The sequence below is a fragment of the Urocitellus parryii genome, chromosome 4 (assembly GCF_045843805.1).
Source record: "Urocitellus parryii isolate mUroPar1 chromosome 4, mUroPar1.hap1, whole genome shotgun sequence".
Classification (NCBI taxonomy): domain Eukaryota; kingdom Metazoa; phylum Chordata; class Mammalia; order Rodentia; family Sciuridae; genus Urocitellus; species Urocitellus parryii.
The window spans coordinates 13,815,463-13,880,240 of NC_135534.1; the positions used below are offsets into that span (position 1 = coordinate 13,815,463).

The window sequence follows — 64,778 nt, forward strand, 5'->3', positions numbered from 1 at the left end:
AGAGAGCTCCTCCTAGGAAATGGAATTTGTGGCTCTAGAAAGACCATCCATCCAGGCTTTATGTATGGGGGGAGGTGTGTATGTGTGTGTGTGTGTGTGTATGTGTGTGTGTGTGTGTGTGTGTGAGAGAGAGAGAGAGAGAGAGAGAGAGAGAGAGAGAGAGGGAGAGAGAGAACAGGAAAGTGTCAACACCTGACACTGCACTGTGTGCCCACTCTTTTACCTATGAAAATGATAACCAAATAAAACAGCTAAGAAAAGAGAATTGCTCTGGTTGAACTAACCCAGGGAAACTCCCCCATGCACTCTCAGGCACAGACACATTTATCCAAACACAAAGATTCAAGCTCAAAACCAAGAAAGGGAAACATTTGAGAGCTGAAGGAGAACTCAAAATCAGAGCAGTAAGTGGGTGGTGAAGTCCCCTGCCTCAGGGGCTTTCTGAGCCAATCATAGACCTAATGGCCGGGTACTAGGTCTTTAAGGGCTGGGGGAAGGGGTGCAGGCCACTGGTCCTGTGTCCAGCGTTCCAGGGCTGCTGGAATTATCCTAGGAGTCAAGATGACTGTGTCCACACAGACGTGGGTCTTTGTTCACATTGACCCAAACCAAGACATGAATTTAGACGCTGGGTCAGTGTGAGCATCAGGCCTCAGCAGAAGAAAAGCTAAAATCACCTTGATAGGACGATGGCGCAGGCCACAGCAAGCCACCCCCAACAGCAGACAAGTCTGGTGGAGAACAAGCTGGAGACTCATAAGTCACAAACCATTCAAGGAAACCTGGCACCTCGGGGACGCATCAGCAGAAATAACTAAGGGGAGATTTGCATGTCATGACCGATAAGTAAGAAAATATTCTTCGATTGCTTTAGGGAAGCATCAGAGCCATAGCTTTTAGTCAAAGCAGATTGCTGTACTGGACGGCAGATTCGTGGCCCACGCATCAGGCAGACTCAGGAAAGGCCCTGGCAAACCTCCCTGTGTTTCGTGGTGGACTCAGAAAGGGGGGTGCGACTTGCCAAAAGTCACCGTGCTGGCTAGTGGCAGAATGAGGAATAGAATCCGAGTCTCCAGACTCCTAACTAGCTACATTTTTTGTCCCCTGGTGCCCTCATTTCCGGAGACAGAAACTAGAAGCGTCACTTCAAGATAGACTAGGAGAAATACAGGACAGGTACGCCTACCCAGAATGAGGAAGCTTCTCATCAGCAAGCTCGGATGCTAGGAATTTTACGCACAAGGTAGCACCTCCTTTTATTTGCTCACCCTGGTCTGTTCCTGTTTCCTATAATCCCCTCCTTTCCTTAGTCCTTCTCCTGACTACAGTATAATGGAATCGTTACCCAGGTGGGCAAGCCAGGTTCCTCTTTTCTCCTCAGCTTCCGCTCCACACTGCTTATGAGGTCACGATGGGCCACATAGGCCACAATGATTCCCTAAGAGTACAGTGGAGCCAGGGTTGGTGGCACACACCTGTAATCCCAGTGACTTGGGGGCCTGAGGCAGGAGGATTGTGAGTTCAAAACCAGCCCCAGAAATTTAGTGAGACCCTGAGCAACTCAGTGAGACCCTGTCTCTAATAAAATATTTTTTAAAAGGGCTGGGGATGTGGCTCAGTGGTTAAGCACTCCTGAGTTCAATCCCTGGTGCAAAAAAAAAAAAAAACACAGTGGATGCAATTGTATATGATATTAATACTTGCTAAGGAGAATAAATGACTATTACTGATTAATGAATTGACTATACCCTACTATTCCTTTTTTCTTTCTTTCTTTCTTTTTTTTTTGGTACTGGGGATTGAATCTAGTGATATTCTATCACTGACCTATATTCCTAACCTTTTTAATTTTTTTTTTATTTTGAGACAAGTTCTTGCTAAATTGCTGGCGTTGGCCTTGCACTTGTGATTCTCCTGCCCCAGACTCCCAAATGCTAGGATTATAGGCAAGTGCCGCCATGCCAGGTTATCCTACTTTTAAAATTATCGTTTTAGAGCAGTTTCCTTTTATTAAAAAATAAATAAATAAAGGGCCAGGTGCTATTGCACATGCTTGTAATCCCAGCTACTCGGGTGGCTGAGGCAGGAGGATCTCAAGTTCGAGGTTAGTCTGGGTAAATTAATGAGATCCTGTCTCAAAATAAAAAAAAAAAAAATAGAAAGGGCTGGGGAAGCAGCTCTGTGGTAAAGTCTCTAGCACCAAAGGAAGAAAAACAAAACTAAATAAAAATTAAAGTTTACTGTGACTCAGTAGGCAAAGTTTCTCCAGCAGCAGCTTCACACATCTTGATTGCAACATTTTATCTTGTGCTAGGTTGAATCTCCTGTCAGTTTTGTTCATTGTGGCTCCTACATGTATGAAATCCACCCACTGCTAATGCTGCCAGTAAGAGGCCATGCCAAGTGACTGATGGAATTGAATTGATTAAGGACTATGAAGGGCTATGTCTTCCAGGTTTAAGAACACTAGGATGTACATGCAAGGACAAAATTGCCTCATGATGCGTTTTTCAAACTAATCATCATTATCAAGCAACACATGATTATGCACCTATGTGGAAGGATTGGGAAGAGGGAGAGGGGTGAGAATGAGCATCTTTGGGCAAATGACCGTCCAGAATGGGGAGCACAGTGTGTATGGAAGATGGTCATGGGTTCAGTCCTGCAGGACCAGGGCCTTGAAGACCAGAACAAATGTAAATATGGCAAAATCCTTTGGCACATAGATCCCCATGCTACTTCTTATATTTAATTTATGATGTAAGATATCAAGTTTACAAGTTCCAAGTTCACCAAGGCTATAATTTCAGATTATAATTTCAAATTCTTCCATAATAATAAAAATACCCCACTAGACTCAGAATGTACTACCAAATACTGAGATACATTGAAATAAAAGCCCTATAATCATGCTACTTGGGCTTGAGGATTTATTCCCAACCAGACATGGTCAGTTTTTCCAGTGAAATATTTGAGATATACTGTCAAAACTGTTTGCTCTATTCATTGCTCTATTCATTCATTATTAGCAGATATTGATTAAATATTAGCAGAGATGTTGAATCTCAACTATGTACCAAACACTGTCCCATGTCCCAACAAGAAAACAATGAACCAAAGATACACTCCTTGCCCAGAGGAGACAGTCAAACAAAAACTCGATTAACATACAGAGTAATAAATGGAGAGAGTTCTCCTGGAGCACAAGAGAAGGGCATCATTGGTACAGTGCTTGCTGGGTATGCACAAGGGCCTGGGTTCAATCCCCAGTACCACACACACACACACAAAAAAAATAATAATCAAGAAAGGAAGAAGAAAGGCACCATGCTATCTATTAGTGAATGCTCTGTTTCAATTATTGCTTTAATGGGAGGTGCAGTTTGAAGGGCAGGAAATGTAAGGGGGGAAGGGGAGATTAGGTGTGGAAGAAGATGAACAAACCTATAATGGCATAAGCATAAGCAAGTTTTTTTGTGTGTGTGTGTGTGGGGGGGTGGTGCTGGGGATTGAACCCAAGACCTTGTGCATGTGAGGTAAGCACTCCAGCAACTGAATTATTCCCCAGCCCCCACAAACAGTTGTTTAATCATACAAATGTCTCCATACAAACTGCAGGAAAACACCAGGCCTCAGATCCATCCATTGGACGACTAAGAGGAAATTTCCTGCTAGATCTTGTGCACTTTTTGTCTCTAATCCATCAGTGTCCACAGCCATACAGGATTATGTCCAGCTCCTCCGGCCAGCCATTGGAGAAGCCAGATGCCACATGCAGGGGTTCCACGCTTTAGCTAACTCTGGAAGAGATGGGACAAAATAGGTTGTCTCGAGGTCATTCTTGTTTAAGATCTGCAGATACAAGACAGGGTGCTCGATTACGTTTGAAGTTTAAGTAAACAACTGAGGATTTCTAGTATGAGCATCCTCCAAATGATACATGGGACATGCTTTTGTTAAAAAAGAAATTAGTCAACATATATTTGATTTTTTAACTTTTTCAATACTGGAAATTGAATCCAGGAGTGCTTTACCACTGAGGTATATCTCCAGCCCTTTTGTTTTGTTTTTTATTTTGAGACAGGGTCTCACTATGTTGCTGAGACTGGACTCAAACTTGTGATCCTCTTGCCTTGGCCTCCCTAGTGGCTGGGATCATAGGCATGTACCAATGTACCCCCGGTAAGTCCTCCTTTATTTGAAATTCAAACTTGATGGGTTGTCCTGTATTTGAATTTGTGAAATCTAGCAACTTTACTCTAGCTGAGCTTGAGTTAGAAGCTGCTGGGCCGGTGAAGGAAGCTCTGCTAGAACGCTGCCTCTTCCTAGGGAAGGGGCAAATGGTTTGAAGGTGAAGAGATGGGGATCCTTCAACCCAGGGCTCTTCACAGAGGAATTATCCTAGCCCAGAACCTGGGAGGCTAGCACTGCTGAAAGAGTCTGGGGAGGGACATAAAGTAAGTCTGATTGATAGGTCTGTGGATTCAGAGGTTTCTAGGAAGAAATCATATTTAAATGGAAATATAAAGAGCAAGCAGGAACCGGCCTCGGCAAGTAGCTGATTTGAATAAACAGCATGCTTTGCCCAGCCTGCAGGTAGAAAGAGCACTTCAGGGCTGAGTAGCTGCCTCCAGCCACCTATTAGCCTACATACATCTCAAAACATACCTCTTCCATTTGAATTTGCCTCCAATTCACATTGCCAAAATGTTCTTACATACTTTACAATCCTCAAGCTTATAAATATTTCACACTCATGTGAGGTTAAAAAGAAAAAAAAGTTTTGGTTTTTTTTTAACCCCCAGTAATGGGATTAAACTCAGGAGTGCTTAACCACTGAGTTACATTCCCAGCCCTTTTAATTTTTTTTTATTTTGACACAGGGTCTCCCTAAATTGCTAGGGCCTCCCTAAGTTGCTGTGGTTGGTCTTGAACTTGCAATCCTCCTGCCCCAGCCTCCCGTATCACTGGGATTTGGGGTGTGCACCACCATGCCCAGGTCATGTTAGGTGAAAATTGAAGAAGACCCTGTAACTCTCCTGGAAACCTCGTGCCTTGAAGTTGCTATACAGGATGGGATTCTTCTCCGTCTTATAGAAACTTTTCACAATTGCCACGGGAAGACGTGTGGAAATATTAAAAAGTTTTTCCTTGTAGGTGAACAGGTGCTTCTCCAAACTCACCAATTGCTCTATCCGACTTGAGCAGAGGACTCCCGGGACCCTTGGACTGTGTTCTTGACACATTGCTGTTAGTGAACAAGGTCAACGTAGTCATGTCCTCACCGGACTTTCTCTGTGGACATCAGAGCCAATCACTTCTCTTGCTTGGATCACTGACAGTGTCACCGTCAAGGTCACCTCAATAAAGAAGAGCACTACCAACCACCAGAGGATCAGACAGACAATCTGAGATCAGTTAAAACAAGAATTTAAGAATTGATCTGTCCACCTCAAGAAGTAGAAAGCCACCATGTCCAGGAGGAATCTAAACAAAGGTGGAATAACCGTTTCGTGAGGCTGAATCAAGCACTGGCTGGGGGCAGCTCCTTTCTCATAGAGGGAGTCTATGATTCTATCATCTTAAATTGGGGGTTAGTAAACTACAGATCTGAAGCCAAATCCAGCCCATCCATTTGTGCAAGTAACTATTGATTGGAACGCAATGATGCCTGTGCATTTATTTACATGTCATCTGCTTTTGCATCACAAGATGCAAAATTGTAACCTAATTTCTTCAGTTTTAACCTAACACCACAGCTAAGGAAACACAGAAATCATTTGGGTGCAAAGCCTGAAATATTCACTTAGCTGATCATTTATATAAAAAAAAAATTGTCCACTTGTTTTAAAGGATGTGAAGGATAACAGGTGTCATTAATCGTTTCTAATTTACCTGTGTCATGAACCCATAGAGACCAGGTTGTTTTTCTTAAAGTGATACATGCCTTTGCTGAGGTTATTAGGAGAAAATACTCAGGCATCCCTTCTGACTTCACGTGGCTTTCCACTCTGCCCTCGTGGACCAGCAGAACATCAAGTTCCTGAGATGATGTAGCGTGCTCTTTCCCCTATGCCTATTTTAGAAGGATTGAACTACAGAATCAGTCTGGAGACTGCAACAGTAAGCTCAGCAAAGCTGGAAGGTGAACTGTATTGCGTTCCTGCAGCTCTGTGTAGACATTTTCATGAAAGGCTGCTGTCAATCCTCTTAGCAACTTTATCTACTGCAAACAGTTTGGTCCACAGTGGGAGGAGGTGAAAATTTAGGGAGACTCCAGAACTTGCCTGACATCACAGTAGGAGTCGGGATGCTGCCTGTATTCTGGAACCTCACTTTTCACATCTCTGTGTGTCAGGCTATCGAGATATTTGAGTGACAATGGGAAGCAGAACAAAATCTGGGGACTGGATATTTCCACAACCCAGTTCAGAATTTTTTTCCCCCTCAGTACTGGGAGATTAGACCCAGGAGTACTTTACCACTGAGCTGTAGCCCCAGCCTTTTTTTTTCTTTCTTTTTTTTTTTTTTTTTTGAGACAGGGGCTTGCTAAATTGTTGAGGCTGGCCTTGAACTTGGGATCCTCCTGTGTCAGCCTCTGGAGTAGATGGTATTGCAGATGTGTGCCACCATGCTTGGTGCAGTCCAGGCTTTAATCTCATATTTAGATTACCAAAAATTGAAAGAGACAAGAGGAATATTTCGGTAGAGGGCCTGAAGCACCCAACTCCAAATAATCTTGTGATGGAGGAACCACCTCAATGAACTCACTTGCCTTTATTTAATGTGTTCAGGGTATGTTTTAGGAAGAAAGAAAAAAGATAGTAACATTCACTTTGTTTCAGTTAAAAGCCCATCTGACGATCTGGTGGTAGAAATGGCAACCAAGGCAGGTGTGGTGTCTCAAAATAAAAATATGAAAGGGCTGGGGATGTAGCTCTTCAGTAAAGCACCCCTGGGTTCAATCCCCGGTACCAGAAGAACAAACAAACAAACAAACAAAAACAGTGGGAGAAGGGAAGTCAAACAAAGTCTGTGTATGGGGGGTGTGCTCTTTCTTCTTTAGTTTTTTTGTACAATGGAAGTATCACTTTCAATGACACTGTGTTCCAAACCCAAATTTTCAAGTGGCAAGGAGGAAAAAGAACAGAAAGGGAGTAGTCGATAGCAATATTAAAAAAAAAAAAAAGAGAGAGAAAGTGAGAGGAAGAAAGAAAGGAAGAAAATATTCAGCCCCTTGTTTTTTGGGATTGACTTACTTAGCATGATATTCTCCAACTCCATCCATTTACCTGCAAATGCCATGATTTTATTCTTTTTTAATGCTGAGTAACATTCCACTGTGTACATGTACCACAGTTTCTTTATTCATTCATCTATGGAAGGGCATCTAGGTTGGTTCAGGGATGAGGTGTAAGTCCATAGTGGAGAGCTGGCCCATCATGCCCAAGGCCCTGGGTTCAATACCCAGCATCACACACACACACAAAAGAAAGAGGAAGGTAAGAAGCCCTAAGAAACAAGAGAATAACATGGTTTAGGCTACCAAACCATGGCCTAGCTTTTAATGGGAATATACAAAATTTCCCTCGGGCCTTTGGCTTTTCCCCTTCATAGTAGAAGGAACCATGAAACCACTGCTGCTGTTTTTTTGATTAGTAGACTGACAATCCTGGTGGGAAGAACAGCATCGAAGAAGGAGCTGACAAACAGCCCTCAAAACATCAAGTTATCAGGTTGGTTTTGTTTTAATTTGTTTCTTGGTACCAGGGATTGAATCCAGGGATGTTAGACCACTGAGCACCATCCCCAGCCTTTTCTACATTTTATTTATTTATTTATTTATTTATTTTTGTGGTGCTGGGGATTGAACCCAGGGCCTTGTGCGTGCGAGGCAAGCACTCTACCAACTGAGCTATATCCCCAGCCCAATTAATTAATTAATTTTTATATGTGGTACTGAGAATAGACTCCAGTGCCTCACACATGCTAGGTGAGTGCTCTACCATTGAGCCACAACCCCAGCCCCTATATTTTATTTTAAGACAGAATCTTGTTAAGTTGCTTAGGGCAACTTTATGCTTTATTTTGAAACATGATCCCACTAAGTTGCTGAGGCTGGCTTTGAACTCAAAATCCTCCTGCCTCAGCCTCCCAAGCTGCTGGGATTACAAATGTGCATCATCGGGTTAAAAATTAATTTGGGGAGGAGGGTAAAAAAAAAAACAAAACAAAACAGAGGAATGGAAGATCAGTGGAGAAGACAAAGGGGAAGGGGAGGGAGGAGGGATGGGATGTGGAAAGACAGTGGAATGGATCTGACCTAACTTTCCTATGTACATGTATCAATAGACCACAGTGAATCTCACTGTCCTGCTCATCACAAGACACAAATTAAAACAAAAACAAAAACAAACTATAAGTAAGTAGCCAAGAGATCAGTAGAGTAAAGGAAAGGAAAGCAGGGGCCGGGGAGCAGAAGGGGAAATACTAGTGTTACAAAAGCTGGGTCCGTGTCCCCCATGCCAGCTCAATAACAAGGGTGTGGTTTTCTTCTTCGATATAATGAGAGCAACTAAGAACAGAGCAGGGAGGAAGAGCAGGAAGAAAAGATTAACATTAAACAGATACATGAGGTGGGAGGGAAAGGGAGAGAAAAGGGAAATTGCATGGTAATGGAGGGAGACCCTCATTGTTATACAAAATTACATATAAGAGGTTGTGAGGGGAATGGGAAAATAAACAAGGAGAGAAATGAATTACAGTAGATGGGGTAGAGAGAGAAGATGGGACGGGAGGGGAGGGGGGATAGTAGAGGATATGAAAGGTAGCAGAATACAACAGTTACTAATAGGGCATTATGTAAAAATGTGGATGTGTAACCGATGTGATTCTGCAATCTGTATTTGGGGTAAAATTGGGAGTTCATAACCAACTTGATTCTAATGTATGAAATATGATATGTCAAGAGCTTTGTAATGTTTTGAACAACCAATAAAAAAAAAAGAAAAAGGGAAAAGAAGATTTATTGCTTTGCTAGCAAAGGAGAAATACAGGGGACTCCTGTCCCAGAGGCTGTGATTCTGCCCATCAGCAGGAACAGGGGGCCTTCCAAAGAGGTGATTCAAAGGCTACTTCCCATGTGTTCTCTGTTGGAGTTGGAGTTCACTTGTTAATTTGGGAGATAAATCATTTCTGAGATCTTCTGGAGCCATCCCCAAAGTCCGGTTTGCATTGTTCCTGTGGTGGGTGTGAACAGATAACTCTGTTTAGGATGACAAAGAAAGGTAATCCTATTTCCCCTGAGATAGGGGGGAGAGGGAGAAAGGGGGAGAGAGAGAGAGAGAAAAGGGAGGAACAGGGAAAGAGAAAGAGAAAGAAACATGTTCACTTTAAAAATAATTTTCAGTGGCAGAGCAGCGATTGCTGTATTCAAAGCATAAAGTGGACACTGTTACACTGGACGCTGATTAGGACACATTACATTCTATGCTCTTATGATTAGGTCAGAATAAATCCCATTGTCACGTAAAACTAAAAAGAACCAAGGGGGGGGGGGAAACAACTGTCCAGAAAAGTATATATTGTCACTTTGTTCATTGCTACTGTAACAAGGACTCTTCAAAAGTCTCTTCACTTTTGCCTGCAAATGTCCCATGAGTAATTGATTAGAGGAGCATTAAGGACCGGGCATCTCTGCCTCCAGTTTGCACGGAGTCTCCTTTGCTCCTGGTCACCTTGGATTCCAGAAAGGAGAGGTCAGATCAACCAAAGTCTTGTGACTAGTGGAAGAAACCCCTCAGGCTAGAGCTACTTTCTTTTGCCTACAGGCACCACCTGCCCTGTCCTGAGATGATAATGGATGGAGCACAACTGACCAAGAACGCTTGCTTTGGCAGCTGTGTGACGTCACCAGCTAGGTAAACCCCGATTTCTGACCCTCCTTCCCCTTTCTATCAACCCTCAAAATCATTGTCAGTCCCTTGAAGGCAGGGCTAAGGACATGGGTCCCCTTATCTTCTGGGTGTAGCTGCACTGATTAATATGCCTTTCCTGCATTTTTCACTTACCTTTGTGTTTGGTTCTGGCCACAAGTGGCTGGACCTGATCTGTTGGATGCCCAGGGTCAGACCTCTGGCCTAGGACTCTGGTAACAGCCCCACCAGGAAGAAGCATGCCCTTTGGCATTATCTACTTATAATTAGCTGACCTCAACCCTAAAGGGCAGAGAAGGAGGGACCCAAGCAGCGGCTGAAATTATATTTATTTCAGGATCTCTCCCTTTCTTTCCACTTTGCAATAGAACTGGCTGCTTTTTACCATCATCTGTTGATGCGGAGAAACAAACTTTTGAACTCTCTGAGCTCTGACATCTGACCCCTGGTAAGTTCTCCTGAACACGGCACATTGAACCTCCCCTTTTTTTTCCTTGTCTTTGGGGATCATTTGCGCCCATGTGGCTTCTTGTCAACTGATTTGGACTTGTGCCATTTGATTAAGAGGGAAGTTTGAATTCCGATCTGTGGATTTGTAGCAAGAAAGGAACTTAAACTTCTCTGAGAGACAAGAAACAAGGTTGGTTTGAGGAGATCTCTGGTCACTTGCATAAGAATGGAAAATACTGATTCTGTGAAGTTGTCCCCTAGAGAGAATTTTGGCTTTCTGATGTAATTATAGCTATAAACCTAAAAGGTGACTTACTATTGTAGTGCAGCATGTCCTGGGTACCTGGAAGTGCACTCTGGTTTAATGCAGTTGTTTTATGAGTTCTGTTGTCCTTAAGTCAGGTTGTTACTCTGCTTCTGATGACTGATGATAAAGGCCAAAAGAATCTGATGGCTGGCTGCCACCATCCCTTGCTGGAAAGTTATTTTACTTGATAAATGGTTCTTTGTTCTAGTCTGGTTGGTTTGCATATCCTCTATTTTAGAACCCTTATCAGAACGTTGCTTATTAGCGTTCATTTGGTCTTTTTCTCCTATATCTCTCCTTTACATAAATTTACCTTTTTGCTTTTTGTCTTTTTTCTTTTCCCTCCGGGTCATTGCAACCTTTGCCCCTTTGAATCCAAAACACAGATCCACCTGTTAGCTCAGAAGGCTGAAATTTTGGGAGAAGTGACATTTCCACCAAAATGGGAAATCAACTCAAGGATGGAGGAAAACATTTGGAGACAAATCCCGTCCTGCACTCCAGCCAATTTTACATTCAATGATCAAGGGGCCTAACGTTTTTTTAAAAAAATGATAGACATTTAATATTCCAAAATTGGTTTTCTTGCACACTGATCTAGAGTCACTGGGAAATAAAGCAAGGATTTATCAACCAGATAGTTCTCCAAAACATGATTTCTCTCATGCTATACAAAAGTAATTTCCCTTTGTAAGGGTTTCTCCCTGTCTTGATGAATTTTTTTCTTGTTCTTTTTGTACTGGGGATTGATCTAGGAATTCTTTACCACTGAGCTAAGTCCCCAGTCCTTTTTATTTTCTTTTTTAAGTTTGAGGCCCAGTCTCACTTAATTGCTCAGGGCCTCCCTAATCTGTTGAGGCTGGTCTTGAATTTGATTTGGGAAACTCCTGCCTTAGCAGTTGCTGGGATTACAGACATTCGCCTCCCCGCTGGGCTTGATTAACTCTTAAAATAGGAGAAGATATTAATTTAGGTCTGCTTGAGCCTCACTCTTAAAACTTTTTCTTTCTTGAGGGCTTGATCTATGCCCTACTGAAGGGTGTTTGTATTAATTTCTGTGTCTTTGAGATGTAAATTTTCTACCTTGTTTTCACTAAGTCACACCTTTGGAAATGCAGATGTAAGATTAAGGATTGCTTAGAGCTCTAGTAATATCAGCAGCCAAACTTTTTAAAAACTGTCAAGGATAAATCTAAACAAAAGCTATAAAACCTTTGTTTTCTACTTTTTCTTATGGTTGTGTACATGTGTGTATTGTGTTTTTTCTACATTGTATGAAATTGGTTTATCAAGAAACAAGCACTTACAAATTTAAAAAGACATAACCCCAAATGCCTTTTAGTTTACATTACTTAGGTAAATCCTTAAAAAAAATAAGTTAATATAAATTTGTTAGTAAGATAAAATAAAGATATCTTTAGAATTATAAAAACACACTATTTTGTTGTTGTTGTTCTTTTGCCCAGGTTATCTGCCAATCAGAACTGTATTTTTCTCTGTTAAGATGTTTAAGGTGCAACTTTCATTGGTTTTAGACTTTTTCTTTGGCCAAATAATAATAGTAACAACAACAATGTTGCCAAAAGTTGGGTTCTGGTCCCAGAAGCTGAAATAAGTACAAGGACACGGTTTTGGAAAAAAGAAAAAAGAAGGTTTATTGCTTTGCTTGCAAAGGAGATATTCCGGGAACTGGGGCCTTCTAAAGAGGTGATTCAAAGTTCCATTCCACAGGTTCTCCTTTGGAGTTGTGTAATTCACTTGTTCATTTGGGAGACAGTCATTTCTGAGAACTTCTGCTACCATCCCCAAAGTCTAGATTTCTTATTTCCTATGGTGGTTGTGTACTCCAGGACAGATAAATCTGCCTAAAATAGAGAAAAAAGGTAATCCTGTTTCCTCCTAGATTAGGGCAGGGGAGAGAGGTAGAGAAAGAAACATACCCATTTTAAAAATAATTTTCAGTGCCAAAGCAGCAAGGGCTATATTCAAAGCATAATGTGGACACTGTTAGAACAACAATAAGAATAGCTTAAAATGTTAACTATACTTGTCTGATATTGGTTTTCATGTGCAAGTTTTCTTCTTTTCTTTATCTTGTGGTGCTGGAGATCAAACCCAGGGCCATGAGCATGCCAGGCATGCCCTCCACCACTGATCTACATCCCCAACCTGTTTTTGCTTTATTTTATCTTGGCAGGGGAGGTGGTGGTGGTGGCCAGTATTAGGATAAATGCTCTGGCTGTGGTGGTAGGGTGGTGGCACTGGAGGTTGAACCCAGAAGCTCTCTGCCACTGAGCTGCATCCCCAGCTCTGTCTGTCTGTCTGTCTGTCTGTTTATGTTTTTATGTTTTTAAGACAGTTGCTCAGACTGACCTCAAACTTGAAATCCTCCTGCATCCATCAGCCTCCTGAGTTGCTGGGATTACAGGTGTACATCACCATGCCCAACTCATGGGTGATCTAAACATAGCCGTTAAAATGGGCAGTTAAGGTAGACGTACATGGAATGAACATTTATAGACCATCTGAGTCATTTGTAAGTTAAAATACCAACCATTAATTTTAAATATAAGTTCACGTATTCTTGGTTTCTTAATTCCTTAAGATCTCTTTCTCTAGATACACAGATAGATATGTGCATATATTATATAGACGTATTTTGTAAACATGTAAATATGACATATAATATATTCCACATATAAAAATACATATTTGTAACAAGGACTTAGACTTCACTTTTGCTTGCAAATATTTGATAGGTATCTAAAAAAGGAAACTAAGTGCTCTTATCGTCTTTCTATTTGATTTAGGTTTATATGTGATTGACTTGACAAATTATAGGTTTATGGATGCTAATCAGATGTCAAAGTTATATTAATATTATAAATTATGCTTCTTGGTTCAGAACTTTATACAAAGAAATGTGGGTTTTGCCCTCGTTAATTTTGTATTTTCCCTCTAAAACTTTATGACTGTTGACTCAGGAGACTGAGGCAGGAGGGTTGCAAGTTCGAGGCCAGCCTCAGCAACTTGGCAAGGCCCTTAGCAATTTAGTGAAACCCTGTCTCAAAAATAAAAAATAAAAAGGACTGGGGATGTTCTCAGTAATGAAGCACCCCTAGGTTCAATCCCCAGTTCAAAACAATTTTTTTTATAACAGTTGCCTGTTAGTATTTTGTAGAAGTAAAACTTCTAATAGAATAACCTGAGTCAATTTGGAGTACTAAGACATCACCTATAGGAGAGATAGGATATAACTGGCTCTCTGTATTGATACTGACCCCAATTAAATAGAAGGGGAATAACTGTAAAATTGCAAAAGTTAAAATGAAGACCCACTATTCCCCTTTTCAGGCTGGTGGAACTCTTCTGGGTGTTCAACAACAGACACAATGACCCAAATCCGAAAATAAAATGGCTAAGAAAAATATAATTAATATTTCGGTCCTTGTCCTTCAAGGTCAGCCAGGTCCTAAGGAACAATAGGAGCCCTCTAAGGGTCCTGCAACTCTGGTGAACCACCCAACCTTCTGATCCCGGGATTGTGAGGACCCTAGAAAACAGGAAGCTAACCTGTACATGGTGCAAAGAAGAGGGTCATTGGAGAAGGGAATGTCTGCAGCGTTTACAAAGAAATCCACGTGTGGTCTGCAAGCCCCTGACCCATCCTGGCAGGTGGCATAACTAGAAGAGGAAGAAAGTGAAGGAGCCCAGAGGCTCCTCACAAGTTCCTAAAAATAACCCCTGAGGAGTCTCAGCTGACCTTAACAGTAGAAAAGAAAGAGGTTAGGTTTTGGCCAAAATATAGGTCATCTGCTTGGTCTCGAATACCCAACAGGGAAGTATGACCAAAGAGAAACGTACAACTATGAGGGTAGAGAAAAAGCAGAAGGGAAGCCATGCAGGACCATTGAAAGAGAAAGGCAGTGGTCCTTTTAAATGTAACTTGAGATGTGCACTTGTGTCAGCCTTACCAGAAGTAAGTAAAGCTGAAAGTTATTTTTTTTTAATTAATTAATTGATCAACTTGTTTTTGAAGTACTGAGGATTTAACCCAGGGGTGCTGTACCACTGAGCTGAGTCCCCAGCCCTTTCTAAATTATTTTGAGAAAAATTTTGCTAAATTTCTCAGGGTGACCTCCAACTTGGGATCCTCCTACCTCAGCCTCCCTAGTTGCTGAGATTTCAGGTGTGGGCCACTGTGTCCTGCAAAGCTGACACATTATGAAGATGGGGTTCTTAGACATGACGGCCTGCCTCTGTAGCCCTTCCACCAAGCACCTCCACACAGAGGGCAGAACTCAATGGGGCTAAGGACTAATTCGTGCTTTTCACCATTACCTTTTCTGTTTGGTTTTTGGGGCCAGTGGCTTTGAACCTGATTTGTTGAATTTCCGGACTCAGTCTCAGCGACTCACACCTCTGAGATTTTTTTCCAGAATGAAGCTTATAAAACTTCAGAGTCTGTGAAGCCTTAGTGCTCCACGGATCCATTTAGCAATTATTGTTTTTTTTTTTTTTTTTTTTTGATGAGTCTTCTAGATTCCTGCTGCAAATAAGAAGGGGGAGGGTCCCGGCACACACGACTGTTTCAGAGCACAGGCAAGATGCAGAAGTAGGCAGACCCTGAACCATTTCCAAGCCCACGCAGAACTGAACCTCAGACGTGAATCACGGTTCTGTGCCCCATGAGATGGTTTCAGAAGTTTGCACGTGTTCAAACTGAGTAAGAAGGCAGACTTGGGACTTCCCTCTTGCTTCTTGTTGGAGGAAGTGAAATTGCTTTTCAGCACTGCAGATATATACCTTTTGTGGAAGAGGTGCCTCTCTCTGTTAGAGGCCAAAGTTCAGCCTTTAGCCGCAGCCCCCTACTCCTCCCGGGTGGCCATCTGGTGAGCATATGTGACTGCATATGCGTTTTGGTAATAATAAGAAAAAAATAGAAAATAAAAAAGATGATTTATTTGTGGAAGGACTAAGACAGGAAAGGTGCAGGTGAAACACTGGGTCCAGCTCTCCCTGGCCCACTTCCTCACACTCTGCGGGTACAGGAAACTCTTCCTGCCCCTGGCGGGCCCAATGCGGTGGAGCCCAAATTTCCCATCCTTAGACTTCTCCTTTCCTTGTTGGCCTTGAGTCGAAGAGAACTTCTTTGAGCACAGGAATTGCAGAGTCCATCCGTTTGGACCATTTTAGGCTTATGAAAATTCCAGAAATGATTTTTCTTTTTAAGAAATATAGGTATTTTGGGGGAAGGGGTTACTTTTTTCCTGAATACAAAAATGATTTTTTTTTGTACTATTGCTACTTGGTAGTAGGTAGATTCTCAGCAAGAAATTCTTAAATAAGTAAGACATGCTCATTGTTGAAAACTTAGTAAAACAGAGAAAAGAGGGAGGGGAAATCAAATTATTCATAAACCTAACCATGTGATATAATCACTGTCAATTGGTTGGCATACAGGTTCCTCTAGTTACAGTTATAACTATCATATCACACATATGTTATAACACATATAGTACATAGTTGGGGTCAAGTTGGATGTATATCATCCTTTTATCACAACATCGTGACATAAGACTCTCTCACTTATTAAAATAATTCTGATATTTTGGTATATAATTTCATTCTTGTTGGCTTTTTTCTCTATCTTCAATTTTTTTTTAATTGAAGAGGAAGGCTACAGCAAAAAACAAAAGAAAAACTTTTTAAAGCCAGGCATGGTGGTACCCGCCTATAATCCCAGCAACTCCGGAGGCTGAGGCAGGAGGATTGCAAGTTCGAGATCAGCCTCAACAACTTGGCAAGACCCTAAGCAACTTAATGAGACCCTGTCTCAAGATAAAAAATAAAAAGGGCTGGGGATGTGGCTCAGTGGCTGAGTGCCCTTGGGCTCAATTGCCAGTATCACAAAACAAAAATAATAATTTAAAAAAAAAAGACGACGACTAGCTGTTTAAATATTTAGGAACACCTGAATATAGAATTGTCTATATTCACCTTGCCTGGGTTCTCATTGCAGAAGAGTGAGGTCTCAACAGGATCTAGCAAAGAGAAAACAGTAAGAATCGTGAGCAAACCTCCAACCAAGTGTAAGAAGGAGAGTATTCCCATCCTCAGGAACCATCCCTAAAACATTTGAAAAGAAGCATGCAGATATTGAGTTATTGAAAGTACTCAAGGGAACTGAACTGTCATTTCTCTAATTCTGGGGTCTTTGCTGAGGTATGAACTTATAACTCACTGATTACAACTTAGCCAGAATATCCTGTGCAGATGTTTGGCACTCTAGCCAAGCCTGGACTAGACATTGGTTCATAAGTCAAGCCTTCCTGAGTGACTAGTGTAAGTCAATTCCCCAAAGCATGATAACTGTGGCCTGAATAGCCCCAGAATGTGGCATTTCTGTATTTACAGATCGCCATCAGGGGTTTAAAACTATCACTAGTGAAATTCAGCCTGTGAAGCTAGGCAGCTTGCCTCATGTTTTTCTAAAACACTTCTCGGCTGCATCAGCGACAGCCCTAGTTAACTTAATTCCTTGGAACCTGCTTCTTAGGTGACAGCACAGTGATACTCGTGGGTTGAGACATGACTCCTTGAAGCCTCAGCACCTGGTTTATGGTCTGATTTTGAAAACAGGAGGGTACAATGGGGAGCTTGCTTCATTAACTGCTCTGGATTCCCTGGCTACCATGGTACTGAGACCCATTCTAATTATCCCAAAGAATTAATTGAGCTGGGCTTCAATTAATCCTGGAACTAGAGCAATGGGTCAAGAGACATTGTTCTAAATTATGGGGTCTAACTGACCTGGCATCAACACACAAAAGGAAATTCATGACATATGTTTTCCTAATGATATATATATATATATATATATATATATATATATATATATATATATATATATAAAGAATTGTTGCTTTAAAACAAATAAAGAGGCACATCCTTTATTATGCACCTGTGCAAATGATATGCACTTAGAAATAGGATAAAAAGGCATAAGAGATACCAGAGGTACAACTTATTGCAAACTGCATGCACATGGAAGATTATGTAAGTGCATGTACACACATACATCCTTGTCCACTATGTGTTTTGTAAATCAGAATCTTTGGGTAAATCGGTCAAGCAAAATTTTAAAACATCAAAAATCTAGATTATAGCATGTATTTGTCTTTGCTTGAGCATTTCTAACTGAAAGGAAACAACAACACAGTGTGGGGGTTCCCTACCCTCACTCTGAATGCTTAGAACAACGCAGACTGAGGTTTTCCCAGCAGACAGCAAACAGAATCCTGGTGGGCACATGAAGCTCTGGTTCAGATAACTCCATCTCCAAAGCCAGGACTATCAGCACTTACAACGATAAATGTGTTTATCTGTGGACTTCCACCATCAGGTGAATGGTGGAATTAATTTCCCCGATGAAATTTTCACCATTCCTCAGTTGCTTTCCCTATAGTCCGAGTGGGTAGGTTGGAGGCGGGGTATCTCAGTAAGGGTGATGTGTCCAGTACCCTCTGCATTTCCAGTAAAAGGAAACTGTCCCTGGAGTCCCAGGAGAGAGAAGTCAAGCAAAATTTAAAACATCAAGTCCAAGAAAGTGAACAAACAACCCAATCCAGAGCCTTTGGGTGGGGAAGTGGTAAGCCACGGAGTCACGATTTTTGGGTGCCCACTCCTGCTGCAGAGTAACCAGCTGCAGAGAGGGAACACAGGGCAGTGAACTCTGAAGCACAGGACTCTGTTTGCATACTAAAAGAGCATAAGTTTTGCGAAGTTTTAATAGACTTCGATATTCCAACCAACTTTCATTTCCCCGTTTTGCAGTGGCGTTAAACTAAAGAGGAACCGTTGACTAGAGGAGAAGAGTTGAAATTTCTGTTTCAGCCACTGCTTTCTTTTCCATCTTTCAGTGTGCTCGCTGGCTGCTGCTTCAAGCTGGTGTGGGGCCGGGGCTGTCAGCACCATGAGCAGCTTCAGGGTTGCCTTCGTCCTCTGGGCTGTGGTGGCCTGCGCTAGAACAGACCCGCCTCTAGAAGAGAAAGAGGAGACTGGAGTTCAAAGATGCAAGAATGCCTTGAAAATCCCTGTGCTGGAGGTCCTCCCCGGAGGGGGCTGGGATAATCTGCGCAACGTGGACATGGGACGGGTGATAGAGTTGAACTACACCACCTGCAGAACCACAGAGGATGGACAGTACATCATCCCCGATGAAGTCTTCACCATTCCTCAGAAACAGAGCAACCTGGACTTGAACTCGGAAATCCTGGAATCCTGGATGAATTACAAGAGCAGCATCTCTTCTTCCATCAACATGGAGATCTCTGTTTTTTCCAAGGTCAACGGCAAGTTCTCCACTGAATTCCAGAGGCTGAAGACCCTTCAAGTGAGGGACAAAGCTGCGACGACTCGTGTTCAGGTAAGAAATCTGATCTACACAGTCAAAATCGACCCAGCCTCCAGACTCAGCTCAGGGTTTCTGAAGGACCTCATGGACATCTCTGACTTTCTAGCGAACAATCAGACAAGAATGGCCACCTACCTGGCAGAGCTCCTGGTCCTCAACTATGGCACCCATGTCATCACTAGTCTGGAAGCTGGAGCTATTCTCATGCAGGAGGACCATATCAAGTCCTCCTTCCTCCAGGACAGCCAGAGCAACCACGTAGGTGTCACCGCGTCTGCCGGAGTTTCCTTCTTAAACACCGTGAATTTCGAAGCATCAGTGAACGTCACCTACCAGGATGACTTGACCAAGAGCTACCTCGCAAACCGAACCAACTCCAGGGTTCAGAGCATTGGAGGGGTTCCCTTTTACCCAGGCATCACCCTCCAAACCTGGCAGCAGAGTACCACCAACCACCTGGTGGCAATCGATCGTGCTGGCCTGCCCCTGCATTTCTTCATCAAGCCGAACACGCTGCCTCAATTGCCGGGTCCCTTGGTGAATAAGCTGTCACAAACGGTGGAAACTGCTGTGAGACAGTATTACAACTTCAACACCTACCCCGGGTGTACTGATATCAACTCACCCAACTTCAATTTTCATGCCAATACAGACGATGGCTCCTGTGAGGGGAAAATGACCAACTTCTCCTTTGGTGGGATTTATCAAGAATGCACTCCACTCACAGGGAGCAGGAGTGCTTTCCTTTGCCAAAAGTTGCAGCAGAAGAATCCACTCACTGGCAATTTCTCCTGCCCTGCTGGCTACTCTCCAGTCCATCTGCTGAGTCAGGTCTATGAGGAGGGCTACAGTCAGTTGGAGTGTAAGGAGAATTGCTACTTGGTCATTTTCTGCAGTACGGTGTGTGAAGATGTATTCCAGCAGTCAAAGGTTCAATTTAGGGTTTTTTGGTGCATGGTCAAGGACCAAGTACCTGCAAACTCAGGACTTCTTTTTGGGGGCCTCTTCAGCAGTAAGAGCGTGAACCCGATGACAAATGCACAGTCCTGCCCAGTTGGCTACATCCCAGTGACCCTCTTTACAAGCCTCAGCGTATGTGTTTCTCTGGACTATGAGATGGGACACAAGTTTTCTGTCCCCTTTGGTGGGTTCTTCAGTTGTGCAGTTGGGAACCCCTTGTTAAAGTCTTCTATATCCACAGATGGGGTACCCTCTCTGAAAAAGTGTCCCGAGGGCTTTAGCCAACACCTAGCTATCATCAGCGATGGATGCCAAGTGTCCTACTGCATCAAGGCTGGGGTCTTCACAGGTGGGTCCCTGCCCCCCGCCAGGCTCCCACCGTTCACCAGGCCACCCCTCCTAAGTCAGAGCACCAACACTGTCTTAGTGACAAACAGAGAGATTTCCAGATCCTGGATTAAAGACTCCAAGACCCACCGATGGAGGCTGGGGGAACCTCTGGAGCTGCGCAGAGTCATAAAAGTCATCCATGGGAACAGCGAAGGCCTGTCGGGAGGGGCAACAGCTGGGATCACAGTGGGAGTCACCACCGTCCTAGCAGCTGTCATTGCCTTGGCTATCTATGGCACCCGGAAATACAAGAGAAGGGAATACCAGTTATTCGAGGAGGAGAGGAGGAATTTGACTTCAGAGATTCTACCCCCCGAAGACTTCCCCGCCTCAGAGCTGCAGCAAAGCCCAGCTTAATTCTTCCTGGGGAAACAGTGCTGTCACCTCTGACCACAGCTTCAGGCACGTCTGTCATGTCTTCCCTCTCCACTTTTGCCTTCCTAAGTATTGAGGTGTCAATGGAACAAAAAGCAGGTATAACTTTGTGACTTCTTAATTAGGTCTCTGAGCCAGGAAATGCAATGAGCTACACGAATGGGATTGGAGGTGGGGAGAGGGAGCAATCTTGACTCTCACTAAGCCAAAGCTACCCCGGGGGATTAAAATGGAGAGGAAGTGTCTTTTCCCATATTTGTGCATGTGTCACAAGACAGGAGGGAGAAAATAGATGTCTGAATTTGGAATCTATGCATTTCGTCTGAAGTCTGCAGTGGTTTCCAATCTGGGAGCTGTCAGAGCTCCTGTAAAGCACCATCTCTATTTTGTGTTTTAAAAAGCTGTCTTGATTTTTTTATGATCCTAGAGACAGAGCCCTAGAGACACAGGAAACCCCGCTTGGCCCCTGATTTCAGCTTTGAGGGCTCTGGGTCAATGGGCTACTATCTCCCCTCAGCTCATCTGAAAGGAAAGATGTTACCTAAACGAATTCCCCCTTCTTCCAGCTGCCTTAGGATTAGGACTTCCTGAGACCAGACCACTCTTGGACTTCTGACTAGTGTCCACAAGTCCTATGAATATATTTCAACTTATAGACTTCTACTAGGAGGCCATGGGTGAAGAGATTACAGGGACACATGTAGTAAAAAAAAAAAAAAAAAAAAAAAAACTGCAAAAGACTCTGGTGCTCAGGGAAAATTGGGATTCTTATTCCCAACCAGCTAACTGCTGTCCTCCTCGAGATCGTCCTAGATGAGGCACTGAGGGGAGATGTCGATTTCATAGATCAAACATTATGACTTTGTGTTCTGTGCTACCCAAATATACCCCCTTCCTCTTCTGTGGATGGCCTGCACCCTTCCTGTCTTTCCCAAGCCTGGGTGCAGGGGCTCATGTGCACAGACACACCCCATTCCAACAGTGAGTGAGAATCCACTCCAAGTATCATTTCCTCCCTAACCAAAACACCGTAGAAAGCACCAACTGCTTGACCTGGTAGAAAAGGGACAGAGGTGATCCAATCTTTGTCTTTACATGAGCTGAAAAAGGCATCCAGAGCCACTTGTGACATTTAGAGCAGCTTCAGACTGAGTTTCCTGGGGCATCTAGCAGGACGCATGACTGCCCCCTGGAAGTGTGTGGGGCTTTGCTCAACTTGAACGCCAGTATTGTCTAACTGCAGTCACCTCCACAACATCAATGCTCCTCCACATTAAAAAAAAAAAATTACACATACATTTGCCATATCAAATGTTGCCAGTGAGTTATCTTCTATGAAGGATACTTTGTTCTCTCCTTGTTGATGTTCACAATCAAGGGTTTGAGCTGACAGCAGGCTTTTTTTTCTGAAGAGCATATTGTCTCAGACTGTGGGAAGATGGGAGTAAGAAAACTCATTCGTTTCCAACTGAGATAGAGAACAGATTTTGAGCCCCTCTTACCTGACTGTTCATTCAAGGACACCAATCTCTATAACCTCTTCCCTTTACCCTGCCCCTTAAGCATTAAAATGTTTCTAAATACCTGGGTGTTTGTATGTTTCAGCTAACCTAACTTCTTTTCTGAAAATATTGACTTTATGAAATCTTTAACAATTAACCATCAGAATGGCAAAGTACAGCCAAAGGTTGCCAGACTTTAAATGCATTAACTGCCCATTGAAATCAAAGTTCTTTACAAACTTCTATTTCTATGAACAAAACTACAGAGAGATGTGCATTTAAATAGGTACTAAGGAACACTGTCCAACACTGTTCATCCATATGAAATCAGAACGTGGGATTGTGCTGTTCACATCCATCAAATTGCTTTACAAAGTCAGATTCTGGGTGCAGGGCTCACACCCACAGGCTCCTGCTATGTTTTAGCTTCCTAACAGATGATCTTAGTCTGAAGTCTGGAGAAAGATTAGTCCTGACTTCCAAGAACACCACACCCCATGGACTATCAGAGATGGAGACAGATTTTGGTGACATTGGTGGTTCTGCATTTGCATTTTATTTTTGTGTTCTTATCAATAGTGGAATGATTAATAGTACACATTTATTTGAAAAACGGCAGTCTAGAAATGATTAAAACACACACTGTATTGTAGTCAGGTGGAGGGACATTGAAGAAGTCAACATTCATGATTTCAAAGATGACCTTTCTCCCACAAGTTCACCTTCCCATTTCCCTTGCCATGTGGTCTGTTTCTCTGGGGGAGCAAGGAGTCAAGTCAGGTCAAATGTGTGGGTAGAAAAGAAGTGGACAGAGAAAATTAGAGAAAAGAGACTTTCCCCTTATCTTGTGGAAGGGTTTGTGGTTGGTTACAGACTGAGGAAGTAACCCAGATGCCTCCCAGGTGCACTAGTCTGGCAAAAAGCAGAAGGTTCCCAGTTAACAACTGTTTGTGGTTGTTCATTTGCCATTTATTCTTCTGCACATACACCTCATGAGCACCAGGTGGCGATGTCCTCTCAGAGTAATACCAAAGAACTTCAAAACACAGCAGTGTACACACACAACAATCACATTTGGACATTCACCTGTCTCTTCCAGAACCCCCCACTCAAATGCCAGGGATCACAGACAAGGAAAGGGGGCCGGGGGCCTTTCTTGCACCGCAGAGGCCTTCCCCCAGTCCTCTCATGCACACAATAGTGCCATACCAGGACGAGCACTTTTGACCAAGTATAAAACCACAGAGATGTTCAGTTTTTACAAAAAGGGGAAGGGAATGAAAACACAAAGGCACACGCCACCACGTACACACCACATAACCTTTTAAAGGATGAGCATCTGAGAAGGTTTGTCTCTGATCCCGTGGGTCATCCCCGGAGACTCTGGGGCTGGTGCTAAGCCCATGAAAAGAAGAGCGCAGAGCCCCTGCTTGGGCCCAGGGCGCACAGTCGGGATTCTAGCGGGAAACATCCTGCTTCGCAGTAGTGGGCACACAGGACTCTGCTGGCAGGCTTCTCACTGAAACCAAGACTCTGCCTTTCCACGTTGGCACAAGATAAGGAGCAAGGGAATGCCCACCCCCCCCTGCCTTGCGTAGCACAGTGTTAGAAAGGAAATCCAAGATCCTTTCTGCCCAGAAAGCTCCACAAGAAGAGCAGCTTGAGGGTGAGGTAGCCCCTACCGAGCGTCCTCAGAGAGGACGAGAAATGGGGCACAAACACATCCAAGACCTGGGGTGGGGTGGGGGTGGGGGGCTTGGAGGCACGAAGACCCCCTCTGCAAGCGGTATTGCCACTGCCTCCTGACTCCCTTATATATGATCTCCAGTCCTTGTCCTTCTGCCTGATGAAGGGTCGCCCCACTGCCCATTTCCAGTTGTCCGAGCAGGTCTTCGTTTCTTCTCCACTCGAGCTTCCTGAATTTTCCTACTCACAGGCCCTGGGTCTTGTTCCTCATCCCTGTGGCCTAGAAGCCCAGAAGATACTGGACAAGGGCAATGGTAGGACGCTTACAGGGGCTGGAAACAGCATCACAGGACGCTACCCCAGAGAAGAATCCCAGAGTTCCATCCATCCGTGCAAAAGAACCGGATGCCTCTTTGAACAGGTCACAGGTGTGAGGGGGAAGAGAGGGCCCAGAGAAGCCCAGAGGATGATCTCTGGCATGTGATAACTTGGCAGTGTGACATTACACTCTGCAGGGACATCTCTGTCATTTAGTTCTAATGTTTCCTTCCTGACTGGGGCAGTGAACTCAGGACCAGTCTTTTCATCTGCAAAATCGCTTCCCACTGCTGGGAGAGACTGGATTAAGGGTGGCAGGAATAATTCCTCCTCTCAGAGCTCCCTCTGATGTGGCCAATTATGGTCCCTGTAGCCAAATGGGAGTAAAGAAAGACTCAGCACCAGTAAGTCCCAAGGAACTGGTGACAGGTGAATCCACTCGTCACACTTATGTCAAAGTGGCTGCAGGGCTAACAGCAAGCAGCTGTGGAGCTGCTGTTATGAAACCTTGGCCTCCAGTTCTAACTTAAGTACCACTGTGGAAGGTTCTTTAGTTTCATTTTTTTTTCCAGCATCAAAAACCTTCCAAATTTTATGAAATATATATATATATATATGCATATATATGTATACGTCAAACCCCCAAAACATGAGGTATATAAATTCAAATTAGTATCCAGAGGAACTTCCCCTAAACACATAGTTCAAAGAACCCACTTTCAAAAAGGAGAATTGGGTTTCCCTTCTTGAGAAGCCCTGTTCTCCCTGATCCTCAATCCATTATTGGAGCCAAAGGCAAGAGGATGTTGAGGGGAGAGAGACAGGGTCTTGGGATACAACCCAGATGCACTTCGGACCAGAACATAATGTGGTCCCAACCCTGTTAGGAATGAACTAGAGGCTTTCACCATGTTGGAGGTCCACCTGTGGGACAGATGAGGGGTCCTGCAACATCATTTTTCTACAACAGAAATAGAAAAAGGTGTGGGTCCAGGTCTCACCTCCACACATCCCCCTAAGCACAACTCTACCTCCAGCAGGTTCCACGTTTATCATGAGATGGGTTGGCAAGAAGAGGAAAGTCCAGGGACCACACCCTGGCAGTTTCATCCCTCAGAACTGGGGTTTGGCGTCTTGCAAAACAGATTTCAGGGTCGTGATGGGATGGACTGTCCACCAACGTGGCCCACGACACGCACACACCCACACACACATAGGCTCATACACAGACGGCACAGGGCCCAGCATGGGCCCCACTCACAGTGAATCCATGAAACTCGTGGAATCTTTGAGCTGGTCTGGGATGAGTTGGGCAGAAGGCTGTGGGCTCCTCTCCCTGAGGACAGTGCAGATGCCCAGTGGGACGCAGGCTCTGGTTTGATCAGAGAGGGGCTGGAAACGGCATCACAGGATGCCAGCCCAGAGAAGAATCCCAGAGTCCATCCATCCATGCAAAAGAACCCGAAGCCTCTTTGGACAGGTCACAGGTGTGAGGGGGAAGAGAGGGCCCAGAGAAGCCCAGAGGACGATGGAGAGAGCTGAACTCGCTCCCAGGGGCGTCTGCCTCCCTGACCCTGTCAGCAAGAAGCACTTGCTGGCCCCACACCAAGGCATCCAGGATCTGATGTCACAGCAGTTTCGCGGTCCACCCCTTGGTGCCCCCCACCCACCTTGCACAGTGAGAGCTCTCTGCCTCAGTGGAGGAGAGAAAAGTGGAAACTCCGCTCTCAAAGCAGAGTGGAAGCAGCTAGAAGCCAGCGGAGGCCAGAGACCTCAGCTTCACAAGGCAGGGTGTGCAGTGCCACGCACTGTCCACACCCGAGTGTGCTGACCGTGCCCCCCACTTGAGGGATGGAGGGGGTGGGGGTTCTTGCCTACCCAGCACCGAAAACTCCACAGGAACAGACCCAGGATGGCCATCACCCCATGTCCCCTTTTGTCGGATGAGGTTTATGAATTATGTCACCTTATGCAATCTGCCTCCCCTCCCAGTCGGGGTGGGACGGCGGATAGAGACAGGGTGAGGGAGGATGAGGGAGTAGGGAGGGCCTGGTACCAACTTCCACCTGGACTCTCCCTGTTCCTGCCCTGTGGCCCCACAGCCCCTCCCACCCCCACGCCTCTCCAGCCTCAGTCTTTCTCCTGGGCAGTGCTGTCCTCAGAGATGCCCTGGGCAGCCAGTTCGGCCAGCACGTTATCCAGGTAATTGGCATCCGGGTAGCCATGGCCGGTGAGATTAGAGCCAAACTCTGTCTTGTGGTGCACCTCATTCCAGATGACCGTGTCAGACTCGCCCGTGGTGCTGGAGGTACCGATGGCAAAGATGAGACGGCGATCCCAGGCCACGAGGAGCAACTTGAGAACCTGGGGAGCAAAGGAAAGAGACAGAGGGTGGACTTCAGTGTCGGTCAGACCCTGTCCCCTGGGTGGTAGGATCCTCTTGAGGGTCCCAATCTCCCTGGGTCAGGAAGTCCCAAGCAATTCAATGAAAGAGAAGGAGACTTGGACTTGGAGTCAGGGAACTATCGGTTGAGTCTTGGCTCTGTCAATGAATCACTGTGACCACGGACAAATTAGAGCACCTCTCTGATGCTTAAAATCCTTATTTATAAAGTGGCAATGGTATAACCCGTCTCAAAGGTTGTGGACATCTTATGGAACACTACGAGGAAAGCGTTTTCATACTAGTGCCCCGAGTACAATACTTTAAAAAAAAAAAAAAAAGGTCAGCTATCAGCATAATAGTTGCATTTTAAAACTCTGGGTCTAGGAGTCGCAGTGCTTATGATCCGAGGACTTCTGAACGTCTGCCCTCCACCAGCACCACCCCGAGGTGGAATTAATTTGCCAACAACTAAGACTGTGACATATTTGTCCAGTGACATCTTAAAAAGCCCTCTGACTTCTTCCAGGCTCTCTCATACTTATCTCCCATCTGGTCCTCACACCACACTTGGAGACAGGTCCACGGCAAGTGCTATCATCATCCCCATTTTATAGATGAGGAAGCTGTGGCCTACGTTGGGGTTTGCAGAATGTTCTGATTCCTCCAAATTCAACAAAATCTTGGTTGAGCGAGACTAACATCCCATTCCCAGTCTTGGTCGGAGCCCTGTCCATATGAAGAAGACACCCGGAAAGATGAACTCTCCCAAACGTGGTACAGGCTGACGGCTGGGGAATCGTAACAGTAATGACAGTTGTTGCTGCAGTTGGAATCTTAAATGTCCCCTAAAGGCTGTGTGCCAAAAGCTTGGTCCCCCACTGATGGTGCTGTTGGGAGATGGGAGAAACCTTAGTCCCTGGGGTCCGGTGGGAGGGAGTAGGTCCCTGGAGGTGTGCGCCCTGGGAAGGTTTATTTTGTCCCCAGTCCCTCCCCTCCCCGCTCTCTCTTTCTCTCTGTGCCTCCTGGTCACCAGGAGGTCAGCAGTTTCCTTCCACCACCTGCTCCCAGCCATGAGGTTCTGCCTCACCCAAGGCCCAAAGTGACAGGAGCAAGTGACAAGGGACTGAAACCATGACTCAAAACAAATCTTTCCCCCTTTCAGCTGATTGCTCTGAGGTATTCTGTCACAGTGAAGCGAAGCCAAGGAACACCATAGTAAACTCGAAAACAGGAGCTACCCTTTCCTGAGAGGTTACTTACTCGGCTCCAGGCGTTGAGTTATACAGTGATCACAATAACTGGGATTCAGATACTCTCATCATCACACCCCCCACCCCCGCCACCTTTTTTTTTTAAAACAAATGAGAAAAACAGGCTCAGAAGATTAAAAAAAAAAATCAAAACTTGCCTTGGTCTTATAGCTAGTGGCAGGCAGCAGGGTGGGTATTGGAGGTGGACCTCAGGGCTGCCTGACTCCATGGCCCAGGGTCCAAAGTCTACTTTAGATAGGGATCAGCATATATTTCAAGGAGGAGGCTGCTTCTGAGCAGAGTCTCAGCGGAAGGGAGGATGGGAGGTATGTTAACAGGAGGATGTGCAGATGCAGTAAGTAAATAGGAGCCCCAGGCATGGATGATTACAACAACAGCTGCCATCGCATTTTACTATTGCTACTTTCACTGAATTCCTACAACATCCTGTCCACACAGAGATTATTACCACTGCTGGGCAGATGAGGAAACAAGTCATTCGGATGTGAAGCCTTTAATACCAGTTTCTGCAGCTATGAGAGTGAGAACTAGGACTGGAACCCAGGCCAGTCTAGTTCCAAAGCCTGAGCTCTCACTGTGCCTCAGTCTCCAATGAGACCTACCTGAAGGACAAGGGTGGGCAACTGGAGAGATAGGAAGGTGTAAAACCACACTACAGCAGGCTTTTTATGTCAAGTGGAGAGGAGTATTCTTTGTGAAGAAGAAACAACTGTTTGAATTTTATTTCTTTTTTCTTTTCTTGGAGGGGGGAGGGTACTGGGGATTGAACCCAGTGGTGTTTTACCACGAAGTTACATCCCTGGCCCCTTTTAAAAATTTCTATTTTGAGACAAGGTTTCTACGAGTTGCCCAGGCTGGCCTTGAACCTGCAATCCTTCATCTTCTATTTTTTTTTTCCTGGTGTTTCCTGGTATTGGGGATTAAAGCCAGGAGCATTTAACCACTGAGCCACATCCCCAGCTCTTTTAAAATATTTTACTTAGAGACAGGGGCTTGCTGAGTTACTTAGGGCCTCACTAAGCTGAGGCTAGCTTTGAACTCGAGATCCTCCTGCCTCAGCCTCTAGAGCTGCTGGGATTACAGGCATGTGCCCCTGCACCCCACTTCTGCCTCAGCTTCTGGAACACTGGGATTACAGGTAGGTGCCACTGTACCCAGTTTGAATCTTATTTCTTTTAAACAAAGGCGTTTGGTGCTGGGAATTATGTTTTGGGATGACTAAACTGGTGGCGTTGCAAGATGAAGAAGCATTAACTAGGTTGGTGGTAGCAGGTTTATAAAAGGAATCGAGTGGTTTAGAAGGCAGTTCAGGGAGCTAAGTGGATGCGGTGGATAAGAGGGAGGGCCCAAGAAGACCAATGTGTCCATTCTGGCTCCTGGGAATTCAGGGTATGTCGTCAACATAAGAGAGTCCTGCAGGCAGAGCAGCTTTGGGGAACATGGTTCTAGTTTGAACAGCAGGACTTTACAGTAGAGACATTTAGCCAACTGTTGAGATGCAGATCTCAGGCTCAGGCACAAAAATTTGGATCCTCAAGAAAAACAGGCATCAGGCCTAGTCCTGATTCTTAATCTGGACTCATCACAAGACTGGCACATCTTGTGATATAGCTGGTTCTTTCATTGTTCCAAACTGTCTCCTTCCTCCCTGGATGAGGACATATCCATATCATGTGCCATGAGACCTGAGGGCTCTCCCTAGGGGCATTTCACCACCCCATCCTTCACCCGGCCTGTCCGTAACTTGATAGGGCCTATGGAAAGCGAGAGAAGGAAAAAAAGGTGCCAGGAGGTCTAAATGGATTCCACACTTCCTCTCGGATTCTCTCTTTAGTCCTCTTTCTCTTCTCTCTCTCCAGTTTCCCACCCTTGGAAGGAAGAGCATGGACCACAGAAGGGCTGTTCCTTCAACCTGGGTTTCAGAGCAGGGAGACAAATGGAGCACCCTGGAGCTGAGTGTTTATTTACCACCTAAATTCAAATGGTGACCACTCACCCAAGGTGACAGAGTACTGGGAGGTGATTAAGGCATAGAAATGCATTTCAGTGAGTGGGATTAATGCTCTTACAAAAGAGTCCCGGGAGAGAGCCCCCTTGCCCCTTTCCCCATGTGAGGACACAGAGAGAAGGCTTTGTCTATGAGCAGGAAGTGGGTCTTGCCAGACGCAGATTCTGCCAGAGCCTTGATCTTGGATTCCCAGCCCCCAGAATGGAGAGAAATTCATCTCTGTTGTTTCTGAGCCACCCAGTCTGTGGGATTTTTTTCATAACCACCCAGATAGACGGAGACATTGACCCACAGCAACCACACAGTCACTGGCATCCTGTGGAAGGAGGCTGCTGAGATTTGGAGAGAAAACCCACTAAAACACACCTCTTGCCTGTGTTTTTCCAGCACTCCCTTAGACCAGTGGTTCCTAACGCTCTTGAGACCAGGAAAGATTCTGAAAGCCCAGTGATTTTTATGGCCTCATTCACAGAAAAACAAAGGTAGATTTTTTAAAATTCTAATGAGAGTTCATAGAAGCATGGGAGAACTGATCATGAATTACTAGGAGTCCAGGAACCCAAAGATTGTTCCCACTGCCCTTTTGGAGACAAGTCTAAGAATATATAAGAATAAAATAATCTCCCACCGATTAAGATCCATGCTCCAGATCAGTGCTTCTCACACTTTAGCACGGGCTGGGATCTTGCTAAATTGAAATAGATTCTAGTTCTGCGTTTCTATCAAGTTCCTGCATATTACCACTGGTGCTATTCCCTGGACCTGCCTTTAGGCAGCATCGCTTAAACAAAAAATACTAAAATAGATGAATTATTGCCAATAATATCCTGGAGAGGAACAAATTAAAAGCCCCCACCTCATTCACCTGCAAAAAAAAGGAAAAATTTCTAATCATCTCCAACTTTACTTATGGTTGACTCAGATAGGACCTTGTTACTATATATGTCAAGAGGAAAAAACAAAAACAAACAAAACCAGTTCTCTTTGGTCTTTGCATTATAGGAAGCAAAAACCTCAGGCCCTGAGAAAATAAAGTCCCCAGAACTACTCTGAAATTTCCACTCTTACTTTTCTCCCTTTCTCGCTGTCTGGAAGGTAACAGTGTCGTGGGAAGCCACGGGCGCTGAAACTCTTGCCAGGGTTTGGGTGTTCTGGCCCCTGCAAGCAGAAAGAAAGAAAACAAAGAGGATTTTTCAACATAATTCTGGTGAGAAAAGAGTGCAGGCTGGTACTCATTAAATAGTGATGAAGATCATAATGGCCATAGAGTCTAGGCGGAACAGACCCCCAAAGCAGTGTGAGGAATCATTACACACACAGACTGGGCATCCTTGGACCTGGGTTTGGACCGAGCTGCTACCTCCCAGCTGGATGTGCTGGAGCCCAATTCTGGGGCCTTTGATCCCCATCGATTTGATAGCAATGACATGGGATACTCACCTTGTGAGGCTGTTTCGCATGTTACACACATTGGGTGCCTGGTGCATGGAAGGAGCCCAGTAAACCTAAAACATCATCCCTGTCTTCATCATCTACTGTTTTACTGCGGCCCAGAAAAGTTAAATTCTTCCATAATGTTAGCGGCTTTGCTGAAAATTAAGCCCAGTTTTTCCGAGGTCTGTGGTCTACACGTTTTAGCTCTGAACTACTCAGAATCATCAAAGTATTTTGAGCTATGAACCCTGCAAGCAGAATTGCCTGAATGATTCCCATGTATTCTCCTTTGTCATCATGAATTTATGTTGGTTTTCTTATTTAGCATACGGATCAGGAGACTCAGGACTAAAAATCTTCTAACGATATTTTAGCCGTGGTTGCCCAATATCCTATTTAAAGCCCAGTCTCAGGCTACTGGGTGGGAACAAAAAAAACAAAACTGAAGCAGGATTGAATCAGATCCAGGTGCTACAATTGTGGATGTGGTTTGTCCCCTCTGAAACTCATGATGAAATTGCACAGTCATTGCAGCTGTGTTGGCAGATGGGGCTTTTGAGAGGCTGTTGGGTGACTAGGGAGAGGAATTAATGCCTTTCTAAAAGAACTTCTCCTTTCTCTCTTGAGGGACTGGATTAGTACTGTGAAAGCCTGTTGCTCTAAAGCAAGGTTGCTCCTTATGGTCTCCCACTTCCACATGTCCAGCAGTCCTTCTGCTTCTGCCTTGAGTAGAAACAGCCCCTCACCAGATGCAAACAACAATCTTGGACTGCCCAGCCTCCAGAACTGTGAGCCACATGAATCTCTATTATCTATAAATGCTCAGTACTCTGTAACAGAAAACAGACTAAGACACCAACCTTCTTCATCAGAGGCCAGATGGGTTCATTGACCCCTTTGTGCAACTCATGAGAAGCAAGGCACTTTTTCTCAGTAGCAATGCATATATTTTCCACTCACACAAATGTCTGCGCATAATTTCGGAGCAACCCTAAACCTTGCAGGGATGGAACCCTATTTAAAAACCCCTTCCAGATACAACCAATTAAATATCAGTAGCTGGGCGCGGTGGTGCACGCTTGTCATCCCAGTGTCTCAGGAGGCTGAGGCAGGAGGATTGTGAGTTCAAAGCCAGCCTCAGCAAAAGCAAGGTGCTCAGCAACTCAATGAGACCTTGTCTGTAAAGAAAATACAAAATAGGGCAGGGGATGTGGCTCAGTGGTCGAGTGCCCCTGAGTTCAATCCCCAGTAACCCCCCCCCCAAAAAAAATTGATAATTCTGTGCTGTTGTCAACAACAGCTCTCCCACAGATGATCAGCAAGTGTGTCATGGCTGCATAAATGAGTGAGTGAAGGAACAAATGAGCATACAGATTTTTCATTTTGTCTCTTTATGCACAGTGATCAAAAATTCTGTTGCTTTAATTTTTCTGAAAGCACAGTACAAGATCACTTCTGATTTTGCCATCTGCAGGGTGTGAGGACTGTACTGGGGTCTGGGGAAAGGCACACTTCTCTGGGCTAAATTTTTTTTTTTTTTTTTTTTTTTGGTGCTGGAGATTGAACCCAGGACCTTGTGCATGCAAGGCAAGCACTCCACCAACTGAGCTCTGTCCCCAGCCCCAACAATGCAATGTCTTCTTGAAGATGCAGGACCTGATGGTTCCAATTCCACACTTAAAGACATGACTACCTCACTAAGCCTGGCCGCCTGACTGAGGGGCCAAGTCCAAGCACCGGGCTGTGACTGCTCCTCCCCTTCCTGGGGCTGCTGCTTGTGTGTCCAGTGCAGAGTCCACCTGGCACTGACCCAGCAAGCCTGTGTGCTCTGGGCCTGTGGCCAAGCAGAGCAGTCACGACTCAGCCTCAGCCTGGCCCAGAGTTTCTCCCATGGGGAATTTTTCTCTGCAGTGAAGGTAATGCTTGAAAGTCTCACCGAGGCCCACACCGATGTGGCCCCTGAAGTCTGAAGAGACGGCACTGAGCATCCTGAGACTCTGAGACTACAGGATGGCCACCAAGACATGTATTTCTCTCGAGATGAGCTGGGGTGTGTTCCTGGAGGAGCCGGGGCTCTGCAGAGCAGCACGTGGATACCTCTAAAACCACAGCGCAAGCTCTTCCTAGCCCTAGCCCTAATCCTGACCCTGACCCTAGTCCTAACCCAGGCTGCCTGCTGTTCCTCCTGACTCACTCATGTCCTTACCACCCCAACTGGCCGTCTCCCCCGAGCAACACCCAGCTGTTTCTCTCTTGCTCTGGCCTTTCCCTTGCTGAGGCCCCATTACAGAGCCTGGACTACTGCAGTCGTCTCCTGATGGGTCTTGGTTCTGGTTGTCCTCTGCGCTTACGTCAGACTGTCCTTCCTGAAGCACAGACTCAACCCCGTGATGTTCCAAAATCTAATCACAACCCAGCAATCTTCAGGGGCTCCCTGCAGCCTAAGAAGGAAGGTCCTCACCCTCAGCCCTAGTGCTCAGGCCTTCTGTGGCCTGGTGCCTGTCTCCAACAATGCCTGGTCTTCAACATCTCTGTCATGCTCCCTCCTGTTTTGCAAGTCTTAGGCCCCCATTCAACTCTTCCTTATTGCCTTCAACACCCCTACTTTCTCTCCTCCACAACTGTTATACCCTCCAACTAAAAATGCTCTCCTCCATTTCTTCACATTTCCCAGGCTCCCTTAGAGAGTAACCTGCACCCGAAAGTCCCCTCTGAGCTGCAGACACACACACACACACACACACACACACACACACACATACACATACACACAAGCCCTTGTCCTTTCCAGGATGAGTAGGATACTCAATAATAATGGCACCAGGTATTGAGCACCTTAGTATTGTGCCCTTGCCCCAGGTGCACACACCCACACAACACCTCTGCCTGTTAGGTGCCCGGCTGCACTGCTGAAGAAGCTAAGCTTGGAAAGATCAGGTGGCTGGCCCAGAGTCACCAGCAAGTAAACACTCCCACCAGGGTGCACGCCTATAATCCCAGCTACTGGGGAGGCTGAGGCAGGAGGATTGCCAAGTTCCAGGCCAACCTGGACAAGTTACGGAGACTTTGTCTCAAAAACAAACACAGGAAAACCAAAACCCAAACAACAAAACAAACAAACCCAAAGGGCTGTGGATGTAGCTCAATGGTAGTGTACTGGCCTAGCGTGTAGGAGATGCTGGGTTAAATCCTCAGCACCCCCCACCCAAACACACATGCGCAACGGAGGCAAGAACCAGGCTGATCAGACTTTGAAGAACTTGCAGTTCTTTGTTCACTCTGCCTCGCACAACTTCTATCAATGGTGCACACCCAATTTTGCTCTCTAAATTAATTGGTGGTGTTCACTTATCTTTTCCTGACGGGTTGGTAAATCCCCCAAGGAAGAACCATGTTTTACTTAATTCTTTTATAGGCTATCACATGGGCCTGGTTATTTCCCCACGACTTATCACTATTTGGAAGCACCTGTTTGTCTGTTTGCTTTATGGTTTTCCTGGCCCCAGCAGAATGGGGACTTCAGGGAGAAAGGATCCTATCAGGGCTGCACCTGCCTTCTCTACTGCCAAGGGTATTCGTGATCCCTAATTCACATGCAGATATTTATTAAATGTAAAAAGACAAATAGGAGGGAGTAGAAGAGGTAAACTAATCAACATTTGCTAAAAGTGGATCCAGTCTGCACCCTAGATCATTTGATAAAGCTTCATTGTGGGAAGAAGGGCCACAAAATTTACATCTGCCATCAGGAATATTGTTCAGATTTGTTCCTTGGAACTGTATTTAAAAGAAACAAAGGGGAAAGAAATGCCCATGAAACTCAGAGCCAGTAGTGTAGCTATCGAATAGTTGTGATCATGTAGCTATGGAATTAGAAATGCAAGTTACTGTTTGACAAAGAAATTCCACTTCTAGAAAATTATTCGACACATAAACAGGTACAGGGCTGCACGCTGGGCAAGGTTCATATGTGTACAAGTTTATTCATCCCCACATTATTCGTTGTAGCAAAAGATTGGAAATAATCCGTATGTATTCTCATCTGATTGAGACGGTTGAATTAAATTATTTACATGATGGATTATTGTGCAGACATAAGAAAGAAAGAGGAAGTTCTCTCTGTACTGAAAAACCTACAGACTATATTGTTCATTGAAAAAAAATGCAGAGTATGAAACAATGTCCCCAAATGTCAATCATTGTGTAAAAATGGGAGGGGCGGATACAATTTCTGTGGCCTGGGCACAGAGAATACTGGAAGGGTCCATGAGAAAATAAGAACAATGGTAGTGGAGGGGGAGAGGAGGGGGGATTAGATCTGTAGAGGGGGAACAAGGGTGGGGAGGAGACTTTTCAGAGCATAAAACATTTCGAATGCAAACATTTAAACTTAAAACTATAAAAGGCAACTGCTGAGGGTGGGCTCACCTGAATGCCCGGGGGGATGCTGTAGATAATCCGGATGGTTTTGCAGTCTGGGTGGCCAGGCAAGGAGTGGGGGATGAGGTGGTACTCCATCTTCCCCGGAGGCTGGGTGCCTGTCTTCACCCCATAAATGGTCTTACAGGTTGGGCACTGCAGACTCCCATCCTGGGGAGACAAGGTCAAAAGAGCCAACGTGGGAAACCGTTTTGCTAATGACCTTCCCACCCAACCTCAAAGGTACCAGAGATCAAGGGCAAGGGGGAAAAACTGGATCCGACCTCCGACCCCACACTAGACCTGAAATCCTGACTAGCTACATAAGCCACGGCTGCTATCTCCAAAGTAACCGAAAGAAAATTCTACAAATAGCTTTAGGCTCCAGGCTAAGGAACATAGAAAGGACGCCCCTGTCATTGATGAAGAGGCCAGGCAACTAGGGCAGGGAGCCCACAAAGGGAATCATCATCTAATATCTAAGCCTCACATGGATAGAACAGATAGCAAGCTCTCAAGAGCAGCGACTTCCCAATTGATGACCACCAGGATCATTTGAAAGCTTCTTAAAAATAAAGATGCTTGGACCCCACACCAGGCCCACAGTATCAGAATTGGGCGACTGCAAAGTGTAGTGGTTTGGAATGTGAGCTCGCAAGTCAGACTGCCTGGATTTACTCTGCCTTCTACCTGCTGTATGACCTTGGACAAATCAATTATCCTCTCGGAGCCTCAGTTTCTTTAGAGAGCCAGAAAAACAACGGTATCTGTCTCACTGGGTTGTTAGAATACTATATGAGATCATCCATAGGACGTGTTTTGCAAGTGGCATATCTAAGTGTGATCGGTCTCTTCATGATTTCTGTGAAAGGACTAATAAACTCAGGTTTGGAAACCACTGCCAGGAAAAGATAAATTGAGCACTGTGTTGGAGAAAATAAAGACAACTTTAAACAAATGACCCTTGAAGAATAAATAGGCTTAGAATGATGGAGGATAAGTTCTGCATAAACAACCAGAGGAGAAAATGATGCCGTAATTGTCACACTTTAAAATCTTACAACAGAATCTACAATGCTTGTTTCACATCAGCCTCACCTTCTGCCATTAGCTGGGGAGGAATTATAAACCCCTTTCACAGATAAAGGAGCTGAGGCACAGCAAGATGGAGGGGCTCATCACCAGCGAGGGTCAGAACACCTGCGAGTGCATCTAAATCACCCCCACCTCACCCCACAGCACTGCACTGCCCCCCAGTGGCTCTGCTGGTGGCCCAGGGGTTTCCAGACAGATATGAAAGGGTGTGGTTTCACAGGAGAGCCTGGTGAGGTGCCACCTGCTGTGGCAGGGAGGGTGGGGAACCCTGCGGGAGCCCCCACAGCAAGTCCTATTTCCAGGCTCCCAAAAGGAAGGGAGAAGGACTCCTTTGCTGACAGAGGACTTTCCCACAGCTGGGACCAAAGCTCTCTTCAGATGTCCCTCCCCCAACTCTTTGGGAAGATGCAGATCCTCTGAAGAGCTATTTGGGGACATCTCCATGTAAGTTCTACTCATTTAGAGGAACAGCTCACATTGGAGTCAGCTCCTCTCTAAAGCTGGGGTCCCACTCCCCGCCCAGGCCTTAGCTTGTTTCGTGGCCTCGGGGGGCATGGCTCCATCCTATTCAGGCCCTTTCCCCTCATGTGTTCGATAAAATGGAAACACAGGCTTCCAAGTGTAAGTGCAAAAGAGAACAAAGGAGAGCACCTCAAGAGACATTTTTGAAACTACTGACGTAAAAGCAAATAGTTACGAGACATTCTTGGACACGGTCAAGCCCAAAGGAAAGAAAGTGCTAAGAAAGCCCTTTAAACTCAGAGTAACCTCTTAAACTGTGAGGCTCCAACGGAAGCGTTCAGGCCAGGGTCAGGATAGTGAACTGGCTGCATGCCACACCTTGTCTGTCTGGGACGCTGAGAAAAGTCTCAAGGTTGGCACTTTGGGAACATCAACACAATAAGCTGTGTAAAGGTGAAGGGGGAATACTATAGCCATGATACACGAGAGGAATCCTTTTGGATAATAATAGTAATAGCACCTTACAAAGTGGGTATTGTTATATCTGCATTTTCCAGATGGAAAAGGAAATCTCAGAGAGCCTGGAAAAAAAAATCTTGCCCGAGGTCATTCAGTTCCTAACCAGGACCCATGCTCAGGTCCATACCCTTTTACTGCCTCTGCTCTTCCCCTAGTAAGAGATGAACAGAGCAGCTTCTGAAATGCAGGTAGTTTTTGGAGGAGTAAGAAGTGGGGAGACGTAAGACTCCTCAGACCAGCCAGGGGAAGAATGTGGAGGGCGCTCATGTTCTTGGTCCTCCACATCCTACCAGGGGCAGGGCAGCAGGCCCCCGGGGACACTGACCTTGTTCCCATTGTTGTACATGGCGACCAGGCAGTAGATGTGGTAGATGTGGCCACACCTGGACAGCTTTCCTACCAGGTCAGGCTTGACGGTGGGCTGTGGGCCCTTGTAGCCCGAGGGAGCGGTGAGGCGCTCCATGCAGATGGTGCAGTCCTGTGGTTGGGGATGAGAGGGGAAGAGGAGAGAGGACATCAGTTCTCACCAGCCTGGGCAGCCGGGGTCCCTCTGTGGGGGTTCCCATGGGATGGCAGAGGCCCGGTGAGCTGTCACTCCTCCTCTTCTAGAAAGGTGACAAATCAGGGGTGGAGGGTGTGCTTTTAGAAATCTTGCTTGACACGACAGAGAAATTCCTGAAGTAATTCCTGGTAGTGGTTAATATGTGAACTTGGGCTTGTCAATCACATTACAACCCCTGACCAAGCCCTGTCCTCCCATGGCTTGCGAATAGACACACTGACGAGCTTCGCTGAAGCTGAACTTGGGTAAAGGAATCATGTTTCCCATACACCAGAGAGGCTGTTTTTTAAATAAATTTATGGCTGATTTCTCAACTTCAGCGGTGTTAACATTTGATGGAATGTTACTGTGGCTACTGTTTGCTGTGGCTACTGACCTGGGCTTTGTAGAGGGCTTAGCAGCGTCCCAGGTCTCTATCCCCTAGATACCAGTAAACACCCAAGCGGATGTCCCCTCAGGGACAAAATCTTCTCAGTTGAGAACCTCGGGTCTATGTCAATTCCATTCCAAAGTGCGTGCACGTGGCTGAGCATGCTGTTTTTCCTAAATTCCAACTGTCATGTAAAGTAGCTTAGACTCCATCAGCACTCCGCTAAAGGGGAAAGGTTAAGCTACAGCTGCAGCTCTGACCATGAACTTGGGAGCCTGAGCTTCAGCTTGATTAGCTCTGTACCAGTCAGGGATTAGTGAGCGGCTCCTCCACATCCTGCAGAAAACTACTACAGAGGAAATGACTGTGGGTGATGGGGAAGGCGAACCGTGCCCTACTTCCCCTGCACTCACCTCCTCTGGCGGGTGCCGGACCTTCTGCAGATACTTCTTCAGCACTTCCTCTGGCGTTTTACCTGGGAGGACAAAGGGATCCCTTGGGTTAACAAGGCAGAGGTAAGGGATCCACCAAGCCTTGCCATCCTAAGTGTGCCAGAGAGGAAAGTTATAGTCAAGTTCAAAAGCAGAAAAGGGAGCAATTTATTCTGCAGTTGGCTTTAAGATTTCTAAAGGAGCCAGGCACGGTGGTGCACGCCTGTAATGCCAGTGGCCCCGGGAGGCTGAGGCAGGAGGATGGCAAGTTCAAAGCCAGTTTCAGCAATTTAGCAAGGCCCTAAGCAATTTAGAGATACTGTCTCTCAATTTAAAAAAAAATTTTTTTAAAGGGGCCGGAGATGTGGCTCAGTGGTGAAGCACCTCTGGGTCAATCCCTGGTACCAAAAATAAATAAATAAATAGGAAAAAAAAAGGAAGAAGAATTTGAAAGAGAGTACAGGTTGTAGAGGGCTGGAGAGAGGTTTTGAGGAGGGAGAGATGTTCTCATCTGCCTTTACCCTTGCAACCACTTCCCTAATGGGCTTCTCTCCATTTTCAATGAATCCACATTTTAACAGATATACGTTGAGTGAGTTTCTCTTCCTTATAATCAAAGAGCCTGGACTAGCTCAAACGATCCTATGAGATAACAGAAATGAAAGCCCTTCATCCACTGTTAGGTGTTAAGGAAGCATTAGGCAGTGTGACCACATACACTTTCCAATTCGCTAAGCACTGTCTCAGTTGATAATGTGGCACCAAAGTAAGACATTTGTAAGGGAAAATAGGAAGCTATGACCCCCAGCTTTAGGACAGCCCTCCTTGGTTTTGGACGATGCTGTCATGGCCAGCAGACACAGCCCAGCAGCAGGGTAGAGGGAGACTCTGGGAAGCATCCTGACAGGCTGCCATGATCCAGGGATTCCTTTGGAAGCTGGAGCCTTAGGAGACCATCCAACCTGAAGGAGGTGGCCGGAGTGACCCAGGCTTACAAGGAGCCACAGAGGAAGCAAGATCAGTGCCACTCCGGGCTACTTGCTTCACTTTTTTAAGCTGTTTTTTTTTTTTCTATAAAAATGGGGAAGATTGATAGCACCCACCTCAAAGGGTTGCTTTGACAATAGGCTCCGGGGTGAACAGCCCTTCATCACGTTGCCAGATAAGGATGCAGTGTGTGCTATTAATAATAGCAGGAAGAGTGGGAAAGTGTAAAATCCTGTCACTCCCAATCAGACCATGAGCAAGGCAATTGAGTTCATTTCGGCAGGGAAATTTTAATAGACTGGAAAAGTAGGACAAGAGTTTGAGGAAATGGATCGTGTAACAGCCCAAAGCTGAGGTGTCAGCCCTTCCCTCCACTGTCCTGCTTCTCTGGTAAGAATTAATTTTTTTTTCCACCCTGGGATTGAATCCAGGGTGTTTCACCCTGAGCTACATCCCCAGCAGTTTTTATTTTTTATTTTGAGACAAGGTCTCACTGAGTTCCCGAGGGTACTGCTAAGTGGCTGAGGCTGGCCTTGAACTTGTGATCCTCCTGTCTCAGCTTCTCAGGTTGCTGGGATTTATAGACCAAAAGGACAAAAGCTATGCCAGGTTCTTTTGGTGCCAGGAAGGTAGTAATATGAACCCCTTGGTAGCTGGGTTGTGGGCAGGTAGGAAGGGGATCCTGAAGGAGATTCAAGTGTCCAGAAGGTCTGGAGAATCTAGGTGGATACAAGTCCCTGGCTTTGTCCCAACCTTCATGGCTACTTTCCAGGACATTCGTGCTGAAAATTGGCTGTGGACAGTTTTGCCCCATGATGAAGCTGAGAAAACAGGTTCCACATGATCATACAACTAGTTAGGCTGTGAATCCACTTTTGTTCTAACACTAAAGTGATCTTTCTCTTCTAGCATATCTTCTCTGTGCCATACCTAATATTTTAGTTTCTATGTGTTTGCACCGCATATTTCTATTTCCCAACGTTTTTCCATCTGCTTCGTACATAGTGTACTTTAGTGTGACCATCAGAGTCTGCTAGCGAGGCCCACCTAGATACAGAAAGCAAGGCTGTGCCCCTGGTCGGGGAGGGAGCCAGGGCTTCACGGTGGGTATCCCCTTGGATGGAGAGGCTGGTACCTTTCCTGGCTTGTTTTTTGGTGGTCTTGCGGCTCGTGTTGGAAACCCCAGGAATGGACTTGATTTCGCTCTTGCTGACGGGAGGTGGGTGCAGGACCAGCTTTGGCGGCCTGGTGAGACATACAGGCAATCCAGCTGCACTCATGAGGATCCCTGTGATTCCTGGAAGGGGCAGGGCACGGTGAGGAAGGGCTGAAGAATGAGCTCCCAGCACTCCCCGAATTCCTCTCTCCCCATCAGCTGACTCCTGCTCCCCAGCAGAGAGTTCCCATGACTCATGGATTCTCTAGTGTGCTTGGCAATCTCTCCCAAACTCTCCCTGCCCTCCCAGGACAGTTCCTAAAATCCCTGTTTGCTTCTGAGAACATCCCAATCCTCTCCTCTACGCAGATGCCCACCACCTGTTTCATGGCTCCGATTTTTCTACCCCAGCAAGTCCAGCCCCAGGCAGCTCTTACCAGCCAAGGCAGGGTTGACGGGACTGGAACCATTTAAGTTTTTCACTGGGACAGTGGGGACCCTGTGGAAGGAAAAAGTAGATACATCACGGTTTTGACAAGCAGGACAAAATGGACCGGTGCTAACCCTACTGAAGGTGCCGGAGGTTCTTAACACAGCAGCGGAGGTGCTGGGCCACTCCACCACTCAGAACCTTGAACCACAGAATAGCTCAGTTTTCACTCAGGGTCAAAGTCAAAGTCCTAGCAAGGCTTACACAGCCCTGCATGATTTGCCAGCACCCTCCATTCTGTTCCTCTCTGGCCTCCTCTCATCACATGCCCCTTACTCTGCCCTTGCTGCTTCTCCTACATGCCAGAGGCAACAGCATATGCCTCCGAGCCTTTGCACATGCTGTTCCACTTGGCGGAAGTGCTCTTCCACCAGGCATAGCTTCCTCCTCCACGCCCGCCCGCCCGCCCGCAGTCTGGGCTCACATTTTACCTCCTTAGTGAAGTTCCTGAACCCGTCTTATTGAATACTGTTTCCTACCCCTCCACCCCACCCTGGCACTTCCAAACCTTCTTATCCTACTGGCAAGTTTGAGACCAGCCTTTTATTCCCTGCCCCCCCCCATAGAACTTATGATCTTTCAAAATAAGTTGTTGCTCCTCCGCTCCTTTCTAGAATGTAAGCAAATATCTTTGTTTTGTTCAGTGACTGGCACCCGTAGGCATTCAATCAATATGTGTTGAAGGGATGAAAAGATAAAGAAGCAAGTTCAGATCTCAGTGTATAAAAGAGCCACCCTGAGATGCTTTCAAAAGGACGGAGAGCCCTGGGCCCAGATCCGAATCTCCACCTGTGGAGCACACGGAGCCGAATTTTTTCCAAAGCTCCTTGAGAGGATGCAGATGTCGCCAACCCCAGGCCCAGCTTTTGGAAACCACTGTTTGAACAGCTGTCACTTCTCCTTCTCCCTGAGACATAAACATCAGGCACAACCTCCTCCCCTCTCTGTCCTTCTCTCCAGCAACGGCAAGCCAGGCTGGAGAAGAGAGGCACAGCTGCCTGGGAAAGGCCCGGCCGCCCACAGCGCCGACTAGGAAAATATGGGACACGTGGGCTGGGGCTTACGCCATCCCCTCTGCCACCCACACTCCACAGCTGGCTTGCAGAGGACAGTGGACCCGGTCAGTTGCTTCCAGGAGTAACACAAAAAAGAGAAGCCAGCAGCTCTGCTACAGGGTAGAGCGATTCTGGGCAATGGGAAGGAGAAAAGAGTATGTTTATTTATGTATTTGAAAAGTACTTATTGCACCCTACTTTGTGCTGGATACTGTGCTCCAGGCTGGGGACACAGCAGTGAACAGGACAGCCCATGGCTTCATCTTTGCATTATGATCCCTGACATGCACAGAGCCTCCTTCTTCCAGAAACTGTTCTAACCACTCACAACATACAAACCCGTCGGTCCTGACCACAACCTATGGAAGAGGACTGTTGTTAACCCTGTCTTATAGGCAAGGAAGTTGAGGTGCACAGGTAAGCAAACATGACCAGAGTCACTCGGCTAAACAAACCAATCACACCCCAGAATCGGGCTCCTCCAGGGACATTCACTGTGTCACTCACTACTCTGAGCTCTTACATCATCCCCAACACCCAAGCACCCCATGCTGTAGGGTAACAAGGAAACCCAGTACTAGGTGGGAAGGTGGGGAGCAGGAAGGGGAGCGCAGAGGGGGCCTCCCCGGCTACTCAGAGCCTGCCTGGGCTGCTGTTCTCTCCCAGGAACGAAGACACATGCAGCAAAGATGGGAAGATGGGAGAGTGGGTGGGTCTCAACAGGCCACCAGAAGACACTTTCTTTGGAAACTCCCCTGGATAAAGCAAACCTGGATGTAGAGAGGAGAAAGCTGAACAGGTGCCAACAGGCCAAGAATAGCTGGGCTCTGGGGCCTGCCCTGCAAGGCCAGGTGTGGTATGATGGACACACAGTCCAGAAAGCTGGACTCCAGTCCCAACCCTGCCAAAAGTTCCTCACAGTCAATGTGGCTGTCTTGATGTCCTTGTCTGTAGAACAGCCAAGGTCTTTGTTTAGAGGATACCTTCTTGACAGCTCCCCACCCCGGGACCTGAGAAGGTGGCCTCCTTAGCCCAGGGCAAAGAGCCACCTCCTGTGGCCTGTACCTCTGCTCCCCACCAGAGGGCAGCACTTGCCACCCAAACCTGCACCTGCCCTTTTTCCTCTTGCCATCTCCAAGTCCCCCACTCCAGCTGATAAGTAGCTGTGATCTGGGTGACAAAAGCCACCTTTGTTCCCACAAACTGGACTGGCAGGTTTCCACACCCAATCTGGTCAACCAGGAAATACTCCAACCCCCGCCCCCACAGCAGCCTAAGAACTGTGGGGGTGGGGGAGAAGGTCTGGGAAGAGGAAGGGGAGGGCCTGAAGGTGGGACATGAGAGAACACAGGACACTGGGGGGCCAACAGGTGGGAGAGGAGCCTGTCCTTGCTTGTTAGGAATGGGGCAACGTGGTGGGAGGGCTTGTTACAGGCTGTGGGTAGCAATGGGGCCCAGGGTAGGGTGGGGGATATTTGTTTAGGGAGCAGAGCAGGATATAAAGGAGCCCTGCACATGGCTCCGAATGTCCATCTTAACCCAGCTCAGCTCTGATTTGCTTGTGCCTGCAGTAGAGCTGCCTCGCTTTTCTGCAGTTTCCTGAACACATTTGAGTTACCCCAGCTGTAAATAGGGCACCCCAAATGCCTGCCCCCACCCCCCACCCCCGCCCCATCCCGCCCTGGGGGTCCCTGTGAGGATTCAGGATCTAGGTCAAATACTTTGCAAACAGCTGAGCCCTATGCAAATTTGGGTGGCTGTTTACACTTTTATGTCCAACTGTCAAAGGACCATACTGGGCTTAGTTACTGCCGTTTCCTGCTTGAATGACCCACTTTCCAAGATTCTTGAGGACGGGAGACTCTAGTGTAAAGGTGCAGAGTTGAACGCTGAGCAGTTCTGGGGGTTGTTCAGTTGGCAACACCTGATCTCCCCACCCCCACGGTTCCCGATTGAAAGGAAAACCCTGGAGAACAGCCCATGTGGCCCACTCTGTTGGGGCCCCAGCAGTATTCGCCTGGGCCCTCCTTCTACCAAACTGCCACCCCACAGTAGGCATGCCTGTCACATCCTCCAGGCAACTCCGCTCAGCCAGAGGCCTCTGGGCTGACTACTTTGTTGGCCGATCACCAACAAGAAGACCCCCTCCCAGTCTGTTGGGCCAGTTCCCAGTTATGGAGGGTCCAAGTTTTAATTTCCATTGATAAAATATAAAACCAAGAAAGGACAAGGGTTTGACAAGATGAGGGGGGAGGAGAGGCTGAGGCAGGGAAACTCTCCTGCAGATACCATGGTGAAAGGCAGTGCTTTTCTGAGTTATGCACCAACCCAGGAATCCTCAGGCAGGACAATGGTCTGGTCTCTAAGGCAACTGTAGCCTCGCTGGAGAGAGGAGCCCAGACAGAGGAGGAGAGGGCCAGAGGGGCGGCCCTGCCTGCCACCACACAGCCCCCCCCCACCCTGTAGAAACCCCCTGCTTGTGTCTCTGAATAATTCACAGAATCTTTTGTCCCCCCCACCCCACCCCAACCCCTGTCTTCATCCCACTTCTCCCGCCCTCCCTCTTCTTCCCTTTTTTCCGTGGGAAAGTTGCCTGAAGAGGTCATGGGCGGAAAGAGGAGGGGGCCGGGCCACACGACAGAAGGTGGATGGCAATCCCAGACAAAGGGAATAAACACGCTCATTAAATGACCAAGAAAGGCAGGAGCAGAGGATGGCAGTGGGGTGAGAGAGGTGGTAGGAGGTGAAAAGGAAAGTGCTGGAATCTAGACAGGGGTAGGCAGGAGAATAGAACAGAATGAGAAACAGCTCATTTCTATAGCCCTGTGGAAACTGCACTGTGCAGACCTCCACCCCATTCTCCAGGTCGGATACTAGTGACAGGCAGAGGGAATAAAGACCGGAGATAAAGTGCTACCGACTCCCTCATCAAGATTCAAAGCAACTGGGGGGCCTCTCCCTCAATGATGGCATGAGGTCACTTGGCCCTTGTCAACAGTGCCAGAGAGGAGGAGGCACGATAGACCTGCTCAGCTTTGACTTGATTTCAGCAACTCCACAGTATATATTCAGTAGATACCTGCTAGTAATCATGGTAGCAGCTCACGGTGACTCAACTGAGCATGTGTCAAACATTCCGCTAAGTCTACACAATGAATGTCTCAATAGACCCTCATGAGAACTCTGAAGGGAAGGTAACATTACCGCTCCATTTGACAGATAAGAACACTAAAGACAAAGGATGAAGAACTTGCCCCAGGTGGCACAACTAGGAAACTGGTCTCAAATCCCAGTCGTGAGGATTTGGAGGCCATGTTCTTATCTAGTGCAGGAACCTCCCTTGAAAGCCAGCGATCACCCTGGAGCCCTGTTAGAGGACCCCAGAATGCTGCTGCAGGACAGTGTGGAGAAACCAAACTCGGCATGGTTTCGGTGCCTATTTCCCTCTCCAAATATTCCACCAGTTAAGAGTATGTCATGAAAATCTCCTGTATCTGGCTTGCATGTTGCCAGTTAAGAATTGCTTTGCCTTCAATGAGGAGCTGGGCTTTAGCCAAAACAAAAGTGGACCAGGACACTGAATCCTGGGTTCCAAACCTTCCTTTTAACACACGAGCTGAGCTGTGAGGACCTCCTGGAGAGTTCATTCTACCTGTGCCTAACACTTGTATTGGAGTAAAAGAAGGAGATACTGCTGAAGAGCGCATCTGGTGAACTCCTGTGGAGGTTTTCACAATGATTCCATGGTAGGTAAGGCAAGTCCAGTGTCAAACAGTGATATTGGACCTTGCAAAATTCTGTGGCTTAATCCAAATGGCAGAGGCAGGAGTAGAGGCCAGGCCTCCAAATCCCAGCCTGATCCTCCTGGCACACTGCAGTGTATGCTCCCTCCCTTTCTCCTCCCAGTGCTAAGCCACTGTGTGCAGAGAAACAGCACAGTGTTGATGGTGCCTCCTCAGGGCAACCTGGACTTTCAGACTCGGGCATCCAATGCAATCCTAAAACCATCCTGACCATCTGGAGCACGGGGCCTGCTGGCAGAGCCAGGTCTCTCTAGAGAAAGGGAAGATTGGTTGGGTGTATGTAGGAGGCTGACCAGAAACCAGGGGCTGGCAGGCTCAGGCTGTAGATGTTGCACATGGACTTGGGTTACTCCCATTTTATGATCAAGAAGATCAAGAATATAAAAGGCCATCCTAACAGAACCCACAGCATCACCACATTGCTGCTGGAATACCTGAGACAATAAACAGCAAGAAAAAACATGCATTTGGCACCTACTGCATGCCAGCACCATGGTACATGCTTGGCAGGGAGGCAGCACTATGGAGTCAGAATCTGGCTCCAGCGTCAAGGTTTCTAAAGTCTGAATCTCAGAACCTACCAACCTAGCTATGTGCTCTTGAGCAAGCGAACTTTGATTTTCTTCATCTGTACAAAGGGAAAATGATGCCTATCTCATAGAGTTGTTGTAAGGATTAAATGAGAGGAGAAAACCCCCAAACCAGAACATGGTGGGAGCTCGGTTCCTGCTGCTCATTATGACTTGATATAAACTTCTTTAATCCTCACAGTGACTTTAATGTGAATAGGATTGCCAGCATTTACAAATGAGGAAATTAGGGCTCTAAGTTAGAGATCTTGCCCCAAAGCACCCACAAGGGAAAGGCAAAGTCCCACCTAGAATCCAGATGTGTTGGACCACAAACTGCTAAGCCTCCCTCCCCCATACTATGTGGCCTTCACCTGCAGCCTGGGTCAGCACAAGATGAGCAGAGCTAAGGTCTTGGCAGTCCCTCTTAACTCTGACCCACAAGGCCAGTCATAGGTTCTGCCTGAGATGAATAAATGCCCTGAGCAGCCTTGGAAGCACCTACCCGGAGGCGATCAGCACCCGGGACTGGGCAATGGCCAGTCGCTGCAGGTTGGTTCGATTCAAGGTAGCCAGGGCCACCCTCCCGGTCTTGCTGTTGGCTCCTGGGGGGCTGGCAGGAGAGCCTGCAGTTGCCCCAGCTGGTGTGCCAGAGGCTTGTCGCCGGATCGTCTGCGATGGGGCGGTCTTCACTGGGCCTCGAATGGTGCCGGTACTGTCCAGTGGCTTGGCCCCAGGGCCTGGTGGTGGGGGCAGCTTGACCATTCCAGAGGGGGGCACATTCTTGCGGGTGGCTGTGGGCTGCAGGGGCCCGTGGCTCCCGTTGACCACGGCCGCCTTGACGCTCATCACCAAGACACACTGCGGACAGGAGCAGGGTGGTGCCGGAGGCGAGGTGGCCGACCCAGGGCTGGCCGGCCACGACTGAGTCTTCGGCAGGGTGCCGGTGACCATAGGGTAGATGAGGTCGAGACGTCGGCGGACTCGGCGCTGGCGCTGGGTCTGCCGGTTGATCTGGCCCATGGTGCTGAAGTCAATGACGTAGCTGAAGCCGATGGACGTGAGGTCGATCCAGGGGTGCTGCTTCTCATAGGCGTGCTGGATGGTGATGCCCACCTCCATGTCATAGGGCGTCCAGGAACCGTTGTCATTCTCCCACTCCCACACCACGCCCTTCCCGGGGGCCGAGGAGGGGTCGTAGTAGTTGCGGCGAACTGGGCGGAGGGTCCCTGCCAGAGGAGGACAGAGGAGAGCTCAGGGTCAGCGTGGACTACACGGAACTGCATCACGTTAACATGCAAACGTCAGAGGAGCCCCGTGTGCTCCGCGGTACTCGGAGGCGTCAGCTCTGAAGGAGAGCATTCATTCCTGCCTTTGAGGAGTCTGCTGTCAAAGCCCAGCAGAAGCAAGAAGTAACAGCAAGGAGACCAGGGGCAGAGCGGGATGGCAGAAAGGGGGCCTCCTGGATGCCACCACCAGGCACAATTTAGGGCTGGGATGGGGCTCCGTGGTAGCATGTGGCAAGGACCTGAGTTCAATCCCCAGTATTAATAAATAAATAAATAAAATTTAAAGAAAATTTTTTTAAAAAAAATTCACTTACTAGCTAATATGGAACTCTTCAACCAACCTTTCTCTCCTGAGACAGTATAACCCCTTCATCTGCTTTTTGTAAAAATTAGACGTGACTCATTTATTCATTGGACTACACGGAACTGCATCACGTTAACATGCAAACGTTTGTGCATGCAAAAGTGTATGTTTGTGCATGCCAGATACTGGATTTCATATTGCATGTAGGGATATAATATCCTTGAAACATAGTCGGTCCTTTTAACTCTCGTATCTGACTATCATATTCTTTCTTCTCTGTTGCCCTATGCCAAAGACTATGCAGAAAACCAACCCAGGACACCTACAGGATGGAGGAACAACTTTGCTTCCACTCAAGGACTATTCAGAGGCAGAGGTGATGGAGCTGGCAGTAGCTCTTTATAGGTGCAGTTAAAACACAAAATGGTGCTGAAGTCAATGACGTAGCTGAAGCCTACAGTAACCTGTGAGAGAACTCTTAAGTATTTCCCAACACTAAATCTTATATCAACAACAAAAACATTCTCCATGGGCCTGAAGGATAATTTTACAATTATCTATGTCTTTCTTTCAGAAACATCCAACCCTTCTAAAGATAGCATTTTAATGTTGACAGTCTCATAGTGGGGCAGGGAAGAGGTCAGGGTTATTACGGGGTAAAGGTATAAACAGAAACAAATCAGCAGGATTGGAAGGGAACAAGGCTTGGAAGGGAACTATTGTCCTTTTCCCCACTACCCACCCCAATCCTAAATCCAGATCCATTCCAACCAGGGCTCATTTCATGGTATCAACATCAAGGGTAAAGACGCCTGTCTCTAGGCAGGACGAGGAGGCTGGGGAGTGCTCCAAAGATGCTGGAATGTCTGCATCTGTCAGCTTAAGCTCTATCCATCAAAGTGGTGGGAAAAGGCTCCCCTCGTTGGCCTCTGACCCACTCCCTCCTCCAACCCAGAGGGAGACACCAAGAATCGGGACAGAATCCCATTCAAGGGGGGAAGAAAAGGAACAATGACCATTCAGGACTTTGCCAGGGTCATAACCTGCCCCCCACCCCATCCCCAAGCCCCTTAATGACCCAAAACATCAACATTCAGAGGCACAAGGGAGAAGCAGAACAATCCCCTATTCAGCACCAGGGCCTCTGCTGGGGGATGTAGGGACATCAGGATGGGGTGTGGGGGCGGCAGGAGTTCCCTAGTTAGCCTCCATTTCCTTCCTAATAACCAACTTGCTGAAGAACAAAGAATGTGGCTTTAGGTAGAGCAGGAGAGATTCTTCCAGCTGTGTGATAAACCTCAGCTTCCTCATCTGGGTCCTGGGCAGCTACTTCAACAGGTGGATGTGAAGATTAAACGAAGGAACGAATATCAAGCAGCAAGAACTCAATAAAACAGGGATTATCATTGTAATTGACTTTCTATTGTATGTCCAAGCAGGATGGAAGTTATGGGGAATCCTTAGTTCAGGGATGCAGTCAGTGTGTGTGTGTGTTAGAGAGAGAGAGGGGGGGAAAGAGAGAAAGGGACCAGAATTTTCTATTTGGCTCATATTTGCACAAACTTTATTACTTAGAAAGCACCTCATATATGCCAGCCCATAAAATTCTCATGGCAATCCTATAAAACACCTTTTGCAGATGAGGTAATTAAGTTTTTGGAGTTTACACAGCACTCTTTTATAGTCTCTGCAGGGTAGTAAGAACAATGCACTTGAGCAATTCTCTCGAATGTGGGCTGTTTTTTTTTTCTTGACAATACTGTTGACCTGGAGATGCCTGAGATTTATACCAGGACTTCTGAAGACCATGCCAGGGCTCTATTTTCCAAGTTCATCTTCTTCTATCCCTGTATTGTCCTCTACTCCTGTCAAATAGAGGCTGCCTTTATCCTCTCGCATTCCCTGGGGGTTCTCTGACTCCCTACCCCATCGTTCATAGGGCCCTTCTACCAGAAACATCCTCTTTTGCCCTTTTTGTCTACTGAAATCTTCCTTATCCTTCAGGTCCTCTGTCACTTGCCACCCAATTCTTGAGATATTCTCCCACCCTGGGTCCCCCGACCCCAGGAAGTTTGAAGCCGCAGATCTTGACTGGGCCTGCTGAGCACAGGTGTCTTCACACTTTGCCTAGGTGTCCAGAGTCAGGGAAGGGACATCCTGCACAGCTGTCTGCATTCCAGTGCCTGAGGCAGTGTCTGAGTTACAAGGGCTCCACACACTGTGCTGTGGCTGATTGAAGACCCCTGATCTGCAGTGACATTTAATCATTGATCACATATTGCTGAGCATCCCCCATTCGTTTCTATGGAGAATGCAAAGATTCAAGCATTCTTCAAGCAGTGCACAGCCTAAGACAGCATTAGAAGACAAAGTACAAAATATACCACATGAAGGATGCCAACAAAATGCATGGTGAATCTAGCCACATCTCCTCCCTGCTTAAATCTCTCTGTAATGTCTCCTTAGGTAGAGACCAAATCCCCACCCCACCCCGCAGCCTCTGCAGCCACCTCACACCCTAACCTCTTCTGTTCACTTTTCCTTGCACTGGCCTTCAAACTCTCCCACTGTTATGCTTCTCTGATTCTGGCCTCTTCACAATGCTTGGTTTTCCCTCCTAAAAATATGGCATTTTCTTTATTGTTCATCCTTCAGATTAAAGATCATTTCCCAGGAATTCATTCTGGGCTGCCCTGACCAGATCAAGTTCCTGTTCCTATTTTTTTTTTTTCAAAGTCTTATCTCAATGTGCAGTTACACATTTATTTGTTGCTAGTTTGATGAGTACCTGTCTCCCTCCCTCAAGTCCCAATCCTGTGATAGTGGGCATCATGGTGTTCACTCCTACGTCTATCTCACATGCCTTGCATGTCCCAGGGGTTCAATAAATATTGCGTGGATAAATGAGGTAATGTTGGAATGGAAAATATTTGAAGAAATGGATGAAAAGTGGCATAGGACTTGAGTGATACAGAGAATTTCAATGGGCAAAAATGCTAAGGAACAGCATTTCAGTAGACAGGACCTTACGAATAGTTGTGGGGAGGGGAAAAGGATGGAGAACTCTGAGAAAATATAAGACATAGAAGAAGATAATCCTGGACAGGATGTCAGAGCCAGGGCACAGGAAGTCTGGATCATCAAACTGCAATGGATTTAATTTGGAGGCAATGAGGAGTCAAGTTCGTTAAACAGAAGTGGAAAGACCAGAGCTGCTCTATTAATTAGTTCCAAGTGAGTAGAGGCGTGGTGGGGAAATGAAAAAGAGATGACAGACGAAAAAGACCCTACAAAGAGAAATGGGTAGGAACTGACCATGAGTAGCTGAAAGCTTTCCAAGTGAGGTTCCAGGACCGCTACTTCGTAATTGCCAGGTATCCAGTTAAGCAATGCCCTCAAGACTAAAGGGCAATATCACCTGTGCCTGGACCTGGGCACCTGAGCTTTCATCATGTACACTAAAGTCACATGTTTGCAAAGCTATGTATATTAGGTACCTAAGAAGCTCTAAATGGTAGAATGAGCCAAAGAATCCTGGGGTTCTGACAGTGGCAAAGTAGCAAAATGGTGGTGCCATTAACAGGCAGAGGAGTGTCAAGAAGAGCTGGTTTCTGGGGCTGGGGTTATGGCTCAGTGGTAGAGCACGCGCCTTGCATGTGCAAGGACCTGGGTTCGATCCTCAGCACCACATAAAAATAAATAAATAAATAAAGTTATTGTGTACAATTACCAAAAAAAAATAAATATTAAAAAAATAAAAGAGAAGAAGAGCTTATTTCTGGACAGAAAGTTACAGAGTTCAGTTGCTCCTTAGAGGGTAGTTAGAGATAGTAAGCAACTGGGGCTGGAGTTGTGGCTCGGAGGCACAGTGATCGTCTAGCATGGGCAAGCCCTGGGTTCGATCCTCAGCACCACATAAAAATAAAATAAAGGTACTGTGTCCAACTACAACTAAAGTAAAATATATATTTTTTTTTAAAAAAAAAGAGAGATAGTAAACAACCTCAGAACCAAAGACTTGAGACAAGAGAGATGGTGGAATTTCACTCTCTGATTATTTTCAGAGACTGCCCCATTTGAAATATACTAACCTTGGGTTTTTCTAGAAATGAGGCTTTAAACTAGATAGTCTAAAGAAGTTCTACCTTGTTCTAGGTACAGCCAACCAAATAAAAGACCTCTGAGCAGATAGGAACAGAGAATGTTCAGAAACTAAGGAAGAAGAAAGACAAAGAAAACCAGCCCTCCCTGACCACTCAGACACCAGCATCTCAAAGCATCCGAGATGTTTCGGCTCTGGGGAAATAGGAGGCAATGCCTTCCAGGCATGAGCTGACATGTCTAAGGCATGTCACACACATGTATGCAAGTGATTCACTGCTGATAGAGCAGGCACTTCAGGTGTTTCTTACCAGCACTGCCCCACCCTCTCCAGAATGTTCCGTGAGGATGAAGTCTTGGATGTCCCATTATTGCTGTATCTTGCACACCTGGAACAGTGCTTATACAAAGTAATTGATCCATAACTGTTCACAGGAGAAAGGAGTGGGGCATGGGGCACTTGATTCAGAATCTAAGCTCTGGCACTGCCTAAACCCTTGAGAAACTGAAACTGTTTCAACCTGTTTCCTCTCCTCTAAGTTGGGAAGAGCAGTGTTTAAAAGACTGTTGTAAGGACCAGAAGAGGTGACGTGGGCAGCATGCCTGGCACGATGTCGACACAGGGTGCATCCTCTCTACTCTAGTGACCATGTCACCATAATGACTGCCTCCTTCACAGCAGTGCTCACGCCAGGGAGGGAGAATGGGGCAGGGAGTCTAAAAAAAATCAGCATCTGTCAAATCCTGTAGTCAAACCCACCTCCTCTGTCTGACCCTTCTTGCCACATTAAAGACATAAAGAAGACAAAAATGCACAGAAAACTCCAAACTGTTAGGAATCCTCCCTTGCACCCTGCCACATCCCGTTAGCCCCATTCTCCTTCCAATCTGCATGTAGGGAGGAAGGAAGGATCTTAAGGCTACTCTTCACTCTACAGGGGGAAAGGAGAGGGGAGCAGTCAGGAGACTTGCTCAAGGTCACGCAGTAGGCAGTGAGTCTGGAATGAGCCTGAGTCATGCCTTCTCACTCCCAGCCTGGGCTTTTCTCATCCTGCTGCTGGAACCCTGGAGATGACAACTAGGTGTGTGAGGGCATAGAGGTTAAGTGACGGTGAAGTCAAGCTCTGCGGTCACTCTGGTCACCACCCTACAAGGGAAAAATGGCAGCCCAGTCAAGGTAAATTACTTCTGGTGGAGAGGACTCCACAAAGGCTTTCAGAAGCAGCCAAGAACAGCCCCTCTATCTAACTGAATCTCTTCCCTTCTTCTAGATACTTCAGCGCAAAATGACTAGAGGAGACCTGCCTAGAATGCAAATGAGCTCAAACCCTCAGGAGGTCTGGGGAAGGAGAAGGGCCCAGGGAAAACAGAGGCGGGCAGACGCTGTCTGCAACCTCCCAGCCATCTCCTTGGAGACTCCGCTGGATGAGGTGAGGAGCCCAGCAGAGTGGAGAGACTAGGACTTGCTGAGGAGCCAGGCAAGCAACTGCTAAAAAGACAATGTTCTCAGTCAGGAAAGGTCCCTCCGTAGAGAAGGCAACCAAAGAAAGAAAGAGAAAAAAAGAGGAATTGCCTCTAGGCAGGGAACTTCCAGGTCTTTTGTTGATAGGGATATTTCTGGTTCCCAGCTTTACATTGTGGCTTGGGGATGGTGGGTGATTTAATTGAACATTGCCAGGACTTGGCTGAGGTTGCCTGGGAGCTGGTGGCTTGGAGCTCCTACCGTATCATGGTCTCATCCATGTGAGATATTGAAAGGAATTATGTGTGTGTTGGGGGAAGGGTGAAGAAGGGGGGTTCAGAGCCCAGAGATTCTATTCTAACTTTGACAAGTTCCCCGACAGACCCAACATTCCTGGGAATCCAGCCCAGGGCCTTCAGCACCCAGCACAGGGCTTGGCACAGAGAGGTGTTCAGGAAGGTTGACCATCTGACTGAGTGGGAGAAAAAAAAAAAAGCAGTGTGAATATAAAATGCACACGGAGGCAGTCTTTAAAATGATCCAGGGCCAGTTCTCTGCCTCAGATCTAACATTCAAGAGCCCCCAGACTCTACCCAAACTGCCGGTCACCAGGCAGCAGTCAACCTGTCCTCAGACAGAGGAATCAGTCCCTGGGAAGTAGCTTTTTAATCAGCCCAGGTTTCTGTACAACTTCACTGGTGTCAAAAGCATCCTTTAGGTCATGACCCCTCCTAGGTATCCGCAAACACATTAAACCTCTCTGCCCTTACCAAAAATGGGAGAGGGGCGGATACCTGTATATCACCAGTGTGGTTCTCTATACGCTTCAGAGATTGAGTCTGAAATTGAAAAACAAAAAACAAAAAACAACTAATCCCTGCTTTTATTTATTTTTGAGCAGGTCTGGAATCCCATCGGGTGGTCCATGCTCCCACCTCCAGGGCTCAGCTCTTCACTTGACAGCTGGAATCCCTCTCCTCTCCTCAATCTGAGGCCTTCACCCTCACCTCCAGGGCACACAGAGTAGCACAATTAGCCGGCTCTTCCTCCCTCTCACACATTTAATCCTCTTTCTCCATCTCCCCACATTCCTCCTGATTCTCCCCTCCTCCCAGTCTCTCCCAGCTCCACCTCCGTCCCTTCCCCACCAAGATTTAGGCCAGCCAGATGCTAAAACTTCTGGAATCCTTTCCCCAGAAAACTTTCCTCAATAGGCCAGTGTTTGCAGAGTCTTGGCAAAGAGATTGTTGGGAGTTATGACGAAAGATGGGGACACAGGGAGGAAAGACACCCCTTTCCCATGACCATCCTAATTAGCACACAGGATGTGGGGGCTTTCCAAGGAAGCAGAGATGCCCTGCTCCAGCAGCTGTTCTCTGAGCGGCAGGGCCCTCCCTGGTGATTTTCTCTGCTCCCTCCCCACCACACCTGTTTCTCCAGGCTCCTAGGTTACACTCTTGGGAAAGCCCAGCCAGAATTCCAGAAACATCCCCTCCCCCACCCTTGTCCCTGAAGAGATTACTGTGGGGACACACAGAGACTTGTTCCAGGTCATCAATTAGGGCTGGTTGCACTGGACCCAGGGAAGAGGCTTAGCCAGGCTCTCCTCTTCCCTCCAGTGTCCCCCACCCTCCCCCTAACCTCCATTTCCAGGAACCCTTCCTGGCTCCCAGAGGGAAAGGATGGTCAGCCGGGAAGTAGGGTTGTGGTGGCCTTAATGGCAACTTGATTCTCATGGAAAGACAGGAGTTTGCACTCTGGGAGGCCAGGGTGTCCATCATAGGATACCCAGGGTACAGTTCAGTCAGAAGCCTAAGGACAGTTTCTTCTTAGGAATGGGCCTCCTCCTCCTCCTCCTCCTCCAGGGACAAAGGGAGAGGCTTCCCTGCCAGGCATTCCGGAGCCCCGTCCCTCCCCCTCCTCTCCATCTGCTCTGGCCTGTTGCTTTGGTGCTGGGAGTGCACCAGCAGAGGTATTCCGGAATGCCACAGCATCCAGGGGGTTCCATCCCCCGGGATCCCCCCAATTCCTTTCTCTCCTCCCAGAGAGGGCCCACAGGCTTTCCCGCAGCTGCAACCTCCAGGGGATCCCTTCTTCCTCCCCCAGCGCCCACACCCAGGACCCACCTGGGGTATCCCTTCTTCTTCTTCCCCCGCGTCCACACCCAGGACAGAAGAGACACTAAAGTTGGGGGCGGGGGGAATATGTGGCAGGCCCTAGAGTGCTGAGGGCAAAGCAGGGTCAGCCAAGAGGTGCAAGTGGCTGGGATAGCTTATGGGCTGAGAAGGCCTCAGAATTTCTACAAGGAAGGACTTAGGGAGACTAAGGGCTGAAAAGGGGGCGTGAAGGGGGAGGGTTCTTACGGGCTAGGCTGAAGCAAGGTTTGCATAACCAGTAGTTAAAATTACTTGCATGGATGTGTATTTGGTGATGATGGTGGGATACTAAGAGGACCAAGAGGAATAAAGCACCAACACCTCTTGGTGACACTACTGCACGAAAGTGCCACTGTGTGGACGAAGGTGGGTGCCCGAGGCGGGAGTTCCCGGGTCCCAAAGGGTGGTGGGCGGCTCACCCGTGTCTTGGCGGAACTGGTTCATGGACTGCAGATCGATGATGTAGGGCGCTAGACGGCTGTCCACCTGGCCCAGCACCACGCTGCCCCCGGCGCGGGGACCGGCACGGACCACCGCCTCGATGTGGTGGCTCACCGCAGGGCTGTAGGGACGCCAGCGGCCGTGCTCGTTCAGCCATTCCCAGACCACCACTGCCGAGGCCAGGAGCATGGCGAGCCCGGGGCTTCGGCGGCGGCGGAGTCGCTGCGCTGCCTGCCTCCCGGGCCCGGCGCGCCCGACCTCCTCCGCTTCCTCCTGCGCCGCCGCCTCCGGGCCTCGACCGCGCCCCCAGCCCCGCGCCCCAACGCCGCGGGCAGTCTCAGCTCCGGCCCATGGGCTCCTCCCCAGCCGCGCATCCACCGGGGCCCGGAGACCAGGGCCGCCTGGCTCGGACCGCGCGCCGCCGCTGCCGCCGCCGGGGTCCGCTGCTGCTGCCGCTGCTCCGTGGGGTTGAGTGGCTTCATGCAAATTCCCGGCTCTCTGCAAACCAGCCCCCGCCTGGCAAAGCCACCCCGCGAGCGCGCGGCCCGAGCCCCGGCGGCCGCGAGCGGGGGCTGACCGGGACGCGAGGACAGAGCCCTCGCACCAGTTGCGCCTCAGGCTCTGCAGACGCCGGGGTGGGATCTAGTCTCACGATCGCGCTCGCTCTGGCACGCTCTGTACTCCTCCCCTCCCTCCCCACCCTTTCGCCGCACGAAATGCAGTCACAAGCCGCGGGGAGAGCTCCCCCTCCCTGTGGCTCTGCTCAGTCGCTTCCAGAATGAATCGCCCCTCCCAAACAGGGCACTAAGGCAAACCCGCGCCTGCAGGGGTTTCCCCAGTTCCTTGACGCCGAGAAGGTACCCGCCATGACACCGCCCCGGCACCGTCGCCGTCTCCCGGTAGCAACTTTGCAGCCTTGTTCCCAAAAAGATAGGATAGAGTCTTCCTTCTTTTCTTTCTTTCTTTCTTTTTTTAATGCAGCACGACCGATTTCCGCAGCGCGAAATCTGAGGCACGCAGTCTCCGGCTTGCGCACGCACTCACACACTCATGCTTGCACACACAGCGCACGCACACCCCCACGCCCTCCTAGCTCTGGCGAGTATTACCTCATTTTCGCTAGCATCCCTAGCTGTCCGTCAAGGATGCAGAAGCCACACCCCCCTGGCTACTCCGACGGGTGTTTGGAGCTCTCACGCCCCCTGCTGGTTCCAAGCGTCGCGTGCCAGCCAAAAGCCACAATGGTTGGCACTGCTGAACTTCAAACTCCTCCAAGAACCTGTCCAAAGGGATGCGAAATTTTGGTGACTGATGGATTTATACCATCCACGGGTAGAGCAAATGTGTTTTAGGGGGCTCATTTCAACATTGCTAGAGTCAAGAAGACACAGGTTAAATGGACTTTATCCTGCAGTATTTCTGACCAAAATCATGAGGCGCTAGGACAAACACAAGCCAGACCTGGTTATTTTAATTCATGAGCTGGTTATTTTAATTTAAGCTCATGGACTGAAGTCATGATTACACAATCTTGTCTGAGAACACAAATTTTGTTTCGCTGAGGCTGCAACCATTAAAATATGAATTCATTCTGTTACAATCTAAGAGGATATGGAAAAATAGAAATAAATTATGTTAGGGAGCAAAATAATTTTTTGAAACATTCATTCTTTTCATGATGTCCTATGATCTTTTTATATTTTTAGAAGACAGAAAGAAAATAGTACCTGGTCAGCAAAATCAGGAATTCCCAGGTAAAACAAACCTGAGACAGTTAACAGGGCTATTAACAAATGTTGAACTGGTTATTTGAAAGAGAATGAGAAGCAGAAAGAGTGACTCCTACCTTTCTATGTACAGGCTGATTTTGTATCTGGTCTTCTTATATCTGTCATGCTAAAAATGGGAGTGTACTATATAGCAGAACTAAAATACCTGATGACACATGAGAGTATTTATATGTAGCCAGATCAATTTGCAAGAGGAAGTAAATATATAGATGACTTCACATCAATTGTAGAATATATGTATTTATAGTTCATAACAACTCATTTGGAAATATTTTATATGTCAACAATAATTATGTGTATACATTCTTTGGATTTCATAAGGCAATCCTAATTTTAAATATTCTATGCCACAAACTCCTAAAAAAGAATTTTTTTTTTTTTTTTTGGTATTGGTGATTGAGACCAGGAGTGCTTAAGTACTGTACCACATTTCCAGTCCTTGTTATTATTTTTTATTTTTTATTTTTGAGATAGGGTCTTACACACACCCCCACCCTCATAGCTCTGTCAAGTATTATCTCATCTGCACTAGCTTGTGTAGAGCCGTACTAGGTTGCTGAGGCTGGCTTTGAACTCGGTGACTACTGCCTCAGTCTCAAGGCGCTAGGATACAGGTGTGTGCCACCCTGCCTGGCAGAAATTGTATTTTAATATCGAAACATTGTCTTCCAAATTGCCTTCTATACCCATAAGTAGCATAAGAGTTGTTAACCAAATGACATGCCTAATTTGTAATTTGGACATATGGTAGCTATAATAAAACCTCGCTAATTGAGACTAACTGGAATGAAGCCAATTTTGAACTGTTCAAAGGTATAATTTGATGAGACTTCAAAAAATGCTATCTTAACACAAAGTTTAAATGAAAAAGGGATTCTTTTCTTTTTCTGTGGAATGTTCATAGACAAAAAGTCCCTTTTTTTCCAGTTACCCATTACTATGTAATAAACCACTCAGAAACCAGTGGCCAAAAACAGCAGCAAGCATTTATTTTTGCATATGAATCTGCAATTTGAGGAGAGCATCTGAGGACAGCTAGTGTCTGCTTGCACACAGCATTAGCTCAAAGCAACTGAAAGGATGGCTGGAATCTTCTGTAGGTTTGCTCATTTACACTCTCATGCTCAATGCTGGATGCCATCAGGTAACTCAACAGGGCTATCAGTTCACGTCCCCACAGGTGGCCTATGCATGTTGTAGACTGGCATCTTCACAACAAAAAGGTTGGTTTCCAAAAACTATGACCCAAGATAAAGAGTTGGGAAGAAGTTTCTTTGCCTTTTAAAATTATATTTTTATTTGAAAATAATAATAGATTCACCTACAATTTTAAGAAATAAGACAGATCTCATTTACCTTCTTTCCCCTTGTTATGCAATGGTAACATTTTATAAAACTATTACTACTGATACTGCAGGGTCAAGAAACAGAATAGTTACATTGTGGCTCCTTTATTGATATAATACCATTGTTTTATACATCGTGCAATATACATTTTGTACACAATGTACATTTTCATCACCACAAGGACCCTCATATTGCTCTTTGATAGCCACACTCATTCTTTCCTCCCCATTCTCTCCTCTATCCCTGCTACCATGTTCTCCATATCTATGATTTTGTCATTTTAAAAAGGCTATGCAAATGGAATCATGAGCATTTGATGTTGTCAGTACATTTTATTTTCGCCATTATGTTAGGTGTGTAGTGATAATTAATTGTGCTTTTAACTTTTGTTTCTTTTTAAAGGCTAACGATGTTGAATATCTGTCCATGTGATCCTTTGTCATCTGTATATACACTTTGACAAATGTCTGTTTGTGCCTTCTACTATTTTTCTTTATACTGTGGAAGTTAGAGAGCTTTCTAAAACAAAAGTATCTGATGGGGTAAGATGGTGCATGGCTGTAATCCCAGAAACTCAGGAGGCTAAGGATTGCAAATTCAGGGTCAGCCTCAGCAATTTAGCAAGACCCTTTCAAAAAAAGAAAAAGAAAGAAAGAAAGAGAGAAAGAAAGAAAGAAAGAAAGAAAGAAAGAAAGAAAGAAAGAAAGAAAGAAGGAAGGAAGGAAGGAAGGAAGGAAGGAGGGAAGGAAGGAAGGAAGGAAGGAAGGAAGGAAGGAAGGAAGGAAGGAAGGAAGGACTGGGGATGTGATTCAGTGATTAAATGCCCCTGAATTCAATCCTCAGTAAAACAACAACAAAAATCACTTGGATCTATTTCTAATTTCTAGGTTCTGTTCCATTGATCTATGGGTCTATCCCTCTACTAATAGCATACAATGTTGATTGATATATAATCCACATCTCTTTCCTTCTTTCATATCTCATTCTCATTTTTCTTACTCTTAAGGATCTTTGTGATTATATTGTGTCCACCCAGGAATCCAAGATAACTTTCCTACCTTAAAGTCAGCTGATTTGTAAGCTGACATTTTCACAGGCTGCATGGGTTAGAGCAATGGATGACTTTGGATGGGGTCTGCTCCCCTCTTCCTCAGGCAAGTCATGTCTGATCTCTTGTGCTGCTCATGCTCAGTGTTCTACTTCCATCTTCTAAGAAATTGGGTTTGGGCCACACCTAACATCATGACTTGGTAGATCTCATAAAACTTACCATACAGGGAGAAGCTCTGCATGTTTAGTCACTTCCTATCTCATGGTTAGGTGACCCATACCAGGACCCAGTAGTGTATAGGAGGGAACATTCAGGAGGTTTATTATTCTCCACTGAAAAAGTCATTTGGCCTTGATTTGAAACCCCAGGAGTCCGCCCTGTGATTTTCCTACTTGTGCTTACTGTAAGACCCACAGAGCCTCTTTTTCCATGTCAAGTCCTTCTCATACCAAAGGGTCAGTCGGATTGTGTAGTCCAAATAGTAATTCTCTTTTCACCTTGCTTGGGTCTTATGTGAAACCCTTTCCTAATTTAGGCCTCACTCAAAGTGGACCACCTACTGTGTTCACCTGTAAATAGGTGGGAGGGTATGCCCAGATGTGGAACATGCTGTCTTCAGAACCCAAAGAAATGTATCAAGCAGTGAACTTCCTCCCTTTGTGCTAACACTACCCTGCATCCTGGCAGCATTTAGTTTATTATTGTTATTGTTATTGTAATTATTATTATTCCAGGCATTGAACCTGGGGTGCTTAACTACTAAGCCACATCTCCAACCCCCTTTTAAAGGATTTCTTATTTTGAGACAGGGTCTTACTAAGTTGCTTAGGGACTAGCTAAGTTGCTGAGGCTGACTTTGAACTTGCAATCATCCTGCCTTAGCCTCCTGAGCATCTGGGATTACAGAAGTGTGCCCCCCACCTCTGCCTGGCAGGCTACTATTTGTATTCTTGGTAATTCCTGTTGAGCTCTTGAACATATCATTTGCATTTAATGCCAAGGCCTTCTGGATCCTCCTTCGATTAGCCAACAGTCTCAGTTGAACCATCCCCCAAAGAAGATGCCAAATAGAAGAGGCTCCTTGGGTCTGGTGGTCAGTTTCAACTGGTTTGACCACAGGCTGCCCCTTTAGGATTGTACTTGGCAGCTGCATCAGGCAGGTGGCGACGTTTTAATATGAAAAGGCCTCCCTGAATTCTCAAGTAGCCTTGGTCTCTAATGACAGCTGGTCTTTCCCTTTCTTCCAGATTCTGTGGTTTTATTGCTAGTCTACCCAGGCAGGGCAGGAAAATGTGTTTGGGGGACAATCTACATGCCCACATGAAACAGATGCTGAACAGAAGGATCCCCTCTGAGATGGGGAGATGCAGGCACAGATCACTCCACAGCAGCACTTTGAACTCAAACAAAAGACCCCATCTACAAGATTACTTTCACTTTCCTTTTCCACTGCAGAGCTTACCTAACCCCTATTCATTGATTTTTGCCTGCTGTAGGAGCAAGATGGAAACCAGAGGCTGCAACAATTACTGCTGTCAAGAACCCAAGGAATTCGGAGAGGCAAGGGAAGGGTAGCTAGGTTGGGGACAGAGGATCCTTGACTTCTTTCACTCCCTTAGCCCCTGGTCGGGGCTTGGCACCTCAGCACCAGTGTCTGTGCCTCTCCATGTAACTCTCAGTGCCAGTGAGCAGGAGAGACCCCTTTTTTGCCTCCATGAACACTATCTCACCTCAGCTCTATCCTTCAGTCCTGGGTGGCTTGGCCACTCCTGTACCCTGTATCTTGTTCTCACATAGGAGAGGGTAGGATGGCAACCTGAGTTCCTGAATCTCACAGAGCCATAAATTTGAGTCCCTCCATCCCTGAACCTCTTCCCTCCTCAGCGGATTTCAGTCTTCCTTGGGGACAGGGAGATCTTAGTCCTACATTTAATTATCTTCTTCCTAAAGCCACTGAAGTTGAGGTAGAGAGGAAGGGAGAGTTCAAGGTGTGCAAAGAAATAGGCTACATGCACTTAATTTCAGTTTTGAGTGACTGCTTTAGCAGGATTTCACTAAATGGATTTCTAAAATGTTCTAGTTCACTCCAAGATGTCAGAGAGCTTTACATATGAGATATAAGGTCTTTTTTGCTGGCACCATTTATTTCTGCTTCAGGAATTACTTCACTCAGTAGTCAGAGCCATGTTGCTTTGCTGCTGGGCCATGGAATGTGCTGCCTGTTGTCATGACATCTCTTCTTCTCCTGCCCAGAGAAGAGTGAGTAACATGAACCGTTGGAAGACTTATTTCAATCTCACCTCTCAAATGTAGGGAACTTTATCCTTCCTCCCTATGTCTGCTGCCCCCATCATTTGGGTGACAGAATTTGCTACCAGATCCCAGGGAATCTTCTTATATTCCTGAACCTGTCTCATAGACATCCTCTCTTCCTCTTTCTCCTTGTTCCTTTGAGAAATTAGTTAGCTATCCAGCTATGCATATTATATTTATTTATAATCTGCTATAAAAATACCATAAAGTGGGTTGCTTATGTACAACAGATATTTATGACTCTTCTGGGACATCCAAGATCAAGGCATCAGTAGACTTAGTATCTGGTGAGGCCCATTCTTCATAGATGGAACCTTCTAGATGTACAATCCCGTAGTGACTATGTCAAATAAGTTCTCTGGACCTCCTCCTCAAGGGCAGTAACCCTGAAAACATTGTCTTTTAAAAGTCCTGCCTCTTAATGCTGCCACAGGGGATTACTCTTCAACATCTGAGTTTGGTGGGGGTGAGGGTAGCGCAAAGGCTCAGACCACAGCAATGCTATCACTAACAGCAAACAACTTTACCTAGCACTTGCCATTCCAAGAGTGCAGTGAAAAATGAGAGGCAAATATGCCTCCAGTGGTTGAAAAATAAACTGATGCACAGAAAAAAAAAACCATTTGAAGTCACTTACTATGAACGAGGAAGGTGAGAATCAAAATCAAATGCCCCGTGTATGACTTTTCCCCTCAGATTGTGTAATTTCATTCCCATTTGTAAGAGATTGAACTTAGAAAAAAATGAATGAGAAGAGCAAGTATAAACTATAGAGACTAAAAATAGACATCCATCCCTGACTCTTGGAGGTCTATTTTCCCAAGTCATCTTCAGCCTGGCACATGTTTTAAGATAAGTAGTGGTCCCCAAATATATGTCTATGTCCCAATCTCCAGAACATTTGTATCTCCAACATTTGTATGTTGCCTTACAGGGCAAAAACTCTGCTGATATGATTAAATTGAGAATTGTAAGAATAGGTGATCTATAAGCTGGGGGGCCCAAACATTCTTTTGAAATATGCAAAGAGAGATTTGATACAGTCATAAGAGGAGGTCAATGTAGATACGGGAACAGAGATTGGAATGGTGTGACCACAAACCAAGAAATGTGGGCAGATACCAGAAATCAGGATCAGATATACCGCTGGAGCTTCTGGAGGATGCAC

The 64,778-nt window shown here is 46.5% G+C and overlaps 2 protein-coding genes across 2 annotated transcripts; one reads left to right on the forward strand and one right to left on the reverse strand.

Moving 5' to 3' along the window:
• The first annotated feature begins 18,635 nt into the window (after nt 1-18,635).
• Mpeg1 (macrophage expressed 1) lies at nt 18,636-22,349 on the forward strand. Its single transcript, XM_026411639.2, has one exon. It carries the CDS (start codon nt 18,668-18,670, stop codon nt 20,813-20,815), a length of 2,148 nt encoding a protein of 715 aa, XP_026267424.1. The 5' UTR covers nt 18,636-18,667; the 3' UTR covers nt 20,816-22,349.
• A 4,111-nt stretch (nt 22,350-26,460) lies between these two features.
• On the reverse strand, nt 26,461-57,298 carry Dtx4 (deltex E3 ubiquitin ligase 4). The gene is made up of 9 exons (XM_026411638.2): nt 57,088-57,298; nt 47,862-48,585; nt 41,877-41,938; nt 41,419-41,580; nt 39,279-39,340; nt 38,259-38,411; nt 35,867-36,028; nt 31,073-31,162; nt 26,461-26,703 (listed from the first exon to the last, which is right to left on the reverse strand). The coding sequence occupies exons 1-9, from the start codon at nt 57,296-57,298 to the stop codon at nt 26,470-26,472; spliced, it is 1,860 nt and encodes a 619-aa protein (XP_026267423.1). The 3' UTR covers nt 26,461-26,469.
• Between the last annotated feature and the right edge of the window lie 7,480 nt (nt 57,299-64,778).

Excerpts from the sequence above, each read along its gene's own strand:
- Mpeg1 (XM_026411639.2), top strand. The coding sequence starts at position 18,668 with ATGAGCAGCTTCAGGGTTGCCTTCGTCCTCTGGGCTGTGGTGGCCTGC.
- Dtx4 (XM_026411638.2), bottom strand. The coding sequence starts at position 57,298 with ATGCTCCTGGCCTCGGCAGTGGTGGTCTGGGAATGGCTGAACGAGCAC. Across the intron at positions 41,581-41,876 it reads CGTCAACCCTGCCTTGGCTG|GAATCACAGGGATCCTCATG; the intron begins GTAAGAGCTGCC and ends TGCCCCTTCCAG. Across the intron at positions 31,163-35,866 it reads GCATCCCCCCGGGCATTCAG|GGGCCAGAACACCCAAACCC; the intron begins GTGAGCCCACCC and ends TTCTGCTTGCAG.